Source organism: Lissotriton helveticus, chromosome 5_1, assembly GCF_964261635.1.
Source record: "Lissotriton helveticus chromosome 5_1, aLisHel1.1, whole genome shotgun sequence".
Taxonomy (NCBI): Eukaryota; Metazoa; Chordata; class Amphibia; order Caudata; family Salamandridae; genus Lissotriton; species Lissotriton helveticus.
The window spans coordinates 1,411,224,426-1,411,296,514 of NC_136065.1; positions in this window are offsets into that span (position 1 = coordinate 1,411,224,426).

Sequence of the window (72,089 nt, forward strand, 5' to 3'; positions counted from 1 at the left end):
TAAATGAGACTGCCTCTGCTCTAGGTAACCTAACCGAAGAACAATCTGCTATGAGATTTGTTGTTTTGCAAAATCGTCTCGTCCTTGACGTCATACTGGCCGATAGGGGCGGGGCCTGTAGAGTCATCGGATCTAGTTGCTGCATTTTCATTCCAAATAACGTGCCGTCTGTTTATTCAGCTATAACCAGACTCCATAAAATTGCCCATCTGTTACACCAAGATCCAGGCACCTGGACATGGTCCGGTTGGTTCTGGAATATAATTTCCGCATGGGGATGGAGAGTCCTGTCCTTTCTAGGTATTGCAGTAGCGATCATATTTAGCTGCTGCCTCTGTATACAATGTGGCCCTGCGATTTGCAGCATGTGTGCTACCTCTTGTATTCCTAGTCCCAAGCCCCGTTCTAAATCCCGTTCCAGGATAATTCGAGACGAGCAAATGGTACTGTATGAAATGATAGATGGTATCATGAAAATTGATGTTTCCTGATGGAAACGTAGTGACAAGGAGGGAATGTGGAAAAGTAAATTTTGCCATGTTCTGTGTCCCTACGCCTCATCCATCATATGTTATGTGTGCATGACCAATATGCATATGTTATTCCCCATGTCCGATTAAAGACGCAATTCCAGTTGTGTCCACCTCTGGTATGTCATTTTCCAGTCCTCGTGAATACTACGAATATCAGGCCTATGTAAAGTAATGTTGCCACGTTTCTCAGTGTGCACGTTATTCCATTATAAAGTCCCCGTTTCCAGGCCTCAAAAGGGCCCGGACATCAGATTCAGTTCCTGTCTCCTGAAAGCCTCGCTGAGGAGCAATACAGCCCCCACCTGTATCCTCGACCTTTCACTTACTTCCTGCCTCGCAGTGCCCGGTGCAGCTTGGCTCTGCCTCTGAGTCTGCCAAAAGTATGTTATAGTTCCAGCTATCAGTTCAGTCCTCCTCCTCTGCATTCCTAAGCTACTGAACTGCATCAATAGTTTCCGTCATTGTCTAGCCTACTCGGCTCCACGTTAGAGAAATACTGTATTTAATGGTCATTTAGTATTCTTCATCACGCACTACATGTAGAATAATGCATGGTCCAGTCTTAGAATCAAGTTAGCTTTTCCCCTCATGACTTCTAGTTTATATCAACATGTTCCCTAAACATTAGATACCAGATAGGGTTTAGGTACATGTCGCTCTGACCCTCCAGACTCTAGTCTCTGCTCCTAGCACAGAGTTCGTAGCCCCCAGCTTCTCCTAGTAACACGTCATTGCCAGTTTTCGCGCACCATTAGGTTAGAGGTCCCGGCTCCTTAGGTAGCCCCCTCCTATGTTTCCGCCCATTCATGACATATTCTGTTACGTTTGCATCACATGTCTATGTATACTCCCAGTTACACCTCTTTTTACTGTTATCTTTCGCGACTGCTACGCGTCACGCCTTCTGCTCCACCCACTGCTACGCCTACTGCAATGTAATGCTATGTGTTCGCGCTATGTATATATGCCTGTGTTTTGTTATTGAATGTTAGCGCGCTCATCCCAGACCTAGCCCCAGCAGCTGCTGGGCCTCTTTTCCCCTGCTGGGCCCCAGTTGTCCTGCTGGGCCCTGTCACTCTGTTCCTATGCAGGTTGTCCTGATCCTGTCCTTATGCTGTAATAAACCTGCAGAAACTCCTACTACCTCGAATCTTGACTCTTATTTATTGAGCTATCTGTTATGCTATAAGTCTAGTCAAAAATAGGGTATTATTTATTTATTTACCACAGCGGAATGACCACGACGGAGCTACGAGATGGTGGTGCTCTCATGGTGACGCCAGCTTCAGTCTGAAACATCCAGAAACAAGGTGGGGCTTTCATCGTTTGGGGGAAAAAAAAAGTTTTCATCCAATGAAAAGTGTTGTTTTTAGGTCATATGATCAAGCCTTCCATCATTAGGAAACCAAAAGTAAAATGAACCAATGAAAAGTTTTATAAACAAGTCACATGACCTGTTATGCGGCATAGGGTATAAAATGCGGAGAAAATACGTTGGCACGTGAGGCGGCGTCAGTAGCGGACCGATGTGCGAATAGGCCGAAGGCAATACAACGCGCCAAGATCCGGATGGCATCGAGGTGGTGTCATAGTTGAGAGTTCTGAGCAGCGGTTGTAACACTGTCTGAAGCTTATTTGCAGCTGCTGCAGCTTCACTACGCGCCAAGATCCGGATGGCACCGAGGTGGTGTGTAGGAAGTTGACGCACTGGTGTGGCCATCCTACAATGCTGAAAGTCGGCGTGGGGCGCCCCGTTGGCCTGTGAGTTTGCGTCAGTAGCGGACCGATGTGCGAATAGGCCGAAGGCAGCACAACGCGCCAAGATCCGGATGGCACCGAGGTGGTGTCTAGTAAGTTGTCACACTTCTGTGGCCATCCTACAATGTTGAAAGTCGGCGTGGGGCGCCCCGTTGGCCTGTGAGATGGTGTCAGTAGCGGACTGATGTGTGAATGGGGCCAAAGGCAGCGCAACAATATTTTCTACTATATTTCCGGTGTAGAAGAGACCACAAGGCGCTGAGATGCCAAGATCCGGATGGCACCGAGGTGGTGTGTAGCAAGTTGCCGCACTGGTGTGGCCATCCTACAATGCTGAAAGTCGGCGTGGGGCGCCCCGTTGGCCTGTGAGATGGCGTCAGTAGCGGACCGATGTGCGAATAGGCCGAAGGCAGCACAACAATATTTTCTGACTGACACCACAAGGCGCTGAGATGCCAAGATCCGGATGGTACCGAGGTGATGTCTAAGTTGCGGACTGATGTGCGAATGGGGCCAAAGGCAGCGTAACAATATTTTTTGTATGGAAGATACCACTAGGCGTTGAGATGCCAAGATTCGGATGGCACTGAGGTGATGTCTAGCAAGTTGGTGTGGTCATCCTACAATGCTGAAACTCGGCGTGGGTCACCCCATTAGCCTGTGAGATGGCGTCAGTAGCGGACCGATGTGCGAATAGGCCGAAGGCAGCACAACGCGCCAAGATCCGGATGTCACCGTGGTGGTTTCATAGTTGAGAGGCACTTCATCTGCAGTGGGGCGCCGAGATCCGGATGGCACCGAGGTGATGTCTAGCAAGTTGCTGTACTGGTGTGGTCATCCTACAATGCTGAAACTCGGCGTGGGTCGCCCCATTAGCCTGTGAGATGGCGTCAGTAGCGGACCGATGTGCGAATAGGCCGAAGGCAGCACAACGCGCCAAGATCCGGATGTCACCGTGGTGGTTTCATAGTTGAGAGGCACTTCATCTGCAGTGGGGCGCCGAGATCCGGATGGCACCGAGGTGATGTCTAGCAAGTTGCTGTACTTGTGTGGTCATCCTACAATGCTGAAACTCGGCGTGGGTCGCCCCATTAGCCTGTGAGATAGCTGTTCTTTGGATTTGGGCCTGGCTCGTCTGCTGTAGTGGGGCGCCCCTTTACCGTTTCAGTTGCCATTCAGCTGAGTTTCGGCTGCTCTTGATGCTACAGCGACAGGCGGCTGCAACAGGACTCTCAAAATGGCGGCCTGTTCTTTGGATTTGGGCCTGGTCCACTAAAATGGCCCTGGGACACCTTAGAACTCGGACGCTCGATTTTTTTTTCCTTTCCTGTACATGCAAAAAAAGGTAAATGCCCGGTACGTTACACGCTTCATCTGCCACGATGAACTCTCCAGAGGAACCGAAAAAAAATATAGTTGTGGTAACTATACCATGCATCGTCATATGGAGAGGTGGCACCAATTAATTATAGTGCTGCATAAAAGAGAGATTTGGAGGAGAACCCCTGACCTGCTAGTACATTCATCAAAGAAGTGGCACTGAGAGCTTCAGAGGCAAGGGAAACGGTCCCAAATATTTAGAAGAACTTTGGAAAGATTAAAATGACATGTTTAGATTGTGGCAAATTAATTTCATGTGGACAGATGAGTGTTACTCTAATAAATACAGCATATGAACATCATCATAGTCGATGGTTGGTAGAGACATTTTGACTATATCCTGGACCTGCCCGTCCTCGCCCAAAATGGCGCCAGAATAAATGGGACTCGTAACTCCTTGTTGTGTACTGGTTGCAGAACCTTGAAATCACGAGATACGTATGCAGTTTTGAAGCACATGGCGGGCGGGGACGAGAATTGATTGAATATTTCGACATCCCTATTGATATTAAGTTCTGATGTGTTATTGATTACTGTACTGTTGAAAGTTCGAATTAACGTCACCCATGGTACTTGCCCGCAAATGTATATCTAGATAATTTTATTGTAACTGGCCCTGTCGTATTTTAATTATAAAATGTACGTCCACCGATTCCGTAACTGTTAGACACCTTAGTTCTTGCAACCTAATGGCCCGCCCGTTACGTTCCTCTACAGTGTAAATGTCTATTCATCATATACGATTACAGTTTGCTCCGTGGCCGGCCCACGTGGTTATAGGCTCGTATTTGTATAATGAAATTTTCACAATAAAGGTTTTTAAAAGAAAACATGGTAGTAGTATATACATTGGTAAAGTTTTTAATAATAGTCACTGTTTTAGAATCATTAAAAGGCAAGTGAAATAAAGCAGACCAATTACATGAAGGGTAAAAGGTATAATACGAAGGAACGCAGTAAAGATAAATGGTCAAGGGCTGTTGTGTTTTCTATTCCTGCAACATAAAGTGATCGATAAGAATCTCATATTCAGGCGTATCGGCGACTAAGACAGCAGGTCGACCCTCTTTTGCTCAACGGCTCCGTCATGGGACGAAGAAACGCTCTTTTTCTCGAAAAAAGAATATATTTTACTTGCAGGACAGTTGTAAAATTTCCGGGAAAGTACATTAGCCTGGAACATTATAACATATATTTAAGAAAAAATAATGTTCGGAAGTAATGAAAAGCGTAATTTTTAGGTCATATGACCAAGCCTTTCATCATTACAATAAGAAAAGTAAAATGAACCAATGAAAAGTTTTATTAACAAGTCACATGACTTGTTATGCTTACGTTACGCGCTGCGCGCCCCGGATGACTTCCGGATGCGCTAACACGGCGCGTCATATGACGCATTACGCGACAACGCAGGTACAGAATATAGTCAAAATGTCTCCACCAACCAGCGGTCGGAACACAACCCCTTTCAGCAGGCTAAATAGTTCTGTTAAATGACAACAGAAGGGACAGGCAACAAGAACCATCAGTCAAAGAGGGGAGGGCTAGTTCTTCTCTACCGGGTTACATTGGGGCGCTACCGGAACTGATCGAATTGGTAGTCTACAGTGTTTCTGGATGTTTCAGACTGAAGCTGGGGTTAGCATGAGAGCAGCACCATTTCGTAGCTCCGTCGTGGTCATTCCGCAACCAATCATGGCAGCCGTTCTTTATCGTTATTTTGGGCGGGGTGGGTGGCGGAGCCGAGCTGTTTTGCAGCCATCATTGTGTGGAGTTCAGTTCATCTCACTAGTTTTGTATTTGTCATGAGGGGTTGTTCCTAATGTTTCTATTTTAGCGAGGTCAAAAAGAGATCCCATTAGTGGCCTACTGATTTTGCTCGATTCCTTTTCTTTTTTTTTACACGATTTTTCGTTATCTGCAAAGACTAAACAGAGTATTGCGACTCTGTGTTTGTTTGTAAATAGAGAATGAACCAAAGAGAACTAATTCTAAAACAGTAAATACTTGGATAACAATGAATCAAATGGAGAGAGAAGCAGGCACGACGGATTACAATGGGGGCAAAGACCTGCGTTAACTACCTTTCACTATCTGCAAAGAGAGAGTACTCCTAATAGAAATGAGGGGGGGGGGCACCATTCAAAGCAGATCAGTGTGCATAAACACGAAAATGTTTTCACTTACCACGTACTTGACATTCGACAGCTTATGATATTTGCTATTAAAAAACCATTGAAATTCACTGAAAAAACCATAGGTTATAGACCATATATAGTTAGGAATTAGCATTTACAAAACCTTGAAAATTCACTGAAAAAACCATAGGTTATAGACCATATATAGTTAGGAATTAGCATTTAAAAAACCTTATTTTACTCACACAAAACCATTGAAATTCCATATATAGTTAGTTGCACTAACTATATATCGCGCACCTGCAATCCACTGCTGATGATGTCACATATTACATCATTCATGACATGGTCAGTGACATCACTGATGACATCACTGATGACATCTCAAATGACATCACTGATGACATCACTGATGACAACATCCAGTGACTGTATGTTTCTGTAAAGTTAAAATGTGTCTTACATATTGAAGAATGAGTGGAAGTATAAGTGTCTGGACAAAGGATTTAGTAGGTGCATGACTGAATGCATGAGTGAGTGATTAAATGTGTCTCACTGAGTGCATGGGTTAGTGACTAAAGTGTCTTAATTTGTGCATCATTATGTCTGTTGTTCTGTAAACTGCTGCATGTTTTGATCAGTAGCTATATGATTAACTATATGGGTTACTGATTGATTGTCCAAGTATTTGTATGGGAGACTGAGTGTGTGTGTGGCTGGCTGGGAGGTGTGTGACTCTGTGCAGATCAATGTGTACTTGTATCAATGATTGTATAACAAGGTAAGTATGTGTTAGTATATGTTTGAAAATGTAAGGTGCTCTATGTTTAACTGTATAGACAAGAAAATGGAAGTGTCATTGATTCTTTACAGGACTGACTAGGTGTGTGAGTAACTCCATGGATGAGTGGCAGACTGTGAGTGTCTGTATAGGTGTATGAGTGCATATGATAGTGTTGTAAAGATGAGTGATTGTATGTATGAATGATAGTATGGGTGAATGAGTGAAGGTGTGTGTAGACGTAGGAATCAGTGAGTGCGTATGTAGTAACTAGTATTGGTGTGTCAATGGTTTCAAAAATTATATTCTGTATTTAACACTGGGTGAAACAGAGGTTATATTAAAATGTGAGGAGATGCATTGTATTGTCACATGAATGATATCATCAGTGATGTGGTCATTGATGTCAAATGAGATGTCATCAGTGATGTCATCAGTGATGTCATTTGAGATGTCATCAGTGATGTCATCAGTGATGTCACTGACCATGTCATGAATGATGTAATATGTGACATCATCAGCAGTGGATTGCAGGTGCGCGATATATAGTTAGTGCAACTAACTATATATGGAATTTCAATGGTTTTGTGTGAGTAAAATAAGGTTTTTTAAATGCTAATTCCTAACTATATATGGTCTATAACCTATGGTTTTTTCAGTGAATATATATATATATATATATATGTGTATATATATGTATATATATATATATATATATATAAAAAGGAAAGAGCCCACAGCTACGGCCTCATAGTAAGCTGACTTCTTTATTATGTCACCATTAAATCAATGGGGTGTCGCCCACAAAATCAAAGGACCTGGGTATAAATGATATAAGACAAAACAATGGTCCTAGACTATTGATTAGACTGACCTTAGCAAGATGACATTTAGAATAAAAATGCGATTAAATCTGCATATTAGAATCAAGCTATATGGGAGAAAAGTTTTGGAATAGCTATTATAGTGTATGTATTGTATACAAGAGATTGAATGGTACCCAAAATGTAACAGAGCTTAAAGTCGGATGAAAAGTAGACACCATTCCCACATTTCGAATTCTTTATATTATCAAAAAACAATTACATTTATTTACAAAATCAAAATAAGCAATTCTACTAATGCACGGCGCAAAGACTATTAGAGTTATAGTCAAAGTGAAGAAAAGGGGTGCTCAAGTAAAAAGAAAGAGTAGAGGAACAGTTATAAAGTACAATTTCAATATTTACAAGATAACAACAATGTGGCAGTTCTTCCGCCGATTGACACAGCCTGTCCAATTAATTCAAGGAAAAGGGGGACGGAGAGGAAGGGGCAATCTATGGTACAGGCACATTAAGTAAAAGGCGTCGACGTTTCGACCCTAATGCTCTTGGGATTTTTGTTTCCTCGGCTGCGGGTCTTCTTCAGGACGTGGGGTGAGGGGGTGGGGGGGAAAGGGGAGACTTGGCCGTGATCACACTTGATGTCTGGATCAGCCACCTGGGGTATAAAGAATGGGGTAAGATTTAAAAGGTGTTCAATTCGGCTGGTTAAAATGTCTTATTAGCTGCTGGGTACATTACCAATAAAGCTGGTTGGGGTCGACTCCCTCCAAGCTTGCTGGGGTTCACCTATCGGGTAAAATAAAGTGGGACATTGGTCAGAGCCCTTATCCCTGGGGCTACTAACTATACATGTAAACTCCACTTCTAATCAAACGGGATTTTCTACTCACCGGATTGGTGTTTGGATGATCCTGTGTAGATTTAACTTATATTCGGAATAAAAGGACCTATGGGACGAACAAAATTAATTAGTCCCGAATTGGAGGGACCTATAGTCAATTAAGGGCCCTAGGTCAGTATTCAAGTGTACTTACCAATGTCTAGTAGATCAGTGGTAGTATGCTACCGGCGCCCACACGGGCACTCCGGTGATATCAATAATGTATAGCCGCCGCTTATATAGGTCTATACAGACATGTGGCGGGATATTTAGAATGCCTCTTCTTTTCTGGTTGGAAGCAGGTACAAGCATTACCTAATTGGGAGTAAGAAGGCAGAGAAGTTCCATTAAGATACTCCGTCTGTCCTTATGAAGGGAATTGAATTAGGGCTATTGGAAGGAGATGCATGCAACCGTGTAGTTGCGTTTTCTCACCTCAGCCACCTCGAATGAATCTCGATAACTGCGGGCAATGGTCGTCTGGATTCTCGGACGAAGAAGAACGTCCGGTCACGGATCTTACTTCCGTATTATGCCTGTAGTCACATGTGGGGCTGTTAACCAATGAGATTCCACCATGTCTAAATATCGGCATAGAGGAAGGACTACGATGGTTAGCGTCATCGGTCGGAGAATGGTTAACGAAACGGGACTATTTGCACACTGGAATTGTTTATATATGTCTCGAGCGGTAGTGTCTCACAACGTATCGAAAACAACATCAAGGAGTCAAATTTATAGCCCATTTCATGACAACATTTTAGATTGATTTCAATGAACATATGTTAAAATATTTAAAGGTTCACTTCTATTTACAGTCACATCACGGCTATCTTGGCATGATCGTGTATTTTTTATTTTTTATTGACATTCTAACAAAAAATATTTGTTAACATAGTAAATAATAAACATAACAATACAATACAAGACGAACAATTAATAGGCTAAGGAAATCATGTTTTTGTGGGTAAATACCCTTATGGTCAGATTGCTAACAATACAATGGCATCTATAGGTCTGGTGATCTAGGTCTTTCATCAGAATAGATTTCAACCATCCCTAATTGATACCATTTGCCTCAGGACCTCTTCACGGTCGTTCAGGCCACGATTTACTGTGTCAAAAAGGTGCATCCAATGGCATTCACGAGTGCTCAAAAGTTTGGCATAGTTACCACCGCGTGGATTCTTTGTCACCTTCTCTATTATCCACCACGTGAAACTATCAGGTTGGTGGTTAAATTGTAGAAAGTGATCCACTAATGGTGCACCTGGTACTTTACAGCGTATTTTGCTGCAGTGTTGTAATATACGGGTTTTTGTTTTCTGAGTGGTTTGTCCAATATACATGAAGCCGCAGGGGCACATTATGGCATAAATGGCGCCCATTGTATTGCAATTGGTATGTTGTTGGAGTATATGGGTATAGTTGTTGTAAGTACATGTTTTCCGTTCGGATGCCATTTTACATGCCTTGCAGCTTCCACATTTGAAGTGGCCCAACACTGGGGGGATGTTCCACAACGATGTTTGACTGTCAGTCTTGTTTTGTGTCAACATGGAGTGTACCACAAATCTTTGACACTTCTACCTTTGCGGAATGCATGCATTGGAGGTTCATTTATGCCTATCTCTTCCGCTACCAAGTGCCAGTGTGTATTGATGGAATGTTTAATCTCTGAGCTACGTGTATTAAAGGTAGTGTCACATATGAGTCTGTTGTCTGTAGTGTTCCTTTTTTGTTTAGGCTGCAGTAGAGACTCCCTATTGTTGAACCATGCTCGTTTACGTGCTTTTTTGATCATACTCCTGGGATATCCTTTTTCCATTAGTCTTTTAATTAAGATATCAGATTCCCTGAAATAGTCAAGTTTTTTGGTGCAGTTATTCAACTCATAGATGGAATGCCCTTTGATCCAACTCGAGAATTACTTGTGACAATGGACATCTCGTCCCTATATACAAGCATTCCACAACAAGCTGCAATGACCACGATTGAAACGGCATTGGATAGTAGAACACGTCCACATAGGGTTCCCACAAAACTTCATTCTATCACTCTTAGAAATAGCAATGAGACGGAATTATTTTATTTTTGATGGAAAGTTTTATGAACAAACAAGCGGGTTAGCTATGGGGGCTAGCTTTGCTCCGAACCTTGCGATCATCTTTATGGATGCCTTTGAACACAAATGGATTCTACATGACAGCAACCCTTTTAGAATAAAAACTGTAGAATGGCGTCGATATATAGACGACGTGCTTCTCATTTGGAGAGGCACGGTGGATGAACTAATGACTTTCCATACCTGGCTCAATGAAAGGGATAACAATATACAATTCACCATCGAAAATAGCAGTAACACAATAAATTTTCTTGATCTAACCATTAAGGAGGAAAAAGGTGTTCTATATACCACACTTTTCAGAAAAACTACTGAAAAGAACACACTCCTCAGATACTCCAGCCATCACCCACGCAACCTCAGGGATAACCTACCCTTTGGGCAATTCCTGAGGTTGAGGCGTAACTGCACCAAAAAACTTGACTATTTCAGGGAATCTGATATCTTAATTAAAAGACTAATGGAAAGAGGATATCCCAGGAGTATGATCAAAAAAGCAAGTAAACGAGCATGGTTCAACAATAGGGAGTCTCTACTGCAGCCTAAACAAAAAAGGAACACTACAGACAACAGACTCATATGTGTCACTACCTTTAATACACGTAGCTCAGAGATTAAACATTCCATCAATACACACTGGCACTTGGTAGCGGAAGAGATAGGCATAAATGAACCTCCAATGCATGCATTCCGCAAAGGTAGAAGTGTCAAAGATTTTGTGGTACACTCCATGTTGACACAAAACAAGACTGACAGTCAAACATCGTTGTGGAACATCCCCCCAGTGTTGGGCCACTTCAAATGTGGAAGCTGCAAGGCATGTAAAATGGCATCCGAACGGAAAACATGTACTTACAACAACTATACCCATATACTCCAACAACATACCAATTGCAATACAATGGGCGCCATTTATGCCATAATGTGCCCCTGCGGCTTCATGTATATTGGACAAACCACTCAGAAAACAAAAACCCGTATATTACAACACTGCAGCAAAATACGCTGTAAAGTACTAGGTGCACCATTAGTGGATCACTTTCTACAATTTAACCACCAACCTGATAGTTTCACATGGTGGATAATAGAGAAGGTGACAAAGAATCCACGCAGTGGTAACTATGCCAAACTTTTGAGCACTCGTGAATGCCGTTGGATGCACCTTTTTGACACAGTAAATCGTGGCCTGAACGACCGTGAAGAGGTCCTGAGGTAAATGGTATCAATTAGGGATGGTTGAAATCTATTCTGATGAAAGACCTAGATCACCAGACCTATAGATGCCATTGTATTGTTAGCAATCTGACCATAAGGGTATTTACCCACAAAAACATGATTTCCTTAGCCTATTAATTGTTCGTCTTGTATTGTATTGTTATGTTTATTATTTACTATGTTAACAAATATTTTTTGTTAGAATGTCAATAAAAAATAAAAAATACACGATCGTGCCAAGATAGCCGTGATGTGACTGTAAATAGAAGTGAACCTTTAAATATTTTAACATATGTTCAATGAAATCAATCTAAAATGTTGTCATGAAATGGGCTATAAATTTGACTCCTTGATGTTGTTTTCGATACGTTGTGAGACACTACCGCTCGAGACATATATAAACAATTCCAGTGTGCAAATAGTCCCGTTTCGTTAACCATTCTCCGACCGATGACGCTAACCATCGTAGTCCTTCCTCGATGCCGATATTTAGACATGGTGGAATCTCATTGGTTAACAGCCCCACATGTGACTACAGGCATAATACGGAAGTAAGATCCGTGACCGGACGTTCTTCTTCGTCCGAGAATCCAGACGACCATTGCCCGCAGTTATCGAGATTCATTCGAGGTGGCTGAGGTGAGAAAACGCAACTACACGGTTGCATGCATCTCCTTCCAATAGCCCTAATTCAATTCCCTTCATAAGGACAGACGGAGTATCTTAATGGAACTTCTCTGCCTTCTTACTCCAAATTAGGTAACGCTTGTACCTGCTTCCAACCAGAAAAGAAGAGGCATTCTAAATATCCCGCCACATGTCTGTATAGACCTATATAAGCGGCGGCTATACATTATCGATATCACCGGAGTGCCCGTGGGGGCGCCGGTAGGATACTACCACTGATCTACTAGACATTGGTAAGTACACTTGAATACTGACCTAGGGCCCTTAATTGACTATAGGTCCCTCCAATTCGGGACTAATTAATTTCGTTCGTCCCATAGGTCCTTTTATTCCGAATATAAGTTAAATCTACACAGGATCATCCAAACACCAATCCGGTGAGTAGAAAATCCCGTTTGATTAGAAGTGGACTTTACATGTATAGTTAGTAGCCCCAGGGAGAAGGGCTCTGACCAATGTCCCACTTTATTTTACCCGATAGGTGAACCCCAGCAAGCTTGGAGGGAGTCGACCCCAACCAGCTTTATTGGTAACGTACCCAGCAGCTCATAAGACATTTTAACCAGCCGAATTGAACACCTTTTAAATCTTACCCCATTCTTTATACCCCAGGCGGCTGATCCAGACATCAAGTGTGATCACGGCCAAGTCTCCCCTTTCCCCCCCACCCCCTCACCCCACGTCCTGAAGAAGACCCGCAGCCGAGGAAACAAAAATCCCAAGAGCATTAGGGTCGAAACGTCGACGCCTTTTACTTAATGTGCCTGTACCATAGATTGCCCCTTCCTCTCCGTCCCCCTTTTCCTTGAATTAATTGGACAGGCTGTGTCAATCGGCGGAAGAACTGCCGCATTGTTGTTATCTTGTAAATATTGAAATTGTACTTTATAACTGTTCCTCTACTCTTTCTTTTTACTTGAGCACCCCTTTCCTTCACTTTGACTATAACTCTAATAGACTTTGCGCCGTGCATTAGTAGAATTGCTTATTTTGATTTTGTAAATAAATGTAATTGTTTTTTGATAATATAAAGAATTCGAAATGTGGGTATGGTGTCTACTTTTCATCCAACTTTGAGCTCTGTTACATTTTGGGTACCATTCAATCTCTTGTATACAATACATACACTATAATAGCTATTCCAAAACTTTTCTCCCATATAGCTTGATTCTAATATGCAGATTTAATCGCATTTTTATTCGAAATGTCATCTTGCTAAGGTCAGTCTAATCAATAGTCTAGGACCATTGTTTTGTCTTATATTCTTTATTATGTCAACAGTACCTGGCAGCACACAACTCAAATACCCTACGCGTTTCGGCACCCAGCGCCTTGGTCACAGATGAGTTGAGTTAGGTAAATTTACATCCCAGTGGTCACGTGGCCTGTCTTTCCAACCACAGTTTGCACAATGCACCATTATTCAAATTTCACAGCCTGGCTCGACCTTGTTTCAATACAGCATTAATGGCTTTCCAATAAAGTCAAAGTCCGGTAATTAGCTTATTTTTTTGCAGTGCATTTCAGGTAAATTCATTCTAAAGCACAGTGCACTTCGCTGCCAAGCCGTAGATTTTTGCTTAGTAACTGGGCACGGAGGCTGCTAGAAAGATGTGAGAAACATCCTTCATTCCCTTTCTCTCCAAGCGCCCAATTAGTCCTGGCAATCCACATTTGCCTGTAGCGGTTGGAGAGCGTGTCATGCCCCCTCCATTAAATACACAACATCTTCTCCACTTTACCGGCGCCACCGACTCTGAAGGGCGGGCTCTTGTTTGCGAGGAATGGAGAATCCAGGTTGTGAACAACAAGAAAAGGAAAGAGCCCACAGCTACGGCCTCGTAGTAAGCTGACTTTTTTATTATGTCAACAGTACTTGGCAGCACACAACTCTTAAATACCCTATGCGTTTCGGCGCCCAGTGCCTTGTTCACAGGTGAGTTGAGTTAGGTAAACTTACATCCCAGTGGTCACGTGGCCTGTCTTTCCAACCACAGTTCCCATAATGCACCATTATTCAAATTTCACAGCCTGACTCGACCTTGTTTCAATACAGCATTAATGGCTTTCCAATGAAGTCAAAGTCCGGTATTTAACTTATTTTTTGCAGTGCATTTTACGTAAGTTCATTCTAAAGCACAGTGCACTTTGCGGCCAAGTCGTAGATTTTTGCTTAGTAACGGGGCACAGAGGTTGCTAGAAAGATGTGAGAAACATCCTTCATTCCCTTTCTCTCCAAGCACCCAAATAGTCCTGGCAATCCACATTCAACTGTAACAGTTGGAGAGCGTGTCATGCCCCCTCCATTAAATACACAACATCTTCTCCACTTTACCGGGGGCCACCGACTCTGAAGGGCGGGTTCTCGTTTGCCAGGAATGGAGAATCCTGGCCGTGAACAACAAGAAAAAGAAAGAGCCCACAGCTACGGCCTCGTAGTTAGCTGCCTGCTTGCCTCGTTGGTCGGAGCGGCATTGGGAGCTGCTCCAACGTAAAATTACGGTAATTCAGAACCCGCTACAGCAGCGGTGAAATCTTCCTCATGATGCAGGTGGCTGCCATTTTACGAGCCTACCGCCCGCTCCTATAGACCTCCTGCTGAAGTAAAACTGGTGTTAAAGTTTATTAATGCTCTGCAATGTTTTCTTTCATTCTATTTGTAGTTGCTGGTACTTTGTTTCTGCACATATGCTTTTTTCCAGTTACCTGTTTATTTTTAAGTGCAAATTTTGAATATATGGGCTTCTGCTTTCTGCTCTATATCATCATGAGGCGCCTGCATATTATTTTTAACTTTTTCCCTTTCTATTACACTGGCTTTGTATGACTTGCCATTTACACATTCACTGAACTGCTTATTTTGCCCTATTGTATTGGAAAGTGCGGAAAGGGAAGAAAGCCATTATTGTGACATGATAACTAACTACATTTTTTCCTTCACCTCTGCCTTCATTTAAATTGTGTATTTACCGTACGGGCAGACTGAGGGCTCCATTAAAGGTGTCACATCGTCCTTATTGTCATTCCACACGGGCTAGTGATACGTCTATTCCCTCCATAGCTTCGTCCTCTGGCACAAAACCTAAGAGACTTATAAATTACCCCCCCTCACCCATATTGTCCTCTCATAATCCAGCCATTGATAATATTCTTGATGAGGTGAGGGGCTTAAACTCCTTTATGTCCTCTACTTATGAGAAACTCTAACAAATTGAGGACAGGTGGTTTAATATGGAGGCGAAGGTATTTGATTTGTATGATGTTACTTCTAAAATTCCTATCTTGGAACAGGAAATTCAGCGTCTCAAATTGCATACTGAGGACCTTGAAATTCGCTATAGATGCAATAACCTTTGTTTGTATGGTTTGCCAGAAAATTTGGAGGGCCCAGATATGCTTCTTTTTGCATAAGTTCATACCCGATCATTTGGACCTTCTAATGTAGCCTTCACTAAATATCCAACATGCACATCATCTTGGTCATATCCAACCAAACTCCACTAGACCTAGAGGGATTATAATGCCTTTTATGGAATTTACAGACCTTCTGTGTGTGCTTCAGGCAGCCAAAGTGAAACGTTGCATTGTTTGGTCCGGACATACGATTTATCTCTCGCAGGATCTCTCCAATGCTACAAACGCTCGAAAAAAGGAATTTCTGGCTCTTCGCACTCAGATGAGGCAGTTACATATTCGTTATGGTATTTTGCATCCATGTCTGTGTAAAATTACTCATGATGGCACTACGCGTTCGTTTGAGGATCCTGTTAAATCTCTCTCATCAAACTCTGTTGATAGCTCTATTCAACGTCTCTAACTCTTTTTTCTATAATGTCCATTATCTCCTCTCTTCAATGTTTCTTTCTAAGCTCTGCTGACAGTTCTATCCAACGTCGCTAAACTACTTGTCTTTAATGTTTCTTATGTCTGTTTATACTCTTATTTTTCTAATTCTTTCTCTCTGCTGGTTCGTCTTTTCTCAGTGCTCTTTTTCCTTGATCTATCTCTTTTTCTTACTATTCTCTTTGCTCTTCATTGTTTGTCCTCTTTATTTATTTTTCATGATGCATGTGCTTCTCTTTTTTGTTATTGGGTGTATTTTGTCCCCTTTTTATCTAATAATTGGTGTTCCTTTGTTTTCAGAAAGGTTCCTGAAGTGTATCATCTGCATTCATGTAATACCGACCCCACCTCCCAATATGTGTAATGTTGTCTCGTAGAATGTTCATGGTCTGGGACACACTGTTAAAAGACAAAAGGTACTTTCTCATTTGTCTAGATTGAGTTCTCATGTTTCTTTTTTACAAGAAACTCATTGTAATGATGTTGAATCCCTTAAACTAAAGAGACAATGGGTTGGCCAAGTTGTTTATTCCCCATCCTCCACTCGCAGGGGTGGAGTTGCTATTCTTTTTCATAAGTAATTGCATGTACAAATTTTATCTACACAATGTGATACTGATGGACGTTGGGTAATAGCTAAGGTTATCATTCATAATACAGAAATGGTTTTGCTCAATATTTATGGACCTTTTAAACCAGACCCTGATTTTTGGACTAGCATCAAGATCTTACTCTCCTCCATTGATAATCCTAACATCATTGTTGCTGGCGATTTCAATCAATGGTTAGACCCATTTTCTGATAGACAGTCCAAATGCAAATTCAATCCTGATAAATACCACAAATCATTTCAATCTGCCATTGCCTCCCGTCCATTATTTGATGTGTGGAAGACTTGTAATCTGGATCCTTTGAATTCACGTTTTATTCCTCTGTACATCACACTCGCTCCAGAATTGATTACATTTTACATATAGTAAACCCTTACTTTCAACTATCCAATCTTACGAGATTGGATCTATTTTTATTTCTGACCATGCCCCTGTCCGATCTTCATTTGACTTCTCCCAGAACACTCCTATATTTGGGCATTGGAAACGTAATCATTTTTTTTATCCGACACTACTTTAATCTCTGAAGCCACCACCTTTATTAGCACATTTTTTCTCATTATTAATCCTGTAGCTACCTCTTTTCCTAACACTTGGGATGCCTTTAATGCTTCTTTCCATGCCTTAACCATTGCCTACTCATCAAGAAAGAAGAAAACAAATCAGGAAAAATATACAATTTTGCTACAACAACTCAAATCATTGGAACGTACTTATTTCACTTCTAAATCCCCCCTGATTCTCCATGAATTAATTACGGTCAAATCTGCTCTTAACAAACTTGCCACAGTTGATGCCTGCAATGTCCTCCTCAAAATTAAATCCAAATATCACTGTGGCCAAAATAAAGCAGGCAAGATGCTAGCCAGTGTTCTGAAAATCAAATCTGAACGCAAAAACGTTGGCCCTATCCTTAATGAATCTACCAATAATAAATTGGTGTCCTCTGATGACAATATTTCTTCTTCATTTCAAGATTACTATCAGACATTATATTCTGATGACACTAACTCCTCTAGTCAGAATATGCACACTTTTTTAAATGGCCTTCCTCCACCCCCATCTTTGTCTGATAATTTTAAGAATTTCAGAAGCTGAGATTTCTCTCCAAGAAATAACGGATGCTTTTAGCTCTTTAAAAAATTCGAAGGCACCTGGTGCTGATGGCCTCTCAGCTGAATTTTTCCCATTTTTGCCCCTAAACTTCTTACTCTTTTTAATTCCTTCCATAAGCATTCTAAGGCATCTGGTTCCTTTATAGAAGCCCTAATTGTCCTGATTCCCAAACCTGACAAAGACCATACCCTTTGTAAAAATGATCACCCTATCTCATTAATTAATTATGATTGTAAGATATTTGCTAAAATCCTTGCCTCTCGCATTGAAAATGTCATCCCATTATTGATCAAAACTGATCAATCTGTTTTTGTTAAGGGGAGATTGGCAGCTGACAATGCTCGAATGTTTTCTAATGTTATCTCTTTTGGGAAAAAATACCAATTTCCCCTTGCAGCTTTGTCTTTAGACGCAGAGAAGGCTTTTGATCGCATTAATTGGCAATTCATGTTTACTACTCTGCAACGGTATGGTTTTGGACCAAATTGTATTTTTTATGTTAAATTGTTATACTCCTCCCCTCGTCCCTGTATAGAGGTACACGTCAAGGCTGCCCTCTCTCACCCCTATTATTTGTTTTATGTTTAGAACATTTCCTTGAACGCATTCGTGTTAATTCGCTTATTTCTGGATTTGTACACAATTCTACTGAAACAAAAATGTTGGCGTTTGCCGATGATATTCTGATGTACATGTCTATCTCCTCTCTGCATCCTTTTTTACATGAGGTTAAATATATTCTAGCATCTCTGGATATAAATTGAACTTTTCTAAAACAGAGGTTTTACCTTTAAACTCCCTTTGTACCAATATGTGTTCACTAACACTAATTTCACCTAATGTTCTATGAAACTCAAATACCTTGGAATTTGGTTTCCTCCCTCTCATTCTACCACACTTAGTTATGCCTTCATGCATTAATTACCAAAATACAGAGCTTGCTTTCTTCTTGGTCACCTCTCCACCTATCATGGTGGGGTAGATTGGACACTATTAAAATGATGATTGTCCCCCATATCCTTTACACTCTGTCTATGCTTTCCTTTAAGATTCATGTTTTCTATTTTTTTTCAAATGAATTCTCTTTGTATTAAATTTTTATGGAACAATAAACATCACTATATTTCCCTATTGCAGGATTTTTCTTTTAAAGATATAATATATATGTCTAATTGCACTTTTATCACCACTAACCCTATTTTAAAACACTCCCAACAATTACTATATAATATCCTGTCCACTGGATTTTACCCTTTCTAATGCTTTTTGTCCTCTACTATTTGGTATAACAGATTTATTAAATTTCGTCATAAATCGTTTTACTACAAACACTGGAAGGAGAAGGGGATCATGTTTATTTCTCAACTTGTCCATCATAATTCTGTTATTCCCTTTCCCCAATTGCAGTTACAATACAACTTACCTAACTCACTTCTTCATGAATACCTTTTAATATCATCTGCTCTACAGTCCTATTTAACTGCTAATACTTTTCCTTCTGCCTCTCCCCCACTAGTCCCTACTACACCAATTTACAACAGTTCTTCTAATCTTAGACCTAAGGCTGCTGCTATTTATAAAATGTTGTCATTACCTGTTATTGAATGTTCTAACACCCATAGTGAGTTACTTTGGGAAGCAAGTTTATCTGTATCTCTTTCTATCCCTTCACCATTTTTGGATCTGGCTGCGTGATCGTGCGAGACTTTTCGAACGCGAGTACGTCATCGCGGCCCGCCATCTTGCACTGCGAGAGTTTGAGAATGCGACCACGTCATAACGGCCCGCGATCACGCATCGCGAGAGTAAACAATTGCGAACACGTAGATGTGACGCGCAGCTGACTTCCGGCGGGAGATTTGAACAGCTTGCTTTCCCGAACTTGCAAAAATTGCAATTCTGCACAAGAAATCCACCGCAGGCAGCATAAACCTTCTGAAAATGATGATTTGGATCAGAATAACTCCTCAGATTGACATTTGGCTGCACTTATTGTGCAGGGAGTCCATTTTTGGGGGGGAGAGGAAGAAAGGGCCCCAGAGTTTCCAACTTCCTGTTCCTGTCCAGCAGGCTCATCCCAGTGCTTTTTCCATGTCCTGGTCACTTTTCATTTGGATCTGGAGCTGGAAGGATTACTTTTTGTGGCTGCTGCTGGATATTTGTATTTAAGGACTTTTTGATTGGATCACTTTTGGATTTCCGATTTTACAAATAAGTTGATGTTGTTTGTTTGGGGAATTGCAGTTGCTGCAACTACAATTTTAATTTTTTTTAACAACTTTAAATAAATATATATTGTGGGTAGGCACAGTATTCAGTAGGCCCAGGGTTGGTCATGGGTGCATGATACAACTGTTTCTATGAGTTTTGTTGAACTTAAATCTCATTTATGTCATGGAATTGAATAGCTCACTGTTATATGTAGATTCTTGGATTGCATGTAAAGCCACACTAGCCAGAAGTCCCAGGGGTAGTGAGTGGTGCATTTACCAGGTCTTTGTGTGGAGTGTCTTGAATGTAAACATCTTTTAGGGCATGGAAGGCATTGGATTGTGGTGATTTTTTGTGTGTTTTGCCGATTTTTGGGGGTGTTGTTGGCCCCTGGCCATGTGGGTGGGGTCCATTTTGATGCCTGGTCCAGGCAGGGCCTGGCCATGTGGGTGGGAGTCAAGGGGCAATTTTGAAGCCAGGCAGTGTGCTTTGTGCCACAGGCCTGCACCTAGTCTGCCTTGCTTTCATCCATTATGCCCAGGGGTACTCAGTGGTGCATGGACCAAGGCTTTCTGTGGGGTCTCCTGAATTTAAACATCATTGAGGGCATGGATGGCATTGGATTGTGATGATTTTTTGTGTGTTTTTCGACTTTTTGGGGTGTTGTTGGGGCCTGGCCATGTGGGTGGGGGCCATTTTGAGGCCTGGTCCAGGCATGGCCTGGCCATGTGGGTGGGGGTCAAAGGGCCATTTTGAAGCCAGGTAGTGTGCTTTGTGACATAGGTCTGCACCCAGTCTGCCTTGCTTTCATCCATTATGCCCACAAAGACTTAAAAACTTGGCTATTCGCAGGATAATCTGTCCCATCTTCTAGGCCCCTGCTCTTTCACTTTTATTGTTATGTTTTTTCAGCTCTTTTTCTTTGGTCAGGAGCTCAAAGCGCCGGGACACTCCTTTGGAGTAGCCGTTGCGCTATAAAAGTTCCATTTTAACATAACATAACATAACATAACATAACATCATGTAGACATTGATATTGCATCTGATGACGAAGAGGAGCTGATCGTGCAGGGGGAAGGTGAACAACCGAGAGACATTTTTTCTGGTACACACAGTACCCCTGGCAGCAGCACTGCAGTGGTAGCGCCCACACCCTCCTCTACCCCAACAACATCAAGTAGTCTGGTAGAGACACCAATGCGAAAAAGTACATCAATGAGCCTTACTGGGTTGAAGAGGTCTGGATCCTCCTCATCACATATGAAAACGGTCCAGACCACCATTAAAAGCATGTTTTGGTCGGAGGTGCCATTTGAATGCAACCACCCAACGGCACGTCTTTAACATGCAATGCTGGCAAAAATGTTAGCGCTGGACCTTCTCCCTTTTTCTTCCGTGGAAAGGGTGGGTGTTCGAGAATTTGTGGCAACAGTCTGTCCTAAATGGAAGGTTCCTAGCCGGTCCTATTTTGCCAGAGTTGCGGTTCCAGCACTACATCAAGATGTGCTGGAAGTGATTGGGGCAGTTTTGCAGAAGAGTGCTGTTCACACTATCCACCTGACAACAGACATGTGGACCAGTTGCCAAGCCCTTGATTACATGTGCATCACTGCACACTGGGTCTCTTTTGCAGGGGTTAGAGACAAGATGTCTGAAGGTGTTGACACTGCCACAATTTTTCAAGCTAGTCGGCAACATGCAACAGTAGCCATGTTTGCCATGGAGAAATCTCATACTGCTGTAAACATTTTGGAGGAGTTTAACAGTAAGGTCTTTGAATGGCTGCATCCAAGAAAGCGCATGATTGGTTATGTTTCCACGGATAATGGCAGTAATATAGTTAGGGCCATGAATGATGGTGGCTATTTTAGAGTGTCGTGTTTGGCACACAGTATTAACATTGTTATTCAAGATTTCTTGAAAAAAGAAAACAAAGTCAGCAAGTTAATTACCACCTGCCGAAGAATCTGCACACATTTCAACCATTCTTTTAAGGCCCGGAAGCAGCTGAGGATCATTCAACGTGACCGTAGAGTGCCAGTCAGAGGACTCATCCAGGAGGTGGCAACACGTTGGAACTCAACCTTCTACATGCTTGAGCCTCTGGTTGAGCAGTGCTTGGTAATCAATGAGTATGTCTTTGCACTGGGTTCTTCTATGAAAGACATGAGGCTAGAGGTGGAGGAATGGGACCTAGTTAAAAGCCTGACAGACATGCTTCGTCCTTTTGAGGTCTTCACGCGTGAAGTCAGCAGGGAGGACTGTATTTTGGGCAAAGCTATCCCATTGTTGTGCATGCTAGAGCACCAACTGAAGGCGGTGTCTTCAACGTTCAAAGATGATACTAACAAGCAAGACGCATATCAGTTGGCGGAGAGGTTATTAACCCACCTACTTGGCAATGCAAGGCTTAATGGAATACATTGTGATCAACATTACATTTGTGCCACTATTCTGGATCCACGGTTCAAAAAGGCACTGGCCAGCAATACATTCATTCCTTTTAAAGAAGCAGATGTTTCAAAGTACAAACATTGGCTAGCTCTGTCAGCCACTCGGTTAGAAAAAGAGCAGCAGGAAATTGAAGGAACCGGCAGAAGTACTACTGAATTAGCAGGCCATCCAGCGTCAAGGTCTACTTCTGTGGCCAAGGGCAGTCACTTTCCCTCAGAGCCGTTAACGACAGCAGCAACCGTATCATCATCATCCTCCTCTGCACCAGGCCCAGCCATAATATTGTCGGAAGCGGATTGGATAACTCATCAAGGGTTTGCTCGTTCCAGTGCTGATACAAAGGCCACAGATGGTACGCAAAGTGGAGCAGCCCTGGATGACCTTGAGTGGATGGTGCAGGCCTAGCTGGATGACCCAACAGAGGTCTACATTGATCACAACCCATTGATGTCTTGGTATGGGAAAAGGGGTCAATGGCCACTGATCACCAAGCTGGCTCTAAATTATTTGTCTTGCCCACTCGCAAGTGTGTCTTCTGAACGTTTTTTCAGTGCTGCTGGTGCCATTGTAACTTCAAAAAAGACCCGCCTCTCACCCAAAAATGTGGAGAGGTTCACAATGATCAAGATGAATCAGCACTTCATACCACAAGATTATAAAATACGTGAATCCACGCAGGAAGAAGAGGAGGACACCGACTTAGGTGACGGAAGTTATTCTCTGTTAGCTGATCTAGTCCCGTTGCAAGTCAGAGAGTTTGAGGACAAGCTCTATTTTCCTGACACCTAGGTCTGAAATACTGACTTCCTTTTTTTTTCGTCCTTATTCACTTTTATTCCTGTGTGTCTTTCTTTGTTTTGCAACTTTTACCACAAGAAAACTCTAATCACAACAAATCCATCACCAGCACTGTCTTCGTCTTATTTCCTTATTGAAGGTGCCGCTATCTGCATTCCTGAAGTTCACAATTTCACAACTCAGTCATGCTCCTCTATCCTCCTCCAGACTCCCCCTATCCATTTCCCTCAAGGCAGATGGCTGGATTACGCAGAATCAAGAAACTGTTGCTTCGTAGATGAGTCCCCTCAAAAGAAGTGGGACTGGAATTACTGACTATATGCTGATTGCTGATGCTGACTGTTACTTCGGAAATTGACACGAGAGGCTACCCTCTGGGCCTTAACTTTAAGAACAAGATGCGGACAAAAAGTGGAACAGGTAATGAATAATGAGATGGCATGCAGTGGACAACACTGGCTGTCTGGCTCTGTTGAAAGCAATTGCTGTTTGCTTGTTGTGCATAAAATGAATCATATGTGTTCTGTTATTATTTAATCTTTTACACACTAAATCTAACTCGTCTACTCTGTTTTTACTTGTTTAATTCAAATTGTACTTCTACTGCAGGGGCCACTACGCTGCATTCTTTAACATGGAAAATGTCCTTGGACTCACTGTGTGTAGACTGTGACTGCATGAACAACATTGAGTTTGCCAATATACCATGATGATGATGAGTCTTGATGATCAAAGTTACATAATATCTTTATTCTTTACAGTCACTCACTGGGATGGATGCTGGATCATCATCGTCGGTTTACGGAAGAACTATGGCCATTTCGTGAGTGGCAAACAGGTAAACAAGTCAACAACAACCACAGCAGAACTACATGTCTGTCTAGTCGTGGTATGGAGTTTTCGAGCCAGTGTAGTGTTCTTATGCCAGAGTCCAGACAGTAGTTCATGTAAAATTGCGGCTATGTAGGTTGCTGCAGTGCATACAATTAGATATGCTTTGTCTGTCAGTGTCAAAGAGGTATGCTACATCAGGTTGGTTCCCTCAGTGGTGCCTGCCTTGACCGTCTACATGGCCCTGGCCTGCTGTGTGCTAATTACTATCCTTGAAAAGGAGACTCAGAGTACGCACTTTAGAAATGATGCTTGTTGTATGTAATACTGTTGCCTCTGAAACTGAAAGTGTTATTTTTGCACTACACACCGTACCTTATATTTTTTCTCTGTGGTGTTTCAATATCACTTCCTGTTTCCCCTCAACAATTACAGGCCAGCTTTTACACTGTTGCGATGGGAAAAACATTAACTCAGGCTTACCATTAGCACTCCGCAATTCCGCATCCACCAGGCAGGCAGTGGACAGTGTGTCTGGTCACCAAGAATGATCAACGGAGTGTCAGATGGAATGGAGGAGTACCGCGAACAAGAGGAATGGCTGGATGCATGCAACTTCCAAAATTGAACAGGACAACTACAACATACAGTCACAGTATCCTCTTCACTTCTCCTTATCTTTTAATAATGTTATTGTTGTAAACTTCTATGAGTGTGACTCTGTGCGTTTGCTCTCTGCTTCAAATTCATCCCTACACCCTACAGCTATTTGATAAGTTTCTTTGCTATTTTTAAAACTAATTTAATGTGCTAATAAGTGTTTATTCTCTCTGAGGGCATATAGGCAAGTAAAAGTGCGTAATTACTGCAGCCCTGTACAGTCAAATTGTTTATTCTTAGTTAGTAAGTTGTAGTAAGTACGACTTTTCAGTAACCTAACCATCCATTTAGCAAACAACTTCATGCATGCTGTGCACTTCCTTTATCTCCCTTAAAAGATTCATGGGTATCTTTGTATCCAAACATTTGGTTTTCTTCATTTGTTGTTTGTCCATGCTGTGTTTTTTTCCTCTCTCCACAAAACCTTCCCAAAAACCCCCATCCCCATCCAATTTTCAAACCCTAACCCTCTTCCCCCCGGCTGTGTGGTTTTCATTGACGTGTGACTAAATGACAACAATAATTCCACACACTTGCTGGGGAGGATAAGGTCAAAGCAACAGAAAATCAATTTCAAGGCTGGTGAAGGAATCCGAGGATACAGTCTTATTCTTATTCCACTTGACACACACCCATGAGTATTTGCAAATCAAATCAGAATTTCATGTGTGCCATCAAGTGGATTGATCATCAACAACATCCTCCTCCTACACGTCACGAATGCTTATGCTGCTTTGTCCTTCACCTTCAGTACTATCTCTTGTAGAGCCATACTCCACGCAACTAGTAGTTATATTTTGAATACTTTAGCATTTCTTAGGCTACAATTTATGGCACTGTTCTTGTGCACTGTACTATCTATCTGACCTTAACTGCAGCGCGATTTCCCAGGTTACTCTGGACAGGAAGACAGGAACTGTATAATTGACTAAAAATCGCCGTTTTTAGCAATATTAGGTGTGTTATTATAATCACGAATTGATTGCTTTGTTTTGATAAAAGTATCCACTTACTTGCACATTGAAAAACGTACCCACCACACGCTATTTTTGCGTGAATAGTAACTCGTAGGCAGCTACTGCGCCATTTTGGGTGAGGGAGAGGCAGGGTCACGACCTTTGGCAGTCGCCATCTTGGGAGGCGCTCTAGTCATTTCTGCTCGGCTGATCACATGGCCCAGCATATTTAAAAGGGGGAAATGCAAGCGCGCAGCCCGTTACCTTAACTGCAGCGCGATTTCGCAGGTTACTCTGGACAGGAAGACAGGAACTGTATAATTGATTAAAAATCACAGTTTTTAGCAACATTAGGTGTTGTGTTATTTTAATCACGGATTGATTGCTTTGTTTTTATAAAAGTATCCGCTTACTTGCACATTAAAAAACGTACCAACCACACGCTATTTTAGCGTGAATAGTAACTCGTAGGCAGCTACTGCGCCATTTTGGGTGAGGGAGAGGCAGGGTCACGACCATCGGCAGACGCCATCTTGGGAGGTGCTCTAGTCGTTGCTGCTCGGCTGATCACACGGCTCAGCATATTTAAAAGGGGGAAATGCAAGCACGCAGCGGAGGCGCACGGCGCAGGAATTGCTGCCCTCCCAGAAATTGACCATAAGCGGATAAAATATGACAAAGAACGACTTTTGGAGATAGGTAAGACTGTGGCCCCCAGAAAGATGATGGGAAGACTCTCAGGGGAGGGCTGATTAATAGTCAGTCAATTACGAAGGATGCCGCAGAGGTCTCGGACATGATTGAGGATCTGCGACTTGATGTACTATTCGTAACAGAAACCTGGCTGACTATAGAGTCCACCGCTGTTCTGGGATTTGTCTGCCCTAGTGGCATAACATTTTACATATGCCTAGGGCTACAGGCAGTGGGGGAGGAGTGGGAGTGATATTTAAAGAAGAATTGGATTTTAGACTCCTAAAGACTAATGAAGTTGAGGGCATAGAAATGATGGGGTCGCACTATACTCTTTAAGTGGGAACCTACTTACCGGACTTCTATGCTATAGGCCCCCGGGGGGCTCTACAGACTATCAGAACCTTTTTGATGTAATTACCAATCTTACGCTGGCCCACTCTAGAATGATCATTCTTGGAGACTTTAATCTCTGGGAAGACGGGAAGGCCAATAACCATTTGCGAGACCTAAGACTTACCTGCACTAATATGGACCTTACTCAGATGGTGAAAAGCCCGACACATGAAGGGGGACAAGTCCTTGATTTGCTATTTTCCAACCAAGCCACAACGAGGGTACTTAATGTAATGCCTCAGACTTGGTCAGACCACCATTTAGTCCGGTTTAGCATCAGGACATTGCACCTAAGGGACAGTGAAGGTCGGCAAAGGTCCTATAGGATAGGCAGGGAATGGGCGAAATTAGGTCAGATTATACCCCTAGTATTTGACCCAGAGGTCACTCATTTCGACCCCATGCTATCGGTAGGAGAGAACTACTTATTATTTACAAACCACATATCGGCCATCTTAGATCAGGCAATCCCCTTGAAGACGATAAAAAATAAGAGGAAGGCCACGGCGCCTTGGTTTAATGAGGAGCTGAAACAGCTCCGCATGCTCCGCAAGAAGGCGGAAAGGAAATGGAGGAAGGGCTATGGAGAGGAAGATAAAACCGAACTAAGACGGAGACAGTTACATTATAAGGAAACCATCCTCAAGGCCAAGGCCGACTTCTATGCCAGATCAATTGCCCATGCATCGAATGGGACAAAAGCCCTTTTTAAAATCAGTAAGGCTTTGTCTGCCCCTATATGTATGGACAATAAAGTGGCAGCATCACAAAAACTCTGTGATGAAATTGCCACACACTTCCAAGACAAAATTGCTAAGATTGTGGATAGTCTTACTGCTACCAACAAGGCTGAACAACTTAACCCTGTACAGACGGGAGCTGAAGATCAAGTACAACCGGTTTTTCTGAATAATTTTCAAACCCTCCCAAAAGCTGCATTTGACAGTCTGGTAGAGAGTGTATCCTCAGGCTCACCGAATGATCCCTTCCCCTCTAGAATATGGAAGTCATCTGGCCGAGACACTCTTCCTTCGCTGAGGCAGATTTGTAATCAGTCCCTGGAGAAAGGAGAGGACCCAGAGGAATGGAAATTGGCAGTGGTAACTCCACTGATTAAAAAGCCCGCCCTTGATCCATCAGTACCAGCCAATTTCAGGCCTATCTCTCTCCTACCCTACCCGGTGAAGATCTTAGAGAAAACAGTTAGTAGGGAACTGTCGGGCTTTCTGAAGGAGAACTCCGTACTCGACAAAGATCAGTTTGGCTTCCGCCCTGGTCATGGGACGGAGACGGCCTTGGTTACAATGCTGGACAACCTTCGGATGCGTGCCGACAACGGGAATGCGACTGTGTTAGTGCTTCTCGATATGTCGGCCGCATTCGATACGGTGAACCACCTTATCCTACTGGAAAGACTACAGAATTTGGGAGTGAGGGGGCGGGCACTACAATGGCTACAATGATACCTGACAGGACGTCAGCAGGTGGTAACACTGGCTCCTTTCACTGCCAGTAAGTCTTTAGTCACTCATGGGGTGCCGCAGGGCTCTGCGATCAGCCCCATTTTATTTAATATTTATATGCAGCCCCTGCTCCCCATTATAAAGTCTGCCGGAGTCTGCACAGTTAATTATGCGGACGATACACAACTGGCGTTCTCTCTGGAAGGTGACAATGCAGTATCTCTTGACTTGTTTCAGGAATGCATGCGGAAGACAGCCAACTGGCTTAGCAGGAATTCACTGCAGTTTAACGCTGGAAAGACCGAGGTGGTCTACTGTTCCTCGGGTGGACCACCTAGACAATTTCCTCTGGAATTTAGGCTTACCCCAGAGGAGGAACCGTTGACCCCGGCAAGCACAGTACGTAACATGGGGGTGCTGATTGACAAGGATCTCCAGATGGAATCACAGGCTAATAAGACCGTCAACGTCTGCTTTGCTTTATTACGTATGTTGGGTAAAATACTGCCCCTGCTACCTAAAGAGGCACGCCCACAGGTAGTAAGTATATTAGTGGGTAGTAGGCTGGATTATTGCAATTCGCTGTATTTGGGGGCCCCATTATACATTCTGCAGGGGCTCCAAAGAATCCAGTCTGCAGCAGCTAAACTTGCCCTCGGTTGGCAACGCTGCACCTCAACAACATTGGCCTTGAGAGAGCTGCACTGGCTACCAGTGATGGAGCGTATTCGCTTTAAATCCCTGTGTTTGGTTTTTAAAGCGGTACATGAGCTAGGGCCAGTCCCTATGCAGGAAAGGTTCTCCTGGTACCAACCCACTAAGCAGCTCCGGTCGTCTAGTGCCGCACTACTCACGGTGCCTAGGTTCAAACAGGCCAGGCTAGGAGGTAGAGCTTTTAGTGTGGCCGCCGCACGGTTGTGGAATGGACTCCCTCAGAGCCTTAGACAGATCAGCGCCCTGCTAGAGTTTCGCAGGAACCTGAAAACCTGGCTAGGTTGAGTCTCTTTTAGGCTCGGGCAGGTGTGACCTATTCAATCGTGGTCCAGTTGACAGTCTGAAACGCCAGGATACCCGTGGGGTGACAGTAAGCTCTATACAAGTTTTAAAATCAATCAATCAATCAATCTATCATACTGTTGTAATGCTCCGCTCAGGCCACTCAATGTTTCATTTCCTTTTTTTATATGTGCTGCTACAGCCAGTGTCTACCACTACTACTACCACCACAACAATGACATTTCATCCGTCCAGGATTCCATAGCCAACCTTAATCGCCATTTGCAGTTCAGCCAGCCCTGTGCCTAGCCCTATTCTCTCAAACATGAATCACAGGTAAGATAAGCATTTGGGGGGAGGAAGAATAATGGAGTAGGAGGAGAGGAGAGACTGACGGTAGTACTAGTAAAGTAGTAGGACAATTGAATTCACTAAGTCTGTCAGTGGCACTTTTGTACAAATTTGGGAGATTAGACAATTTGAATCAACCCGTCAGTTAAGTTTCAGGAAAACAAACATACAGTTAACCCCCCCGCCTCCTCCACAAAACAGTAAAAAAACACGTATGCTTTGTTTAAGTTGAAATAAATAATTATTTGAGCCCTAACAAAAATAAACTATCCCACAAGAAGACTCGACCCACCCCCCTCCCTAACCCCAACGAATGTCCATGAAATCAAAGTCCCCAAACGCCAAAAACCCCAATGCCCAATTCCCACCTGCCAAAAGTCTTTAAAAAAGGGGCAAGGGACAGTCTCTCCTCTACTTCCGCTGGCGGTGTCCTGTGGCCAGGTAGGCACACAGCTCTCTCCGGAGGTCCTTGAGCAGGGATTTCTGCCTCGACACCTCCTGCTCAAGGGTGGACACTCTGAGGGTCAAGCGGTGCACACGAGCCTTGTATCTGCAGGTACTGTGGGGGGCAGCTGATTTTTTTGCTGCTTGGCGGTGGGTGGCTGCCAGACCACGGCTCCGTACCGCTGAAGGCTTGCGCTGACCGTATGACCCAGGGGCAGCGGAGGAGGATGTAGCTGTCATGGATGTTGTCGACTGGGACTGCGTGTCCTCCTCCTGGGCCACCAGCCGCCGATATTCGGTGACAATTGCCTCCAGCTTCTGTTGCAGGGCCCGTCTAGCCAACTCCTTCCTTGTTAGTTTGGAAGGAGCACCTATATGACAAAAGAAAAATTATTATTATTATTATTATTGTTGAGTTTTATATCGGGCGTGGTTACCCTTGGGCATCCCAGCGCTCATCCAGAGAACACACCATAACAGAGACAAAGCATTAGGCAGGGAACAGATAGGTCTTTAAGACTGTAACCAATGCTCTTTAAGATTAACACAAAACAATTCAGCAGAAAGTTGTGTCACAGTAGCACCAGCAACTTGCAAGCACAGTACATAACATTTGTGGCATGTATCTATCTAACCTCCCACTTCGTCGGCCTCTGCTCTAACATTAGTGGGAGTTTCAGGAATTCTACTAGCACTATATGGACTCCCTACATTAGACTCAGACAGTATACCAGTCTTCTTCTTCTCTCTTGTTTAGGGAAATTGGTACGTAAACTTGTGGAAGCTGGCATAATGCCATCGCAGTCAACTTGCACCCGAGAAAAACAGACGCAAGCCATGATGACAAAGACTTGCATTACTGTTACCAGTCCAGTACATGCAGGTGGTGAAGCTCTTACTTTTCTATTACGGGTGGCACTGGCCATACTCTGTTACAAGGGCTACTGCTCAATGAATTTAATTTTCACCCTGGCCTGCCCCTGACTACTACAAAAGGAAAATGAAGAAGATAAAATGATCATCTATCCCTTCACAGGATATTGGCTTACATATGGGATGACTTTAGGTGCTTTGTTTTTGATTGACTGAACACCGATAGGCCACACATCAATGTCAATGACAGAGTTGTAAAAACATTATTAACAGAGGTAGTGAGTGGTTCCCGACTCCCGGTATCCGCCGGATATATGCTGTGCTTGCAAACTACTGTTGCTAGTCATGGTAGTATTCTGAAAAATTACAACTTCTTTCCTCGGCTTTGCTACTCTGGCACGGAGGTGCGGTGTTACATGCTCTTCAAAGTAACACTCTTCATCTAGTGACCGTCTACTCTGTCTACATACACCTATGCTACCTATGAGGATGATACCATCCCGGCATCCATCCATTCAAAGTAAATGTCAATCACTCTTCATAATGTCTCAACTGGACAAACCTTCCTTTTTCTCACCGAAAAACAACCTTTTTACTTTATTTTGTAAACCGCCAGCCATGCATCCGTGCTTGACTTGCATTTGAATTTGAACCAAAGGATATATTGCGCACACATACAGTTTCTGTTTCACCCACCCAGGCAGTCCTCTTTTCTTTCTCCTTCCACCCATCCTTGCTTCAGCCTTCAACCGGCCATGCATCAGATTCCCAGCCACCTCGGGCAGCAACAAAAACACGCATCATTCTTTGCCAGTCATTAATTTTAACTCGCTCGTCCTTCCTTACACCCTTCTTTCCTTTTCCGGTCATCCCATCCATCAAGTTCATTTCTGATCTGACTTGGTTTCCTGATAAAACTTTCACAGCTGAGTTGAAGTCAAATTTAGAGGAGGCCATTGGTTACTGGTCAACTCCCACCGCTAATGCTATTGCTAATGAGAAGTCAAGGGTGACAGTCTTCTACCTGGTTGACAAAAACTTAGTTCTAAATTTATAAGTCTTCCTAACAGTAAAGTGTACTTGTACTGTACAACATATACACCCCTGCAGACAGCCCACTCTGCAATCTCAATAAGTAAGGAATATAATAGCTTACCACTGCCCGCCACTACCGTGGCATCCCCCACAGCAGTTCCTGCTGGCTGTGGCACCGCATCCGCCCCTGGAGTGCCCACCTCCGCGCTGGCCCCGGCACTGGTGGATGGCTGTGCCGATAGTGTTACGCCTAGAAAATACATTTAATATTTTTAGATGCCATATACACCACTTCCTATTTTGTCTAGGAATAAAAGAATGTTACTTGTACTAGATAAACACATTTAATAACTTGTGACTCTCTAGTCTAAACTAAAAATGTCCCTTTCTTCAGGGAAGGTTTTTTTTATTTATGCTTAGCCATAACATGTGATGCTACACTTTTTGGCACAACTGATGAATGCTTGCTTTTTAACACGCACCATTATTCTCATAACAGACAGAAGCTTCCCTTCTACGAACAAGAGCAAGATCATCATCATATCTTAGGAGGAGTCGTCAACGATTCATCCCCACCAAGACTTTAAGTTCCAACTAGGTTAGGGCTGTCCCACAATTAATGTGTGAAATCAGCCACTTTTCAGTCATTCACCATTTGTTATATGACATTGATTTTAATAAATGTTTTTATATAATGCACAATTTAAATTTTTACAGAGTACACCTAGAGCTAGTTGTTTTACTTTTAATAAAGCTTTAAAATTTACATAGACTCTGTGGTCTTTGGTCATGAGTGAGTGAGCGAAAGGTTTTGCAATTTGCAAGCAAGAGTCCGTGACTCTGAGAGGTCGGGACTCTGACTCCATAGTCTTATGTTATGGGTTGTATAATCATTGGGGATCATCGCTGCATTCGGGAGCTAAATGATGACTCTCTGACACACTAGCTAGTCAGTAAGGAGATTGGGGGTTCAACTTCTGTTATGACTGAGGTATGTGGAAAGTCTAACTGCGTCTATTATAATTTATAACCAATGCCCTATTTCTTGTCCATAGTTCTGTATGAGCAGAATAGTCCCTGCAACATTAGTAGTATGTCCTCCTATCCAATCAAAAAGTAAACTAGTATCTTATTCCTGGTGGCCATTGACATTTTATTGTTGGGAATTGTCAAAGTATAAACATTTAGAAGACTTCAATAGACATTATGGACAACCCAGACGACTGCATTCAGTGCCTAGAGCTATTGCTGAATAGGAGTTTTGTTTAACAGTACACCTTTTGCCAACTGTGCAAGCTTAGCTAGCTACACAGAAAGACTAATACACATCTAGTAGTAGCACAGAGAGTCATAGTAGAGGCAGGATAAGAATTTAGAAACAGTCTACAAGAAGATCCAAGACAATTTAGGAAAAAATAGAATTATGAGGAACGTTTGGAATAAATAGGTGCTGTAAAAGATAGGGATGTATAATTAATAATATTAACAGGAAAACTTACTGGGGCCAGCAGAGGAGCCCTTGGCGGACCTATCCTGGCCTTCCTCTTGTTCCTGCTCCGCCGGCGCCGCTACCTCCTCTTCTGTCCTCTTGCCCCTGGGGGAAGTTGATGTACAACATGAAAGAAAGACGCAAACATGGATGATTGTTGTCAACCAAATCAAACATTTAAAAAAAACAATAACAAATTATTTCGGGGAAATAGACAACAATTGCACTAAATTTATTGACCTATCTGATGTGGTCTACTAGGATATTAGTATTGCTGGATTCGCGGACCGTCTACTTGGAAAGTTATGTAACTCACTAAACCAACTACAAAAAGGTTCTACTAGGACTGGCAGGCAGCACTCCGCAGCACGCGAAGTGACAGACACAGTCCGTCCTGATTGCCAACCACTAAAAAGTTTCCTACTAAATTACCAGTCATAATATACTCAAACCATCAATCCACCGCCTCTATCTCTTCTTAGTGGCAGGAGTACAAAGGAAGGACTAGACTTGAGTCTCTATTGTCTAGCATTACGCAGTTTTGTAAAGTACACTCATACATAATCACCCAGGCCAAATGAGCACAAAATTGAAAACAAGTAAGCATAGTAGCACCGCCAGTGAGCAGGCGAGCACCTGCAATCACAGAAGCTTTTGAAACATAATTTACCTGCAATGTAACCTCTAGTATCTAGCATTACGCACTTCTGTAAAGTACACTCATACATAATCACCCAGGCCAAATGAGCACAAAATTGAAAACAAGTAAGCATGGTAGCTCCGCCAGTGAGCAGGCGAGCACCTGCAATCACAGAAGCTTTTGAAACATAATTTACCTACAATGTAATCGGCAGCATTCTTGCTCTTCGGAAAAAACACATAGTTGCAATATCATAATAACACAGAGCAGGAGAAAACAAAGTAGTGATTAAATAGCTACTACTACTCACCAAGCCCAGGGATCTCCATGCCAAGCAGGTCGAGCAGGTCGTGTTCCCGGTCCAGGATGTCGGACCACCGGTGCGTCGCCTGGTTGTAGGTGCGCCGGACCCCAGACTCCCGATACATGCCCCGGCACACCTTTCCCCATAGCTGGTGACGCTCCCGGAGTCCGTACCCAGTACCGGGCCTGCCGCCTGCTGCGACGGTCTTGGGGAGGTGGCGCTGGACGAAGAAAACTAGTGCGGCCACCTCCACCGCACTAAAGATCCACCGGGCAGTTACTTCCTCCCCCCTTAAGCGCCCGCAAGGGAGCCGGCTACTGGGTGCGGGACCCTTCCCCTTAGACTTGCCGGCTCCCTTTGCCATGGTCCTGGGTGAAAGAAAAAGAGAATAGGGAAAAAAAGTAAATAAAAGAAAAGAGAGAGCTACACAAAATAAGTAGTTATTAAAGTAACAAAAAGTTGAAAAAAACACAAAATATAGATGTAGAAAAATAGAGGGATAGATAATGAGTAAAAAAGATCAAAATAAAGTTCAAACAAACAAAGGATTGCAAAGATTAAAGCAGGATAGAAAAAGCATGCCCAGAACCATAGCAATGAATGAAAAACAAGATGGCCGTGCCCATTGCGACCACATGGGTAAGTTTGCGCGATATTTCCTCCGCGAGCATGCAAAAACAGACGCAATCACATAATTGTGCCCTGCACGTAGGAAATGCCCAACGCGAGCATGTAACTAGTGCCTGGAAACGGAAATTCGCAACGCGAACACTGAAAACAAGATGGCCGCGCCCATGTACGACCTCATGAGTAACTTTGCAGTAGCTGCGCTGAAAAAAACCCCGCAAACACGCAAAAATAAATAAACTGCAAATTCGTACAGATTTGTGAATTTTGCGGACCGCGAGTACGTATTCGCACAAATTTGCGTACCACAAATTCGCAAATTTAGCCCATACTTAATCTCCGTACGAATCGTACCAAACACCGTATGACAAAAAAATACATATGATTTGTATCCGTTTCACGCAGTACGCTACGTCTGTACGTAAACAAGCAGCAGTTTCCGGCCCCGCAAGTACGATTCATGTCTGCGACACTCTGTATGACCCTTTATCTATGGGAGCTGAAAACGTTCGTAAAAGCAGAGTCCAGCCCGAACCGCAGACCCAGTATGCGACATACACGCCATGAACCCCATCGTCCGTGTCATTCCAGTCCTGTACGCCTACGACCTGATGCACAGAACACAACGACGGCGCAGACGGTGAGAACAACGTACCTCAACAACGGAAGTGTACTTGTACGGTGCGTCTTACACGCTCGCATATATCACCAATGCAATCGTGCTACGAGCCGCACACACACTTTAAATGTTGGAGTACGGTGCGTCACACACCCGCATATGGCACCATTGCAATAGTGATACGAGCCGCACACACGCCATGAATGTTGGGGTACGGGGCGTTTCACACGCTCGCGTATGGCACCATTGCAATAGTGATACGAGCCGCACACACGCCATGAATGTTGGGGTATAGGGCGGGTTACTCAATGCACAAACACGCCATGAATGTTGGGGTACGGTGCGTTTCATGCGCTCACGTATGGCACCATTGCAATAGTGATACGAGCCGCACACTGGCCATGAATGTTGGGGTACAGTGTGTCACACGCTCACGTATGGCACCATTGAAATAGTGATAGGATGCTCACACACGCCACGAATGTTGGGGTACGGTGCAGGACATTTGACGGGTGGGTGGAAATGACTCCCAGCAGTGCCCAGACATATAAGGGCTGGGTTCACAGGACTCCCAGCATTGGCCAACAGTATCAGGGTAGGTGGATATGACTCCCAGCAATGTCCAGACATATGAGGTGTGGGTACTATGTACTCCCAGCAGTGTCCCGACATGAGGGGGGTGCAGAGGACTCCCAGACTAGGCCAACAGTATAGGGGTGGGTGCAGAGGACTCCCAGTAGTGTCCAGACATATGAGGGGTGGGTGCAGAGGACTCCCAGCAGTGGCCAGGCATATGAGGGGTGGGTGCAGAGGACTGCCAGAAGTGGCCAACAGTATGGGGGTGGGTGGATATGTGTTAGACCTGTCAGCCCTAGGGTGGTCTTTCCCTATTTTTTTTTGCCCTTGACTTTTTTTTCCACCTTTTTCTGTTGGCCTTAGGTCTCCGGGCACATTCCCATTGCTAATCAATGCTAAGGTGCAGGTGCTCTCTACTTCAAACATGGCTGCCACTGACCCCTGCTACTGCAGCGTGGTCTTTTTGTGTAGCACCCTAGTTGCCAGGAGCTGGTGTGATGTATTCCTATAGGTTCTGAATCGATCCCCCTATTCCTGACCCTATTCTGGTTAAACAAACCAACAAGTTAACTAGCAGTCAGCCCATGAGGCAGAAAACCCCCATGATGCAGATACCGTTATCTGACGCAGTCACACTACGGCACAGGAACGTGTTATCTGATTAGGTCATAACGCTTGCGATCTAATTAGACAAGCGATATTCCTCCAGCCCCTGATAAGGCATACGGAGTTCTCATAACAAATCAAACCTATGACAACCTGGGCAAAACCCTGCGGCCATTGTTTTGATTTCACCGAGAACTTCAGCAAAAGAATGTGCTAACGAGCAAGTCGTATGACATCCTTATTGACGTATCTATGTCCATCCTTACGTCAATCTCGGCACCTTAAAGGTATAAATATTACCAATATTGCCCTATGCAAACACACGCGGTGGTGACGAGACGGAGCAGCCATACTTGCCGAAGCGAAGAGCAGAGCAGACCCCGCTGGCACAGCCCCGCCTTCCTGATGCGCTGAGAACGAGAAGCTGCTTTCTCCTGCCGAGAAATCCAGCATCGGCGCTTCCGGGTAGCCCTCACAGGCAGCCTGGAATATCGAGACCAGAGAGAGAGATACCATCCCTCATTCAACCTAGATTCCAGGTACAGAACTGAATAACCCCTCGCAGAGAATTCTTTAGTTATTCACTTGGCAAAAACAAACTTAACTTAAACTGTAACTTTCTATTCCCGCCCACGTATTAGGCTTAGGTCAGGTACACGGGGTAGGCGTATTTAGAAACACCAGTTGAGTACGTTTAGTCAAATGTATATGTGTATGTAATATATTTTATTCATTTTAAAACATCTTATGGCTTAGAAACCATATCAATGTTTTTACAGTATTATTTCATACTATTGCTTTTAATGTATGCACTTTACTTAGCTATAAGTATTGCAATAATATCGATCCATTTCTCTTGTATGAGAAAAGAGACTGATCAATAAATAACACCTTTTTATTGAACACGCCCGTCTCTTCCTTTTCTCTACATTCTGATGAGACTAAGAATGCACGTACTGACTGAGTAAAATAAATTGCCTTTTGTTCACACGACTCTCGAGATACACTCTTGATTAGGGGAGAGCAAAGTTGTCATGTTCTATGGTTGTCAGAAACTAAATCCCTTCTTGTCTAATCAGGGAAGTTAATTCCTTCCTGAACATTCGAGAAAGTTTCTAGTGAACTCTGAGCTAGCTGGCAAACCCAAAACTTTAAGTCTAATATCGACAGTAGTAGACCTAGTTAACGTCTGGTCTAGGCCTTTACTATTGAAGGTATTATTCCAATGCGCAGAGCCTATTGGGATAATAGGAACTACACTACATGGCGCCCAACGTGTTTGGAAAGGGCGATAAAACTAACGTAAGACATTTAAAGTAACTCAGTCGTGCTTTCTCACTCAGACCCCTTTCTCCCATAATACTCCAAAGACGTCTGGAGTGGGTAAAAGGTTATATCCGCCAGACCTCGCAGGAGGGAACTCCTATGTATGGTTCTTGGTATAGTCAACGTTGAAGGATACACTGTTCCAAAATATTGTGCATCTAATCTTTGTTTCCATAAGAAACCTGATCTGCAAACAAAAGAAATAACCATCCTGTCGGTAAAATGGTAGACAGTGATGAGGAAAGAGAGGCAGTTAGATTAGCAACTGAACTCGCAGAAGCTGATACTGCACTACAAAATGCAGACCCGGAGATAATACTCATCCCGGTCATCAAAAGGAAATCTATAACCTTAAAACTTATAGAAAACGGACTGACACCTAGAGGTGGCACAGTCATATTCGTAATTGAGGCACACGAATATCGGCAGACAGAGGTATACTATTCATGGATAAATTTTCCAGCAGAAAATGCTGTAACAAAGTACTTCCACTATTACAAAATAGAGGAACCTCCTGAAACGTACACTCCTTTCGAGGAGGTGGAAGTACCACTCAAATTTCAAGAGCATTTGCTCTTATTTGATGGCGCCCTAAAACATAATAATCACATCACCAGGCTCGGTCCTTTAGGTAGACCAGGAGCAACGTGGCCGGTCCTAGCCGGATACACACCACACCCAGACATCGACGAGATGTCTGCAGCTAACCTGTTAACACAGCTAAAACAATTAATAAAAATACATAGACAATTAGTCCAGTATGTGATGCGGACTTCAACAATTCAGCCAGCGATTAAACTCCCACAGCTGACCCCTCACCAGGGGAACACAAATAAAATTACACCACAGAACATCCAGTCCTGCCTAGGTAAAGTACCGGCTAAACGGGAACAAATACCATTCTGGCTAGCGCAGAAAATCACCCAAATAGAGGCGGTGTTTCCAGACACCACCCCGCTAGAAAAGCACAGGATTCTGACTATCTGTCTTCCAATGGGAATCGCACCACACATTGAGGACTGTGACACTTGGGGTACAGTCTTTGCTTCCATCTACACAAAAACGCACGGTGTTCCATCCATTTCGGTAATACCAGATGTGCTAAAACAAATTCAAGATGAATACGGTCCAGAAACCGCTTTAACTCTTGGTATGAAATTACTAAAAGACTTCAAGCAGGTCTCGGCTATATTATTAGCCAACATAAAGGGTGAAGCAGCAAACGTGGCGATCCGCCAGAGGTTAAAGGAGACAGATATAGCAGACCAACCAGCTGAAATTGCCAGAATCATAGAAAAATCCTATGAGGAACTAGGTAGAGATAGTTTAGGTGGAATACCAGTAAAACCACAACTGATTGAAAGTCCTGAAAAAATATTTTTTAATAATAATTCAACATCACAGAAAAAGAGCTGGGATGGAAACAAACAATCCAATCCCAAAGAAAAGAAATTCCAGTCCAGAGGAAGGTCTCCTAGGCGAAGAGAGAAATCTCCGAACCAAAGACACAGGTCACCCCAGAGTGACCCCTCTGGGAAAAGATATAACCTTAGAAACAAGGATAATATAAAAAAGCCTGATAGATATCAAGACATTGATACACGTCCCTCTCAATCTTTTCAGACTTCCTCGCAGAAATCGGAAAGAAGAGGACGATCAGAACAAAGAGAAGAGCACGCCAAGTCCAAAGACAAGGAACCTGCTCAGCTAAAAAAGAAATTACAATTTCCAAAGAAGAAGGTAGCCAGCATTAAAATAGTTAACAATGCCGAGAATTCTGAGGACACAACTGAAAAACGGGGAATGGGCTCAGACAATGCTAGACAGCGCAGCAGAAGTGAGCATAGCTCGCAAAGTCCTTATGAATCATCTGGAGACAGTGGACACGAATGAATATCTTCAAGTGGAAACTGCAGACACCAGAGTTAGCAAACCTCACAAAATATACGAAATAACATTGCGTATAGAGGGGGATAAGACTAGAAAAATAAGGGGACTATTTTGGGATAATCTCTCCAAGGGCTATGATATCCTTCTAGCTGAAAAAGACTGGCCACCAGAGTTTGTCAGGGATTGCCCTCATGGCGAAGAAGTAATTATGCCTGCCTTCTCAAATCATATCCCAATTCATAAAAAATACACACTTGCTAGAAAGTGGGCAGTGGCTCTAGCTCCTGCTTTATATAAAAATCACGTGGGATGGAATGAGGACTCTCCTCCTCACAAAATCCAGTTAAAATCACAACCTACTGCACAAAGGCAGTACCCAATTAAGCAAGAAGCAAAAAAACAGGTAAAAGAAATACTAGATCAGCTAGAATACCAGGGGGTGATTGAAACTTGCACCTCACAAATGAACAACCCTTTGTTTCCGGTCTCCAAACCAGACAATTCATATCGTCTAGTTTTGGATTACCGACACCTTAACACATGTTGCAAAACTTTTGCAGTGCAAAATTCGCATAGTGCTGCACTAATGAATAACATAGTGCGCAAAAAATACAAAACAACCTTAGACATCTCTAATGGATTCTTTTGTCAAAACATAGCACCAGAGAGCAGATATTTGTCTGCGTTCTCAATAAATGGCACTCAAAAACAATTCTGTCGGTTAGCCCAGGGGTACAAGAACAGCCCGGGAGTATTCTCAGCGCGAGTAACAGAATTACTACAAATATATGATGATGAAGCATTATCTTATGTCGACGACATTTACTTAACAGATGATGACTTGGAGACTCACTTGAAGAGAGTGAACACCATAATACTTGGGTTCGCAGCAGAGGGTTACAAATTCAACTTTAAAAAATCCAGAATTGCCCATCTGACAGTCCTGTTCTTAGGATATGAATTATCAAGTATAGCCTGGCTGACAATTTTCTAGAAAAATGTGCCGTACTCCAAGCAACTAGAAGAATTAAAAAATCTAGAATATGAAAAAACATACCCTCTGCCAATCGACATTCTGCCTTTACGACATTACGCCTGTGTAATTTATACAGACGGACATGCTCAACCCCCCGTTTGGGGAGAACAGGCATACAACCCCACATGTGGGATTACAAAAGAAGTGTGGCGCGGAGGTAAACTAAAACCTCTATTAACAAAAACACACTCAGTAGAAACTAATTCAGAACAACAAACTGACATACTAGCATTGAAAATGGCGCTAGATAATGCGGATCACGAATTCCCGACACTTATAGTGTCAGATTCATATTACTGCGTCAAATCATATAACAAGGATTTGCAGACATGGATTCAAAACGGTTACAAAGATGACACAGATGCACCAATAAAGCAGAAACTGCTCTGGGAACAAATAGCTCTTTTACAAAAAGAGCTACCAAAGACTCACGTGACACACTCACTGAGTCATCAGCGTGATGGCGTTCACGTTGCAGGGAATTCATTGGCTGAGACAGCCACAGCGGCAGCCACTAAATCGGCTCCCGTAGTTCGAAAAAAGCGTACATTAAAATACATTGACGGTGAAACAGTGCTGGCGGTGAAAACGTCATCAAAAGGCGACTGCTCAGCGCTACCGATCAACTATCCACTCAATTATACATACATAATCGATGCAAACTCCGTCCCTTTTGCTCGAATCCCTGGAGTGGGGGATAGAGTGATTCCAAACATGGACAGGAGAAACTTGTTAATCGCAGACGCACATAGGGGCGAGGGTCTCAGACACCTCAAACTAAAAGATTCTCTGGAAGAATTACAATCACGATACTGGTGGCCAGGCATGAGCCTGCGTCACACCATGTTTGTAAAAAACTGCCCAAACTGCAACAGAGATCGCAGTGGGGAGAGAAACAGTTTAATACCTCGTCGTTTTACTCCAGAAAAAATCAAGAGTAAAAAGGAAGGCTTGCGATTAACATATACAGGCTAGTTTCCACTTATAATGTAGATCACCAGCACTCGGCTGACGTCTGGACTGTTATACAAAGATTTGCGAGTCTAAATGGCATATACGCTAAGAGCATGCTACGTTTGACCATTGTTTTCACTCTAGCCCTCCAGCCTGAGGGGACACATGGCCAAATGAGCATAGCACAGCGGGAATCTTCTCACTTCCTTCCTGAGGGATACGGGATGGTGTAAAGAAAAAACCAAGGCATAAAGTCATCTATAACGGAAAGGATATTAGGTTCGGGAGCTGGGTGGGTCAAACATCTAATAAGTGTCCAACGTAGTCTAAATAACTTGCCAAGAAATTCTCTGAAGGGATTCAGTGCGTACGAATTATTATTTGGAACTAGGATGTTGATCTCTGACATTGATAGTCAGACTTCAGAGGTGAAAGAAAAAAGCTTTGATATCAAAGACCGTTTGGCTATTTTGCAGGACTTAAACAAAACAAGAAAAGACCTGAGCAACATAAAGTTGAAACAACAGCCAACAACCACTGAAGAACCACCACCTGTCCCAGCAAGACCTGTCTGGATTCCAAAAGTCGGGGATCTAGTCAGGGAAAAGATCGCGGTAAAGAAGGAATTTGGGCCTTCTTACAGAAAAGCAGTTCCTGTCTTGTCTATCAACGGGACAAGATCAGTTGTACTACCGCCACTTGCTGGTAAAAAGGAGAACCGAGTTGTATCCATCGACCTGGTAAAACCACAATCATGTGGCCGATAACAAACAGTAGGCCAAGTGGACTCCCAATAAGTAGCCGAACACCAAGGTTTGCTACCAATACAGAGGTCCTAACGAAGAGGCTCATCACATTCGAAACGCCTACAGAAGAACAACAAGGACTATGCAACAATGCAATAGAACTCAGACCTCTGAAAACCCAAATAAAAACATTTAGCAGAGACACACCAATCTATAATGAAGTACCAAGCAAAAATGCAAGAAACAGTAATCCTGAAGCAATTGGAACAATTGACAGAACTGCATCCGGCTACTTCATAAACTTCGATGATTCCTCTGAAGGCTTCAGTGAATCAAAGACACAGCCATCATCAAAAACCTTTAAAGATAAAGCAAAAGAACTTTTGAAACAACTAAAAGAAACATATCTGATTTCTCCATGGATCGAATTTTGGGTGGGTTTTGGTGCATTTATCCTCATACTTTGGCTCATCATGGTACTTACTTTGGGACGCTTCATTGAGGGAAAATATGCTAAAATGGACACAGCAAGTCAGAAAATCAACTTGATCCTCAAACCACACACATCTTCACACGTCGAGAAAAGAGAACTTCACAGCCAATCCGATACCGGGTGGGGTAGCCTGGGACAACACTGACTATGAAATTTATGGTCCGGTCGAAATCCTGAAATATCCACACCAAATTAAGATCTCATTGAGTGACTTTGCAAAACCAAGCTCATTTGCTGATGATTGGGACTTCGAAAGCATTAATAATATGATGTCTGACTTAGTAATGTCTGCTAAATTTACCAAACATGATTATTTGCAGGGTTCTACAAATTATGATAGTATGTACTGTTATAACCACTATGGTAACCATTTTTTACATAGATCTGCACAACCTAGAAATGTTTTAAATTATAATCAATGGGAACATTGTGCAACCCCTCCAAAAGGAAGCTCAAGAACCTTCTATGACAAATATTCATACTTTTCAGGTTTTAACACAAGTAATGCTGAAACATTTTATTTCAAATTGTCGAATAAGACAGGGACGAAGACCATGATAACAAACACAAAATTGATATATTCAGACTCATTCTTTGAACAAATGAATACTTTTGGTTTTGATTATTGGGACAAAAATGTTGAATTGAAAAGTGTTTGGGGCACAAAAGAATGGCAAGTACAGGGTATAGAATCTTTGTTTAGAGCCTGCATGATCCCAGAACAAATGATATTTTTAAATGACACTGTTCAACAAACTACCTGTCTTGGCCTAGCCAAAATCAAAGACTTGAATAAACTGTCTATTCCAAAGCCAACAATGAGCAGCAATAGCTCTATAGATGAAGAGATAGACTTAAATTATGTATTAAACCAAAACAGAACACATCCTGATTGGAAACAGAGGTTGATCTGGCCCACAGATACTAATAACTGTCAAGACAGATTCCTGAACAAAACACAGGGGTTCAAAATGACCAGGCCAGACCCTAGATATTCCCAAAGACATCACCCAGGGATAATAACCACCTACAGTGTGGGCAAATTATGCCTTCAATGGCTACAAACTTCCACACTGACAGAAATTAAGCAACACCTAACTTTACTTACTGATGGTGCTGACTTGCGTGATTTCATTATGGGACCGCGCAAACAGCGTCAAAAACGTTTCATAGCAGCCTCTGTATATGCAGCATACAATGAGGCCTGGAAGGTTACTCAAATTGAAACAGCAGAGAGAATACGGGAAATTGACCGTATTAATTTGGAAAAATCACTTTCTGTAGTGGACAATGGGTTAATGACTCTGTCCTCCAGAATTTTTTCTTTGGACAGCATTGTGTCTTCAGCAATCGACATATTATCGCAAGACTTACTGTTGCTACAACACGGTCAGTCTCAATTGCGTTCTATTGTACAGCTTGGCTGGACGTTACAAAATCTACGTTCAGGCTATGTGCCTTGGCGTTTAATCAACACAACGTCACTATTCCAAATCTTTAACCTTACTGATAGACAAGTCAGTATGGCACAAAAGGGTGCTGATTATACAATCTTGAGCATTGAAAAACTCGAAAGATTACCAGTGACAATGTCAGAACGACCTGTCAGTGAATGGATAATACATGGGATAATAAATATTCCAATCTCAACCTTCAGGTTTCAATACTGCCAAAAATATATACAGGCTGGCATGTACGAGAAATTGGGAAAGGGGTACATTAAAACAACATGGAACCTGCCCTATTCACATGCATGTGTCAGTAATAAAGGACAGAAAGTGTTTCTTAGTGGCAATAATTGTGCGATGTCACTAAGCGGCACGCTTCTGTGTAACGGAATTAGTTTGCATGGAGCCTGTGAAGGGAATTCATACAACCTTTCATGTCACCAGCAAGGCGCACCTGCAACAGAGATAGAACCATTCTTGCAAAGACTCTATAATGGGAGTTACATTCTAATTGTAGATCGCAGATGTTGTAGTCTTATGCCCGGGACTCCTTATCTCGTAACTACGACTGCAAAGGTCAAGTGCTGTGGACGCTCATTGTTCCCCAGCTCCTTTCCAGACAGGGAGGCAAGGGCATGGCCCAATTTGAAAATTACTTCTATTCGAATAGATACTTTAAGCAGAATGAAAACAGTGCTTCTTCAGACGCCTACAAGGCTCATGTCATCAAAAGAAACGTATGATCTACAAGTCGCAAGGACGACTGCAGAGATACATTCATTGTTATCAACTAATTCCCCCATACATTTCGCAGAAATCCTGAATGAAATCTTAAATATTTCTGATACCAATGGGGTCTCAAAGGTATTTAAGACAGTATTTTCGATGGCATTAACACCATTCAAAGCCATACTGGGTATTTTTCCAGATTTCGTCCATTCGATTTTTGGCGGACTTCCCCTGATCTTGGGACTAATTGCAGGAATCCTATTCTTAGTCCTTATTTTTCGTTATGGCAACCCATGTCACAGACAAAACTCTTGCGACAAGGGAAGAAACAATCCTAGCCATTGGATACCGGGACCGGATATCAAAAATCCTGGGACTCTCCCGGCTTAGAGACCTGAACATGACTTGGTTTCTATCATTTCGACCAATGTGGCAAAGATGTGTTTTACCTGTATTAAGGTGTCTGCTATGCGGAGAAGAATGCGTGTTAGACACCTGTCTGACGCTACAATCGGATGCGCCAATGGATGCAGAAACATTGTTGAGCCCGATCAAGGTTCACGCTTTGTGCTGCCCTCAAAGGCTACCAATCCTGATGACGGCATTCGTGGAAGCTTCACCACTACGATTGAGGGGTAGTGAAGTTCAAGATGAAAGCAGCATCGAACAGGTACGACCTTCTGTCAGCAATGCGAATCAGAATGTCAATGGAGACAATCATGCGCACGAATGCATGGTTACACCTTTTTCCGAGTTAGTGGAACTTTCCCAGGAAGCTGTTGACAGCTTTTTCGAAAGCCTAAATGATATGATGTTCTCACCAGAGCAGAAATAGAGACTTTTGAGCAAGCTCGCACACGGCGTTCCCTGAATTCGGCCTTCAAACTTTAAAAATAAAGTCACATGAACAATTTTACCTCCAGTTCACGGACAGCAATTTTTCAGCAATCCCCAAAATATTTTTGCATATTTTTCGGGACACTATCTTCTGCTTAAAGTAAGAACTATTCTTAGAGAACTAAGGTTTCTAAATTTTAGATAGCTTATAGACATTAGCTGCCCGCTGGTATGTTCATAAATATTTTATTCTGTGATGGAATGGTCTCGAACTTTTTTTCTGTATTAAGAGCCATTTCATGTGTAAATTCTCATATACCAAATAGCGATAATGTATACAAATGCGTGATTACTTTGGCATTAATCTACAGCTTGAGTGCATACAATACATATGATTGCAATTCTTCCGTATATTTGAAAAATTTCAAAATGCATTTATGTATTTTGGGGTGGTAAGGTATACACTATACTCTATAGTATGTTTTACTATGCATAGATTAGTAAATATGTCCATAGTTAGTGTGGAGTGGGTGTGATGTATTCCTATAGGTTCTGAATCGATCCCCCTATTCCTGACCCTATTCTGGTTAAACAAACCAACAAGTTAACTAGCAGTCAGCCCATGAGGCAGAAAACCCCCATGATGCAGATACCGTTATCTGACGCAGTCACACTACGGCACAGGAACGTGTTATCTGATTAGGTCATAACGCTTGCGATCTAATTAGACAAGCGATATTCCTCCAGCCCCTGATAAGGCATACGGAGTTCTCATAACAAATCAAACCTATGACAACCTGGGCAAAACCCTGCGGCCATTGTTTTGATTTCACCGAGAACTTCAGCAAAAGAATGTGCTAACGAGCAAGTCGTATGACATCCTTATTGACGTATCTATGTCCATCCTTACGTCAATCTCGGCACCTTAAAGGTATAAATATTACCGATATTGCCCTATGCAAACACACGCGGTGGTGACGAGACGGAGCAGCCATACTCGCCGAAGTGAAGAGCAGAGCAGACCCCGCTGGCACAGCCCCGCTTTCCTGACGCGCTGAGAACGAGAAGCTGCTTTCTCCTGCCGAGAAATCCAGCACCGGCGCTTCCGGGTAGCCCTCGCAGGCAGCCTGGAATATCGAGACCAGAGAGAGAGATACCATCCCTCATTCAACCTAGATTCCAGGTACAGAACTGAATAACCCCTCGCAGAGAATTCTTTAGTTATTCACTTGGCAAAAACAAACTTAACTTAAACTGTAACTTTCTATTCCCGCCCACGTATTAGGCTTAGGTCAGGTACACGGGGTAGGCGTATTTAGAAACACCAGTTGAGTACGTTTAGTCAAATGTATATGTGTATGTAATATATTTTATTCATTTTAAAACAACTTATGGCTTAGAAACCACATCAATGTTTTTACAGTATTATTTCATACTATTGCTTTTAATGCATGCACTTTACTTAGCTATAAGTATTGCAATAATATCGATCCATTTCTCTTGTATGAGAAAAGAGACTGATCAATAAATAACACCTTTTTATTGAACACGCCCGTCTCTTCCTTTTCTCTACATTCTGATGAGACTAAGAATGCACGTACTGACTGAGTAAAATAAATTGCCTTTTGTTCACACGACTCTCGAGATACACTCTTGATTAGGGGAGAGCAAAGTTGTCATGTTCTATGGTTGTCAGAAACTAAATCCCTTCTTGTCAAACCAGGGAAGTTAATTCCTTCCTGAACATTCGAGAAAGTTTCTAGTGAACTCTGAGCTAGCTGGCAAACCCAAAACTTTAAGTCTAATATCGACAGTAGTAGACCTAGTTAACGTCTGGTCTAGGCCTTTACTATTGAAGGTATTATTCCAATGCGCAGAGCCTATTGGGATAATAGGAACTACACTACACTGGCTGGGACCCCAAACATTGTTGCAATACCAACTTTCCATTGCCTGCCCATAGTTCGAGTGGGGAAGCTCCTGGAACCTTCCAGAACAGAGGCGGAGCCTATTTTTGCCGCCTCAGAGAGTGGTCACCTGACCTGGGCATAGATAAGGAAAGGAGGGAAACTTTTTAGTCAGTTGGGGCATCACTGACCTGAGGGACCCTACGCAGTAGACTTAGGTGGTAGGGCCTAGTCATAAACCTATACCACTGGGGGTGACAGGGTTTAAGCGCTGCCCACCAAACTGTGTAAGGAACACTGAACTAACCCACTAATCTGGCCCGGCGGGAGGGGAACCCAGGGACCACCTGCAGTGACCTGCTCAGGAAACTTGCCAAGCCTTCAACTCAACCCCCCCTTCTCTTCAAGTAACTACCTACCAATGGCACAGGAACCATCTAACGCCGAGAGAAACTACCTACCTGAGCTAACAAGGACTACTGGGGATCAACCAGGAACAGGGCTGTGTCCACTCTGCGCGCTTTTACCTCAAACTGGGCCCCTGCGCTGTCCTGCACCAACCCCTTTGCTAAAACTGACAGAGTCTGCTATACTGCCTTCCCTACCTAGCGCTCTCCTACTGTGCCCCCTTGAGAAGCGCTGTGATGCCAGGGACTATTGCAGTCCCAAAACGCTATCGTGGAGACCGCACGAAGCACTGTGGCTGCCGATCTGCTAACCGCCTCTAAGCGCTGACACTCCTGAGCGCTGCTGTCCCCGAGTCCCACCTGTCAAGAACTCACCGTCGCGGCCCTGCACCGTGTGAGAAGAGTGGCGCTGCTATCCCCCAGGGCCTCTGAGGTGTTCGGGCCTCGCCATCGCTGTCGCGACCTTGGCGCTTTCCCCTAAGTGGGCTCGGCTGCTGCTCCTACCCTCGCAGCGGCCCCCGGTGTCAGGAGAGGGCCGCCGGCATCCAGAGAGGGCTGCGCTAGGCCCTGAAGCATTCATCCTCCTCACATGACAGGGGCATGTCTAGCCCCGCCCCCACCATCGCCGCTGCAATCCGCACTAGGCCCCAATAGGCCCGACGCCACCACCTCCCTCACCACGTGACGGGGGGCCCGGTCGCGTCATTGGCCGTGCCCCCGCCTGGGCTGCAAATACCGGGAGAAAAAAAGGCATGCGGCGGCAGGCCGAAGCCCAAGCAACCAGCCAGGAGACCGGCAGTTACCATGTGTACTGGGAGGATGGCCTCCTTTATAGTGAACCCAAGGTTCTGGTGCATGGATCTTCGAGGGCCTTAGTGGTCCCCCAATGCTACCGGGCTTTCTTATTGGGATTGAGGCAAGAGATACCTTTGGCTGGACACCTGGGCCAGGACAAGACCTTTGCGCGGCTGGTCCCACATTTTTATTGGCCCAGGATGAGAGTTGCCTCTGACACCTACTGCAAGACCTGTAAGACTTGCCAGGGAAGTGGCAAGACTGTGACTAAAGTGAAGGTCCCTTTGGAACAGCTTCCGGTGGTCGGGACCCCTTTTGAGCGGGTCGGTATTGACATTGTTGGGTCGTTGGACCCTCCGACCTCTGCGGGACACCCGGTTCATCTTGGTATTAGTGGACCACGCCACTCAGTACCCGGAGGCTATCCCTCTGAGGACCATCACTGCACCTGTGGTGGCGCGGGCCCTGATGGGGATTTTTACCCGAGTGGGATTCCCCAAGGTCGTGGTGTCAGATAGGGGCACGAACTTCATATCGGCCTACATGCAGGCCATGTGGAAGGAGTGCGGAGTGACCTATCGGTTCCCCACTCCTTACCACCCCCAGACTAACGGGCTTGTAGAGCACTTCAATAAGACCCTGAAGGGGATGATCCGGAGCCTGCCAGAGGACTTGAGGCAGAAGTGTGATGTCCTCCTCCCTTGCCTGCTGTTTTCATACCGTGAGGTACCGCAGAAGGGAGTCGGGTTCAGCCCCTGTGAGCTGCTGTATGGCCACCCCGTTAGTTGGCCCCTCAGCCTTGTCAAGGAGGGGAGGGAGAAGACTTTGAAGAAGCTTCCCTGTGATGTCGTCAGCTACATGCTGGCATTCCGCAGCCAGATGGCCAAGCTGTGGAAGGAAGCCTCAGACAATCTGGAGGCTAACCAAGCCGTCATGAAGGAGTGGTATGACCGCAACGCTCGGACGGTGGAGTTAGACGCTGTACAGAAGGTGTGGGTCATGGAGCCTGGGGAGCTTAGCGCCCTCCAGGACAGGTTGACTGGTCCGTATGAAATTGTGGAGCGTCGAGGCCAGACCACCTAAGTTGTGGATTTGAAGACCCCCCGACAGCCCCATCGGGTGCTCCACGTCAACCGCCTGAATCCGCACCATGAGCGATCTGAGCTTGCTCTCCTCATGGTGACGGATGGGAGCGAGGAGGAGGAGAGTGAGACTCTTCCTGACCTTCTGGCGGCCCAGGAGAAGGATGGATCGGTACAGGGAGTGGTCCTCTCCCCATCCTTGACCCCAGAGCAACAGAGGGACTGCCGCCAGGTGTTGGAGCAGTATGCCTCGTTGTTCTCCCTCACTCCCTCACATCTGTGTACCCATGATGTGGACACAGGGGTCAGTCCGCGTGTAAAAACCAAGTTTTACCGGCTGTCCGATAAAGAGAAGAACAGCATCCAGGGTGAGGGGGCCAAAATGCTGGAGCTGGGGGTGATTGAACCTTCCAGCAGCCCCTGGGCTAGTCCGGTCGTATTGGTACCGAAAGCGGCCCCACCGGGCACCACACCAGAACTTCGGTTCTGTGTGGACTATCGGGATGTAACTCTGTCACCAAGACAGATGCTCACCCGATCCCACGGGCAGACGAGCTGATCGACCGGCTGGGAGCAGCCCGGTACCTCAGCACCATCGACTTGACATCAGGGTACTGGAACCAGGTGCTATCTGGCCTGGAGTCCTTCTCAGCGGCGTACCTGGACGACATAGCTGTCTTCAGTAACACCTGGGAGGACCATCTGCAGCATCTCCAGGAGTTGCTGCAGGATCTGCAACACGCTGGCCTCACCATCAAGGCCAGTAAGTGCCAGATTGGACAGGGATCTGTCGTTTACCTGTGACATCTGGTGGGCGGGGGTAAGGTGCAACCCCTCCAGGCCAAAATTGAGACCATCATGGCCTGGGAGCCCCCCAAAACCTAAACTGAGGACCGAGCTTTTCTCGGCCTCACTGGATACTACCACAGGTTCGTCAAGGGGTATGGTACCATCGTAGCCCCCCTGATGGAATTGACGTCCAAGAAGCAGCCACGCAGGTGATCTGAATGGCTGCTTGCCAAGAGGCATTCGAAACACTGAAGCGCGCGATGTGCACTGCTCCAGTGCTGGCCACTCCTGACTTCAAGAAAGAATTCATCGTGCAGATGGACGCCTCAGAGCACGGCATAGGCGCTGTGCTTTCGCAACTCAACAACGACGGCCAAGACCAACCTGTGGCCTTTATCTCCAGAAGACTCCTCCCTCGGGAACAGCGATGGAGTACCATCCCGCGAGAAGCCTTCGCTGTGGTCTGGGCCTTGAAGAAGTTGAGGCCATACCTTTTTGGCTCTCACTTCCTGATTCAACCCGACCACTGACCCCTTCGCTGGCTCATGCAGATGAGAGGCGAAAATCCCAAGTTGCTAAGGTGGTCCATTTCCCTACAGGGGATGGACTTCAGGGTGGAACATCGGCCCGGAGTTGACCACGCCAATGCAGCCGGTCTCTCCCGGTTTTTCCGCCTTAGTGACGAGAACTCCCTAGAGGCTGGGTAGCTCTCCCCACTTTCGGCTGGAGGGACGCATGTTAGACCTGTCAGCCCTTAGGTGGTCTTTTCCTATTTTGTTTCGCCCTTGCCTTATTTTTCCCACCTTCTTTTTTGTTGGCCTTAGGTCCCCGGGCACCTTCCCATTGCTAATCAATGCTAAGGTGCAGGTGCTCTCTACTTCAAACATGGCTGTCACTGACCCCTGCTACTGCAGCGTGGTTTTTTTGTGTAGCACCCTAGTTGCCAGGAGCTGGCTAGGACCCCAAACATTGTTGCAATACCAGCCTTCCATTGCCTGCCCATAGTTAGAGTGGGGAAGCTTCTGGGACCTTCCAGAACAGAGGCGGAGCCTATTTTTGCTGCCTCAGAGAGTGGTCACCTGACCTGTGAATATATAAGGAAAGGAGGGAAACTTTTTAGTCAGTTGGGGCATCACTGACCTGGGGGACCCTAGGCAGGAGGCTTAGGCGGTAGGGCCTAGTCAGAACCCTATACCACTGGGGGTGACAGGGTTTAGGCGCTGCCCACCAAGCTGTGTAAGAAACACTGAACTAGCCCACTGATCTGGCCCGACGGGAGGGGAACCCAGGGACCACCTGCAGTGACCTTCTCAGGAAACTTGCTAAGCCTTCAACTCAACCCCCCCTTCTCTTCAAGTAACTACCTACCAAGGGCGCAGTAACCATCTAACACCGGGAGAAACTACCTACCTGAGCTAACGAGGACTACTTTTTAGTCTGGCCCATAATGTGTCACCTGGGTCACCTTTAGACCCCCTTCCGCATAGGATCTGGAAGGAATATGGGCCAGAGCTGTTCCCCTGGATGCATCAGATCTGTCGCCAATCTCTTGAGGAAGGCATAGTGCCGGAAGCATGAAAGCAGGCAGTGGTTACCCCCCTGCTTAAAAAGCCTTCGCTGGACCCTACTATTCTGGCGCACTACAGACCCATATCCCTCCTGCCCTACCCGATACAAATCGTGGAAAAGGTGGTCAGTAGGTCCCTGTCAGGATATCTGGAAGACAACTGCCTATTGGACAGGGACCAATTTGGCTTCCGCCCAGGCCACGGAACAGAAACTGCATTGGCAACCATGTTGGACACCCTTCGAATGCGTGCCGACAATGGCAACTCCTCAGTCCTGGTGCTGTTGGACATGTCGGCCCCATTCGACACGGTTAGCCATGCAGTTCTGCTAAGTAGGCTGGAAAAACTGGGCGTGAAGGGCAAGGCCCTGAGGTGGACACAATACTACCTGACAGGTAGACAACAGGTGGTGATCCTAGCACCCTTTTCATCTCCAAGTCCCTGGTCAGTCATGGAGTACTTCAGGGCTCCTCGATCAGCCCTATTCTTTTTAATCTTTATCTACAGCCCCTGATCCCCATGATTAAATCCTATGGTATAGATTTGATAAATTACGCCGACGACACCTAACTGGTGTTCTCCTTAGAAGGAAGACAAGCGGTGACCATGGAGACCTTTCAGAACTGCATGAGCATGGTCTCCAGGTGGCTGACAATAAACTCCCTTCAATTTAATGAGTGGAAGACAGAGGTTGTTTACTGCTCGTCAGCCAAACTGAGTCAACAACCTTCCCAAGAGATCAGGCTTGCGCCGGAAGCTGATCCTTGCATCCCAGTCAAGTCCGTGCGCAATCTAGGGGTACTGTTTGATGTGGATCTCCAAATGACCTCTCAGACCAATAAAACCATCAGTGTCTGCTTTGGACTGCTGAAAGCGCTCAGACAGATCTTGCCCCTTCTGCCTGATGAGTCTAGACCGCTAGTGGTTAGGAGTGTGATCCTGGCCAGACTGGACTACTGTAATTCCTTATATCTAGGGGCCCCCTTATACATCTTACAGGGGCTCCAGAGGGTCCAGTCTATAGCGGCCAAGATGGCACTCAAAAGACCTCGCGGTTCCTCCACTACGTTGGCGCTCAGAGACCTACACTGGTTGTCAATTGGGAGTAGAGTCGCTTTTAAGTCCCTATGTATTGTGTATAGAGCCCTGCACAACACGGGACCTATCCCTTTGCAGGAAAGGCTCACCTGGTATAGGCCCTCCAGGTCCCTGCGCTCCTCTAGCCAGGGTTTGGCAGCAACTACCAGGATTAGGAGATCGAGGATGGGAGGCAGAGCCTTCTGCACTTCTGCATCCAGGCTGTGGAATGAGCTTCCCCAGAACATCAGGCAAATTGACACCCTACTGGGATTCAGAAGCAGCCTGAAAACATGGCTGTTCGCCAAAATCTAACCCCCGTGATTCTATCTAATAGCTCCGGCGGCTGTTTTATATTTCATGACAGCTAGTGTATTGTTGTACCATCTGACTACTTCCTGTTTGGGCGCCAGGATACCCGTAGGGTGACAGTTGCGCGTTACAAATAATAAATACAATACAATACAATACAATACTGGGGATCAACCAGGTACAGGGCTGTGTCCACTCTGCGCCCCTTTACCTCAACCTGGGCCCCTGCGCTGTCCTGCACCAACCCCTCTGCTAAAACTGACCGAGTCTGCTATACTGTCTTTCCTACCTACCTAGCGCTCTCCTACTGTGCCCCCTTGAGAAGCTCTGTGATGCCAGGGACTATTGCTGCCCCAAAGCGCTATCGTGGAGACCGCCCCGAAGCACTGTGGCTGCTGATCTGCTAACCCCCTCTAAGCGCTGACATTCCTGAGCGCTGCTGTCCCCGTGTCCCTCCTGTCAAGAACTCACCGTCGCGCCCCTGCGCCGTGTGAGAAGAGTGGCGCTGTTATCCCCCAGGGACTCTGAGGTGTTCGGACCTCGCCATCACCGTCGCGACCTTGGCGCTATCCCCTAAGTGGGCCCGGCTGCTGCTCCTACCCTCGCGGCGGCCCCCGGTGTCAGGAGAGGGCGGCCGGCATCCAGAAAGGGCCGCGCTAGGCCCTGAAGCCTTCATCCTCCTCACGTGACGGGGCGCGTCTAGCCCCGCCCCGCCATCGCCACTGCAGTCCGCGCTAGGCCCTAATAGGCCCGACGCCACCACCCCCCGCACCACGTGATGGGGGTGCCCGGCCGCGTTATTGGCCGCGCCCCCGCCTGGGCTGCAGATACCGGGAGAAAGGCTGGGATGCCCCGCAGGTCGCGCTGCCATTAGCGGCCGCGGGCGCGCCCCCCACTGACGCCTGCTGATTGGTCCCCGGCGCGGGACCAGGAAGGAGCCCTGCCTGAGGGCTCAGGAGGAGCCCGAGAGGCCCATCTGCCAGCGCAGGCCCCCGGAGAGCCGGAAATTGAGGGTAGGCCGCGTGAGGCCTACCAGGAGGGCCCACTCATCCCCGAGGCCTGCTGGGTTCGCCGCAAGGGCCCAGGGCGGGCCGAAGATAAAAAGGTAACCCCAGTGGGAGGAGGGCGGCCGCAGAAGTGAACGCGGGGTTCCCAGGGAGATCGAAGGAGGCCCCGAGGCCGCACCTCCCCAGCCAAGACTGTTGTTGGGCCCTGTTGGCCCCATTTAACTCGACGAATGCCTCTGAACTCGGCCAGGATATTAGCTAGGCCCTATTGAACTGCCTACAGAGACCCCTTCTATCAGAAAGGCCATGGGGGCGATAAAGAGTGTTTGAGTGGCCCCAAGGAAATGCTTTTATGCATAAGCCAAGCTTTAGATGCTTAGTGAAATACACATTTTCACCTGATGCCTGGTTCCCTTTGCCCAATGAAATGTTGAGGCTTGATTAATAAGGGTAATGCACTGCTCATCCCTGCTTAAGGAAATGTTCTATTCTTGCATAAGTGTTTTTTTTCCTGCCTAGTGAGAAGTTGCCTGATCTTTAATGCCATATACAGTCCTGCGTCAGGAAATGTTTGGTTTTACACAAATAAAACAAGTAATGCTGAGTACTAAAATGTCTACACTTGCAAAATGAAGTGCTAAATGAAAGCCCACAGTTATCCCATGAAATGTATTAATGTAGTGAGTAATTGATCACCCTGATTTTGGTCTTAAATAAAATTAATTGATTTGAATCAAAAACTTACTGGTGTGGTCTCCGTCATTGCGTGCATTTATTGTCTCAGTTGATGTGTGTGCTCTCTAGTCACTTAACACCTGAGCTTTCAGGTGCCTACCTGCTCGTGCCAGGATACTCACGGGGAACAGGTGATCCCAGTTCCTACAATATGACTCCCAGCAGAGGCCAGACATATGACGGGTGGGTGCACAGGACTCCCAGTATAGGCCAACAGTATGGGGGTGGGTGCAGAGGACTCCCAGCAGTGTCCAGACATATGAGGGGTGGGTGCAGTGGACTTACAGCATAGGCCAACAGTATGGGGGTAGGTGGATATGACTCCCTGCAGAGGCCAGACATATGAGGGGTGGGTGCAGAGGACTCCCAGCAGTGGCCAGACATATGACGGGTGGGTGCAGAGGACTCCCAGCAGAGGCCAACAGTATGGGGGTGGGTGGATATGACTCCCAGCAGAGGCCAGCAGTATGGGGTGGGTGGATATGACTCCCAGCAGAGGCCAGACATATGACGGGTGGGTGAACAGGACTCCTAGCATAGGCCAACAGTATGGGGGTGGGTGGATATGACTCCCAGCAGAGGCCAATAGTATGGGGGTGGGTGGATATGACTCCCAGCAGTGTCCAGACATATGATGGGTAGGTGCAGAGGACTCCCAGCAGTGGCCAGATATATGAGGGGCGGGTGCAGAGTACTCCCAGCATAGGCCAACAGTATGGGGGTGGGTGGATATGACTCCCAGCAGAGGCCAGACATATGACGGTTGGGTGCACAGGACTCCCAGCACAGGCCAACAGTATGGGGGTGGGTGAATATGACTCCCAGCAGAGGCCAACAGTATGGGGGTGGGTGGATATGACTCCTAGCAGTGTCCAGACATATGACGGCTGGGTGCAGAGGACTCCCAGCAGTGTCCAGACATATGAGGGGTGGGTGTAGAGGACTCCCAGCATAGGCTAACAGTATGGGGGTGGGTGCAGAGGACTCACAGCAGTGTCCAGACATTTGAGGGGTGGGTGCAGAGAACTCCCAGCGGTGGTCAGACATATGATGGGTGGGTGCAGAGGACTCCCAGCAGAGCCCAGACTTATGACGGGTGGGTGCACAGGACTCCCAGCAGTGGCCAACAGTATGGGGGTGGGTGGATATGACTCCCAGCAGAGGCCAGACATATGACGGGTGTGTGCACAGGACTCGCAGCAAAGGCCAATAGTATGGGGGTGGGTGCAGAGGACGCCCAGCAGTGGCCAGACATGTGAGGGGTTGGTGCAGAGGACTTCCAGCATAGGCTAACAGTATGGGGTGGGTGGATATGACTCCCAGCAGTGTCCAGACATATGACAGGTGGGTGCAGAGGACACCCAGCATAGGCTAACAGTAAGGGAGTGGGTGGATATGACTACCAGCAGTGGCCAACAGTATGGGGATGGGTGGATATGATGCCCAGCAGTGGCCAGACATATGAGGGGTGGGTGCAGAGGACTTCCAGCATAGACTAACAGTATGGGGTGGGTGGATATGACTCCCAGCAGAGGCCAACAGTATGGGGGTGGGTGGATAGGTCTCCCAGCAGTGTCCAGACATGACAGGTGGGTGCAGAGGACTCCCAGCAGTGTCCAGACATATGAAGGATGGGTGCAGAGGACTCCCAGCAGTTCCAGACATATGAGGGGTGGGTGCAGAGGACTCCCAGCATAGCCTAACAGTATAGGGGTGGGTGGATATGACTCCCAGCAGAGGCCAATAATATGGGGGTGGGTGGATATGACTCCCAGCAGTGTCCAGACATATGACAATTGGGTGCAGAGGACTCCCAGAAGTGGCCAGATATATGAGGGGCGGGTGCAGAGGACTCCCAGCATAGGCCAACAGTATGGGGGTGGGTGGATATGACTCCCAGCAGAGGCCAGACATATGACGGTTGGGTGCACAGGACTCCCAGCATAGGCCAACAGTATGGGGGTGGGTGAATATGACTCCCAGCAGAGGCCAACAGTATGGGGGTGGGTGGATATGACTCCTAGCAGTGTCCAGACATATGACAGCTGGGTGCAGAGGACTCCCAGCAGTGTCCAGACATATGAGGGGTGGGTGTAGAGGACTCCCAGCATAGGCCAACAGTATGGGGGTGGGTGCAGAGGACTCACAGCAGTGTCCAAACATATGAGGGGTGGGCGCAGAGGACTCCCAGCAGTGGCCAGACATATGATGGGTGGGCGCAGAGGACTCCCAGCAGAGCCCAGACTTATGACGGGTGGGTGCACAGGACTCCCAGCAGTGGCCAGCAGTATGGGGGTGGATGGATATGACTCCCAGCAGAGGCCAGACATATAACGAGTGGGTGCACAGGACTCGCAGCATAGGCCAATAGTATGGGGTGGGTGCAGAGGATGCCCAGCAGTGGCCAGACATATGAGGGGTGGGTGCAGAGGACTTCCAGCATAGGCTAACAGTATGGGGTGGGTGGATATGACTCCCAGCAGAGGCCAACAGTATGGGGGTGGGTGCAGAGGACTCCCAGCAGTGTCCAGACATATGAAGGGTGGTGCAGAGGACTCCCAGCAGTGTACAGACATATGAGGGGTGGGTGCAGAGGACTCCCAGCATAGCCCAACAGTATGGGGGTGGGTGGATATGACTCCCAGCAGAGGCCAGACATATGACGGGTGGGTGCACAGGACTCCCAGCAGTGGCCAACAGTATGGGGGTGGGTGGATATAACTCCCAGCAGAGGCCAGACATATGACGGGTAGGTGCACAGGACTCCCAGCATAGGCCAAAAGTGTGGGGGTGGGTGGATATGACTCCCAGCAGAGGCCAACAGTATGGGGGTAGGTGGATATGACTCCCAGCATAGGCCAACAGTATGGGGGTGGGTGGATATGACTCCCAGCAGAGGCCAACAGTATGGGGGTGGGTGGATATGACTCCCAGCAGTGTCCAGACCTATGACGGGTGGGTGCAGAGGATTTCCTGCAGTGGCCAGACATATGAGGGGTGGGTGCAGAGGACTCCCAGCATAGGCCAACAGTATAGGGGTAGGTGGATATGACTCCCAGCAGAGGCCAACAGTATTGGAGTGGGTGGCTATGACTCCCAGCAATGTCCAGACATATGACGGGTAAGTGCAGAGTACTCCCAGCAGTGGCCAAACATATGAGGTGTGGGTGCAGAGGACTCCCAGCATAGGCCAAAAGTATGGGATGAGAGTTGCCTCTGACACCTACTGCAAGACCTGTAAGACTTGCCAGGCAAGTGGCAAGACTGGGACTAAAGTGAAGGTCCCTTTGGAACCGCTTCCGGTGGTCGGGACCCCTTTTGAGCGGGTCGGTATTGACATTGTTGGGCCGTTGGACCCTCCGACCTCTGCGGGACACCGGTTCATCTTGGTATTAGTGGACCACGCCACTCAGTACCCGGAGGCTATCCCTCTGAGGACCATCACTGCACCTGTGGTGGCGCGGGCCCTGATGGGGATTTTTACCCGAGTGGGATTCCCCAAGGTCGTGGTGTCAGATAGGGGCACGAACTTCATATCGGCCTACATGCAGGCCATGTGGAAGGAGTGCGGAGTGACCGATCGGTTCCCCACTCCTTACCACCCCCAGACTAACGGGCTCGTAGAGCGCTTCAATAAGACCCTGAAGGGGATGATCCGGAGCCTGCCAGAGGACTTGAGGCAGAAGTGGGATGTCCTCCTCCCTTGCCTGCTGTTTTCATACCATGAGGTACCGCAGAAGGGAGTCGGGTTCAGCCCCTGTGAGCTGCTGTATGGCCAACCCGTTAGTTGGCCCCTCAGCCTTGTCAAGGAGGGGAGGGAGAAGACTTTGAAGAAGCTTCCCTGTGATGTCGTCAGCTACATGCTGGCATTCCGCAGCCAGATGGCCAAGCTGTGGAAGGAAGCCTCAGACAATCTGGAGGCTAACCAAGCCGTCATGAAGGAGTGGTATGACCGCAATGCTCAGACGGTGGAGTTAGACGCTGTACAGAAGGTGTGGGTCATGGAGCCTGGGGAGCTTAGCGCCCTCCAGGACAGGTTGACTGGTCCGTATGAAATTGTGGAGCGTCGAGGCCAGACCACCTAAGTCATGGATTTGAAGACCCCCCGACAGCCCCATCGGGTGCTCCACGTCAACCGCCTGAAGCTGCACCATGAGCGATCTGAGCTTGCTCTCCTCATGGTGACGGATGGGAGCGAGGAGGAGGAGAGTGAGCCTCTTCCTGACCTTCTGGCGGCCCAGGAGAAGGATGGATAGCTACAGGGAGTGGTCCTCTCCCCATCCTTGACCCCAGAGCAACAGAGGGACTGCCGCCAGGTGTTGGAGCAGTATGCCTCGTTGTTCTCCCTCACTCCCTCACATCTGTGTACCCATGATGTGGACACAGGGGACAGTCCGCGTGTAAAAACCAAGTTTTACCGGCTGTCTGATAAAGAGAAGAACAGCATCCAGGGTGAGGTGGCCAAAATGCTGGAGCTGGGGGTGATTGAACCTTCCAGCAGCCCCTGGGCTAGTCCGGTCGTATTGGTACCGAAAGCGGCCCCACTGGGCACCACACCAGAACTTCGGTCTGTGTGGACTATCGGGGATGTAACTCTGTCACCAAGACAGATGCTCACCCGATCCCACGGGCAGACGAGCTGATCGACCGGCTGGGAGCAGCCCGGTACCTCAGCACCATCGACTTGACATCAGGGTACTGGCAGATTGCCATGGCCGATGGAGCAAAGGAGAAGACAGCGTTCTCCACCCCCGAGGGACACTTCCAATTCAGAGTGATGCCCTTCGGGCTCAAGAATGCTCCGGCCACTTTCCAGCGGTTGGTGAACCAGGTGCTATCTGGCCTGGAGTCCTTCTCAGCGGCGTACCTGGACGACATAGCTGTCTTCAGTAACACCTGGGAGGACCATCTGCAGCATCTCCAGGAGTTGCTGCAGGATCTGCAACACGCTGGCCTCACCATCAAGGCCAGTAAGTGCCAGATTGGACAGGGATCTGTTGTTTACCTGGGACATCTGGTGGGCGGGGTTAAGGTGCAACCCCTCCAGGCCAAAATTGAGACCATCATGGCCTGGGAGCCCCCCAAAACCTAAACTGAGGACCGAGCTTTTCTCGGCCTCACTGGATACTACCGCAGGTTCGTCAAGGGGTATGGTACCATCGTAGCCCCCCTGTTGGAATTGACGTCCAAGAAGCAGCCACGCAGGTGATCTGGATGGGTGCTTGCCAAGAGGCATTCGAAACACTGAAGCGCGCAATGTGCACTGCTCCGGTGCTGGCCACTCCTGACTTCAAGAAAGAATTAATCGTGCAGATGGACGCCTCTGAGCACGGCATAGGCGCTGTGCTTTCGCAACTCAACAACGACGGCCAAGACCAACCTGTGGCCTTTATCTCCAGAAGACCCCTCCCTCGGGAACAGCGATGGAGTACCATCCCGCAAGAAGCCTTCGCTGTGGTCTGGGCCTTGAAGAAGTTGAGGCCATACCTTTTTGGCTCTCACTTCCTGATTCAAACCGACCACTGACCTCTTCGCTGGCTCATGCAGATGAGAGGCGAAAATCCCAAGTTGCTAAGGTGGTCCATTTCCCTACAGGGGATGGACTTCAGGGTGGAACATCGGCCCGGAGTTGACCACGCCAATGCAGCCGGTCTCTCCCGTTTTTTCCGCCTTAGTTTTTCTATTTTGTTTCGCCCTTGCCTTATTTTTCCCACCTTTTTTTTGTTGGCCTTAGGTCCCCGGGCACCTTCCCATTGCTAATCAATGCTAAGGTGCAGGTGCTCTCTACTTCAAACATGGCTGCCACTCACCCCTGCTACTGCAGCGTGGTCTTTTTGTGTAGCACCCTAGTTGCCAGGAGCTGGCTGGGACCCCAAACATTGTTGCAATACCAGCCTTCCATTGCCTGCCCATAGTTAGAGTGGGGAAGCTTCTGGAACCTTCCAGAACAGAGGCGGAGCCTATTTTTGCCGCCTCAGAGAGTGGTCACCTGACCTGTGAATATATAAGGAAAGGAGGGAAACTTTTTAGTCAGTTGGGGCATCACTGACCTGGGGGACCCTAGGCAGGAGGCTTAGGTAGTAGGGCCTAGTCGGAACCCTATACCACTGGGGGTGACAGGGTTTAGGCGCTGTGTAAGGAACACTGAACTAGCCCACTGATCTGGCCCGGCGGGAGGGGAACCCAGGGACCACCTGCAGTGAGCTTCTCAGGAAACTTGCCAAGCCTTCAACTCAACCCCCCCTTCTCTTCAAGTAACTACCTACCAAGGGCGCAGGAACCATCTAACGCCAGGAGAAACTACCTACCTGAGCTAACAAGGACTACTTTTTAGTCTGGCCCATAATGTGTAATCTGGGTCACCTTTAGACCCCCTTCCGCATAGGATCTGGAAGGAATATGGGCCAGAGCTGTTCCCCTGGATGCATCAGATCTGTCGCCAATCTCTTGAGGAAGGCATAGTGCCAGAAGCATGGAAGCAGTCAGGGGTTACCCCCCTGCTTAAAAAGCCTTCGCTGGACCCTTCTATTCCGGCGCACTTCAAACCCATATCCCTCCTGCCCTACCCGATAAAAATCGTGGAAAAGGTGGTCAGTAGGTCCCTGTCAGGATATCTGGAAGACAACTGCCTATTGGACAGGGACCAATTTGGCTTCCGCCCAGGCCACGGAACAGAAACTGCATTGGCAACCATGTTGGACACCCTTCGAATGCGTGCCGACAATGGCAACTCCTCAGTCCTGGTGCTGTTGGACATGTCGGCCGCATTCGACACGGTTAGCCATGCAGTTCTGCTAAGTAGGCTGGAAAAACTGGGCGTGAAGGGCAAGGCCCTGAGGTGGATACAATACTACCTGACAGGTAGACAACAGGTGGTGACCCTAGCACCTTTTTCATCTCCCAAGTCCCTGGTCAGTCATGGAGTACCTCGGGGCTCCTCGATCAGCCCTATTCTTTTTAATCTTTATCTGCAGCCCCTGATCCCCATGATTAAATCCTATGGTATAGATTTGATAAATTACGCCGACGACACCCAACTGGTGTTCTCCTTAAAAGGAAGACAGGCGGTGACCATGGAGACCTTTCAGAACTGCGTGAGCAGGGTCTGCAGGTGGCTGACAATAAACTCCCTTCAATGTAATGAGGGGAAGACAGAGGTAGTTTACTGCTCATCAGCCAAACTGAGTCAACAACCTTCCCAAGAGATCAGGCTTGCGCCGGGAGCTGATCCTTGCATCCCAGTCAAGACCGTGCGCAATCTAGGGGTACTGTTTGATGCGGATCTCCAAATGACCTCTCAGACCAATAAAACCATCAGTGTCTGCTTTGGACTGCTGAAAGCGCTCAGACAGATCTTGCCACTTCTGCCTGATGAGTCTAGACCGCTAGTGGTGAGGAGTGTGATCCTGGCCAGACTGGACTACTGTAATTCCTTATATCTAGGGGCCCCCTTATACATCTTACAGGGGCTCCCGAGGGTCCAGTCTATAGCGGTCAAGATGGCACTTAAAAGACCTCGCAGTTCCTCCACTACGTTGGCGCTCAGATCCCTACACTGGTTGTCAATTAGGAGTAGAGTCGCTTTTAAGTCCCTATGTATTGTGTATAGAGCCCTGCACAACACGGGACCTATCCCTTTGCAGGAAAGGCTCACCTGGTATAGGCCCTCCAGGTCCCTGCGCTCCTCTAGCCAGGGTTTGGCAGCAACTACCAGGATTAGGAGATCGAGTATTGGAGGCAGATCCTTCTGCACTTCTGCATCCAGGCTGTGGAATGAGCTTCCCCAGAACATCAGGCAAATGACACCCTACTGGGATTCAGAAAGAGCCTGAAAACATGGCTGTTCGCCAAAGTCTAACCCCCGTGATTCTATCTAATAGCTCCGGCGGCTGTTTTATATGTCATGACAGCTAGTGTATTGTTGTACCATCTGACTACTTCCTGTTTGGGCGCCAGGATACCCGTAGGGTGACAGTTGCGCGTTACAAATAATAAATACAATACAATACAATACAATACTGGGGATCAACCAGGTACAGGGCTGTGTCCACTCTGCGCCCCTTTACCCAAACCTGGGCCCCTGCGCTGTCCTGCACCAACCCCTCTGCTAAAACTGACCGAGTCTGCTATACTGTCTTCCCTACCTACCTAGCGCTCTCCTACTGTGCCCCCTTGAGAAGCTCTGTGATGCCAGGGACTATTGCTGCCCCAAAGCGCTATCGTGGAGACCGCCCCGAAGCACTGTGGCTGCCGATCTGCTAACCCTCTCTAAGCACTGACACTCCTGAGCACTGCTGTCCTCGTGTACCTCCTGTCAAGAACTCACCGTCGCGCCCCTGCGCCGTGTGAGAAGAGTGGCGCTGTTATCCCCCAGGGACTCTGAGGTGTTCGGACCTCGCCATCACCGTCGCGACCTTGGCGCTTTCCCCTAAGTGGGCCATGCTGCTGCTCCTACCCTCGCGGCGGCCCCCGGTGTCAGGAGAGGGCCGCCGGCATCCAGAGAGGGCCGCGCTAGGCCCTGAAGCCTTCATCCTCCTCACGTGACGGGGGCGCGTCTAGCCCCGCCCCGCCATCGCCACTGCAGTCCGCGCTAGGCCCTAATAGGCCCGACGCCACCACCTCCCGCACCACGTGACGGGGGTGCCCGGCCGCGTCATTGGCCGCGCCCCCGCCTGGGCTGCAGATACCGGGAGAAAGGCTGGGATGCCCCGCAGGTCGCGCTGCCATTAGCGGCCGCGGGCGCGCCCCCCACTGACGCCTGCTGATTGGTCCCCGGCGCTGGACCAGGAAGGAGCCCTGCCTGAGGGCTCAGGAGGAGCCCGAGAGCCCCATCTGCCAGCGCAGGCCCCCGGAGGGCCGGAAATTGAGGGTAGGCCGCGTGAGGCCTACCAGGAGGGCCCACTCATCCCCGAGGCCTGCTGGGTTCGCCGCAAGGGCCCAGGGCGGGCCGAAGATAAAAAGGTAACCCCAGTGGAAGGAGGGCGGCCGCAGAAGTGAACGCGGGGTTCCCAGGGAGATCAAAGGAGGCCCCGAGGCCGCACCTCCCCAGCCAAGACTGTTGTTGGGCCCTGTTGGCCCCATTTAACTCGACGAATGCCTCTGAACTCGGCCAGGATATTAGCTAGGCCCTATTGAACTGCCTACAGAGACCCCTTCTATCAGAAAGGCCATGGGGGCGATATAGAGTGTTTGAGTGGCCCCAAGGAAATGTTTTTATGCATAAGCCAAGTTTTAGATGCTTAATGAAATACACATTTTCACCTGATGCCTGGTTCCCTTTGCCCAATGAAATGTTGAGGCTTGATTAATAAGGGTAATGCACTGCTTATCCCTGCTTAAGGAAATGTTCTATTCTTGCATAAGTGTTTTTATTCCTGCCTAGTGAGAAGTTGCCTGATCTTTAATGCCATATACAGTCCTGCGTCAGGAAATGTTTGGTTTTACGCTAATAAAACAAGTAATGCTGAGTACTAAAATGTCTACACTTGCAAAATGAAGTGCTAAATGAAAGCCCACAGTTATCCCATGAAATGTATTAATGTAGTGAGTAATTGATCACCCTGATTTTGGTCTTAGATCAAATTAATTGATTTGAATCAAAAACTTACTGGTCTCCGTCATTGCGTGCATTTATGGTCTCAGTGGATGTGTGTGCTCTGTAGTCACTTAACACCTGAGCTTTCAGGTGCCTACCTGCTCGTGCCAGGCTACTCACGGGGAACTGGTGATCCCAGTTCCTACAATATGACTCCCAGCAGAGGCCAGACGGGAAACAGCCTTTACAACGAAACTTTTACAACGAACTACCATTACAACGCAACTTTTACAAAGCAAACTATTACAACGCATTGCTCTGGGGGGCGCTCTAGGATAGGGAATAGGTTAATTTACTATCCAATAACCTTCCCTACTATCCACGGGGACTGGAGTTGGAATAGTAAATTAAACTATTCACTATCCAGCGCCTAAAAACATTATGCGTTGTAATGGTATGCATGGTAAAAACCGCGTTGTAAAGGTAGGCGTTGTAAAAGTATGCGTTGTAACGTCATACATCCGGCCAGACATATGACGGGTGGGTGCACAGGACTCCCAGAATAGGCCAACAGTATGGGGGTGGGTGCAGAGGACTCCCAGCAGTGTCCAGACATATGAGGGGTGGGTGCAGTGGACTTACAGCATAGGCCAACAGTATGGGGGTAGGTGGATATGACTCCCTGCAGAGGCCAGACATATGAGGGGTGGGTGCAGAGGATTCCCAGCAGTGGCCAGACATATGACGGGTGGGTGCAGAGGACTCCCAGCAGAGGCCAACAGTATGGGGGTGGGTGGATATGACTCCCAGCAGAGGCCAGCAGTATGGGGTGGGTGGATATGACTCCCAGCAGAGGCCAGACATATGACGGGTGGGTGAACAGGACTCCTAGCATAGGCCAACAGTATGGGGGTGGGTGGATATGACTCCCAGCAGAGGCCAATAGTATGGGGGTGGGTGGATATGACTCCCAGCAGTGTCCAGACATATGACGGGTAGGTGCAGAGGACTCCCTGCAGTGGCCAGATATATGAGGGGTGTGTGCAGAGTACTCCCAGCATAGGCCAACAGTATGGGGGTGGGTGGATATGACTCCCATCAGAGGCCAACAGTATGGGGGTGGGTGGATATGACTCCTAGCAGTGCCCAGACGTATGACGGCTGGGTGCAGAGGACTCCCAGCAGTGTCCAGACATATGAGGGGTGGGTGCAGAGGACTCCCAGCATAGGCCAACAGTATGGGGGTGGGTGCAGAGGACTCACAGCAGTGTCCAGACATTGAGGGGTGGGCGCAGAGGACTCCCAGCAGTGGCCAGAAATATGATGGGTGGGTGCAGAGGACTCCCAGCAGAGCCCAGACTTATGACGGGTGGGTGCACAGGACTCCCAGCAGTGGCCAACAGTATGGGGGTGGGTGGATATGACTCCCAGCAGAGGCCAGACATATAACGGGTGGGTGCACAGGACTCGCAGCATAGGCCAATAGTATGGGGTGGGTGCAGAGGACGCCCAGCAGTGGCAAGACATATGAGGGGTGGGTGCGGATGACTTCCAGCATAGGCTAACAGTATGGGGTGGGTGGATATGACTCCCAGCAGAGGCCAACAGTATGGGGGTGGGTGGATATGACTCCCAGCAGTGTCCAGACATGACGGGTGGGTGCAGAGGACTCCCAGCAGTGTCCAGACATATGACGGGTGGGTGCAGAGGACTCCCAGCAGTGTACAGACATATGAGGGGTGGGTGCAATGGACTCCCAGCATAGCCCAACAGTATGGGGGTGGGTGAATATGACTCCCAGCAGAGGCCAGACATATGACGGGTGGGTGCACAGGACTCCCAGCAGTGGCCAACAGTATGGGGGTGGGTGGATATAACTCCCAGCAGAGGCCAGACATATGACGGGTAGGTGCACAGGACTCCCAGCATAGGCCAAAAGTGTGGGGGTGGGTGGATATGACTCTCAGCAGAGGCCAATAGTATGGGGGTAGGTGGATATGACTCCCAGCATAGGCCAACAGTATGGGGGTGGGTGGATATGACTCCCAGCAGAGGCCAACAGTATGGTGGTGGGTGGATATGACTCCCAGCAGTGTCCAGACCTATGATGGGTGGGTGCAGAGGATTTCCTGCAGTGGCCAGACATATGAGGGGTGGGTGCAGGGGACTCCCAGCATAGGCCAACAGTATAGGGGTGGGTGGATATGACTCCCAGCAGAGGCCAACAGTATTGGGGTGGGTGGCTATGACTCCCAGCAGTGTCCAGACATATGACGGGTAAGTGCAGAGTACTCCCAGCATTGGCCAAACATTTGAGGGGTGGGTGCAGAGGACTCCCAGCATAGGCCAAAAGTATGGGGGTGGCTGGATATGACTCCCAGCAGTGTCCAGACATATGACGGGTGGGTGCAGAGGACACCCAGCTTAGGCTAACAGTAAGGGGGTGGGTGGATATGACTACCAGCAGTGGCCAACAGTATGGGGATGGGTGGATATGACTCCCAGCAGAGGTCAGACATATGAGAGGTGGGTGCAGAGGACTCACAGCCGTTGCCAGACATACGAGGGGTGGGTGCAGAGGACTTCCATCATAAGCCAACAGTATGGGGGTAGGTGGATATGACTCCCAGCCGAGGCCAACAGTATGGGGGTGGGTGGATATGACTCCCAGCAGTGTCCAGACATATGACGGGTGGGTGCAGAGGACTTCCAGCAGTGGCCAGACATATGAGGGGTGGGTGCAGAGGACTCCCAGCAGTGGCCAGCAGTATGGGGGTGGGTGGATATGACTCCCAGCAGAGGCCAACAGTATGAGGGTGGGTGGATATGACTCCCAGCAGTGTCCAGCCATAAGACGTGTGGGTGCAGACTCCCAGCAGTGGCCAGACATATGAGGGATGGGTGCAGAGGACTCCCAGCATAGGCCAACAGTATGGGGGTGGCTGGATATGACTCCCAGCAGTGTCAAAACATATGACGGGTAGGTGCAGAGGACTCCCAGCATAGGTCAACAGTATGGGGGGTTGGATATGACTCTCAGCAGTGGCCAAAGTATGGGGGTGGGTGGATATGACTCCCAGCAGAGGCCAGACATATGAGGGGTGGGTGCAGAGGACTCCCAGCAGTGCCAGACATATGAGGGGTGGGTACAGAAGACTCCCAGCATAGGCCAACAGTATGGGGGTGGGTGGATATGACTCCCAACAGAGGCCAACAGTATGGGGTTGGGTGGATATGACTCCCAGCAGCTTCCAGACATATGACGGGTGGGTGCAGAGGACTTCCAGCATAGGCCAACAGTATGGGGGTGGGTGCAGAGGACTCCATGCATAGGCCAACAGTATGGGTTGGGTGGATATGACTCCCAGCAGAGGCCAGACATATGACGGGTGGGTGCAGAGGACTCCCAGCATACCACAACTACATGGGGGTATGTGCACATTCCTAACTTGTGACTATAATGATAGTGCCATAGCAACACATCACTTACAGCAGTGTCCCACTCCATGGAGGATGGATTTCTGTTACACACTCCGTGACACACCACATGTGGGTGTGATGTCAAATTCCACATGCATACCCACCCATGTGCGTTGCTGGCAAAATACACACCCTACCATCATGACAAAATAGTGTATAGTGATGTAACAGACCCCCAAACAAAGAGAACGAAAGGGAACACACACTGCCACATACATCCCAGGGCTGATATGAATGTCCTGGTGGTGGTCAGACCACCAAGATGTAGTCTCTCATGGAAGGAATAGGGTGAAAACCCTTAGGTACAATGCTTAAAATTGTGAGTCATGTGCCCAAATACCCTGCAGAACAATTCCCAACATAGGGGTAGGCTGTGATAACACACATGCATAATGGCAAAAAGGGTGAATGTGTCCATGAAGGCATTTGTACATACTCAAAACACAAGTACAGTGAGTAGCATGGATGGCACAGACGAATGAGCAGTAGACATCTGTGAGCAGGCATGGCCATTGCTGAAGGGAACCGTCACCCAAAAAGGAAATGTGCAACTGTCTGCAGTGAAGATCTCAGGTGTCACAGAGGAAGGAACACTCCTTGGGACAATGTCTGTAGCCAAACTGAACCCACACAACCAATGATTAATTGCAGAGACATTGTGATGGCACACAGATACCATGGTCCACCTCATCACCATCAATAAAAAACATCTTTCAGAACCCCAAACGATTACCATGACACCAACTCCAGGGCCCTCATCACCAACATCAAGTACCTGAAATGCAATAGTGTAGAAAGCAAAATAAAAGGCTTTATTCAGCTTTAAATGAAAACAAGTGCAAAAATGAGTCCAAGCTCAATTAAGGCCAATTGCCAGTCCACAATATTGTCTTGTAGGGGGATGTTGGGGAGGTCGTCTACCCCAAACTTGCCTGCACTGGAATGAGCTAATGGGCTGTTGACCCTTGGGGGGCATCATCGGGGTCAGGACCAGGCACCACAGGGACAGTAGTGGGAAGGGTAGGTGTGGTGGGTGCAGGGTAGGACGTATCATCCTCAGTGGCTTGTACAGCGCCAAAGGTGGAAAGATACTCAGCGCTGCACACTGCTGTCAGTTCGTCCAGACCAACCCCTGCACCTGAGGACACTATGGGAGTGGAGGTAGAGGGCTGTGAGGGTTGCGGACTGTGACTTTGGCTGCGTGTCTGTGGTCTGACCACAGTCCCTGTGGGTGTGCCTGCAGCCCTCTGGGTTTGCGTGCCAGGAGGTGTGCACTTCGACTTTTGTGGGGGTGCTGCTGCTTGTGTCCGTTTGTGCGCGTGATCTTGCCTTCCTGCGTGTGCTTTGGACAGGTATGGGAGAGGGGAGTGTGGATGGGTCTGAAGGAGGGGGAGGGGAACGGACCGCTGCAGTAGGGAAACTGCTGCCGTCAGTGAGGAGTCCATGGACGTGAGAATCCTACGTTAGTCAGACATCGTAGCTGACATGCCCTCCATGTACGACAACAACTGGGTCTGTATTTGAGTCTGGCCATGGAGGACATTCAGCATTGATGTCTAACCAACCTGAATCTGGTGGAGTAGGTCCACAGACTCTGCACTGAGGGCAGCAGGGGAGACAGGGACAGGGGCTGCGGTGCCTGGGCCGAAGGAGACATGGGGGGCTGCACGGACAGAAGGGACCAGAGCAACTGGGAGGGTGGAGATGGTTCTGGAGGAGGCGGGGACAGACACAGTGATGTTGCCAGGTGTTGTGGCGTATTCCCCCTCCTCCTGGGAGTCAGAAGCGGACCCATCTGCGTGGTAGGAAGTGTCACCTTCCAAGAGGTCCGCAGGCTGACTCCCCTCACCCTCCGTGCCACTGGCTCCCTCTGAATCCTCAGCGATGGTGGCGCTGTGGCTGAGTCCCTCCTCTTGGTCCGTGCCGCTGTCTCCTCCTGTCTCTGTAGATGATGATGTGGGCAAGGAGAAGAAACAGAAATGCATCAGTCACCTGTACACATCTGACACATGAGCACAAAATCAGTTGGTCACACTGCAAATCATGGCATGCATTATGAGTAACAGCCAGATAGCCCTGCACATATGTAAGACTTGTACTTCCCAGTTGGCATAGACACAATGCTTCTTGGACAAAAGGATCCAAAGAACACACCAGGCCACAACTTGAATGAGAATTACACAGAGAAGCTACTGTTTGTTTACAGGAGAGCAGATCAATACAATGAAGTGATACCACCTCAAGTACACAAAAAATAAGCAGTAGTGGTGCCCCTCAGGGAAAACTAACCACCTCACTCCCCAACGTGATACCACACTCAGAGCCCTGTAAGTACATTGGTGAAAAAATCAATGTAAATAAATGTTGGCATCTTGGGACTCAGCACACTTTACACAACCGACATATATTGAATGTGGTAATTTAAATACGTATGTGCCTGCATGACAGATGTCACACAAAAAAGATTTACACATTCTTCGAAACAGCTGGCACCCTTTAAGATAAAACACTGTTGGAAACAAATGGCGTTGCAGATTTGCCATATATATGGTCCAACGGAGGTCTTGATGGCTTGACACTCATTAGTTTGTACAATTGACAACAAAGGAGTTTCAAGATCTCAAGACCACTGTGGGGACATGTATATGGAGATCAAGGCACACCATTAATCACTAACACTGGCCTCTTTGAAAAGCTGCCTGCTTCTTTCAAAACATTGGAAATGTCGTTTTGTGTGCACTACCTAGTGAGCCAACTATTATGCAGGCACATAAGTGTCCTTTACACAATTCATCATATTAACACATTCAAAACATGAACAACTTTTAACAAGTCTTGTGAGTGCCAAGGTACAATCATTTATGTGACACTACTTGAAATATGTCGGTCCTCACATGGGCATCCATTCCCTGATGACACAGTTGCTTACACGTAAGACCTACTGGCTGTCATGTGAAGTGGCACACATGTCCCAACTCAGGACAATGCTTAAGCTAATAGGGCGGCAATTGTGATGAACA